At 44.4% G+C, this 69,771-nt stretch overlaps 4 protein-coding genes and 2 pseudogenes across 11 annotated transcripts in view; 5 read left to right on the top strand and 1 right to left on the bottom strand.

Annotated features, from left to right (window-relative positions):
• The first annotated feature begins 1,723 nt into the window (after positions 1 to 1,723).
• On the top strand, positions 1,724 to 2,865 carry LOC311586353 (ATP-sensitive inward rectifier potassium channel 1-like; annotated as a pseudogene). The gene has a single exon. The product of its transcript is annotated as an ATP-sensitive inward rectifier potassium channel 1-like (transcript).
• A 433-nt stretch (positions 2,866 to 3,298) lies between these two features.
• ZNF354A (zinc finger protein 354A) lies at positions 3,299 to 15,304 on the top strand. Its single transcript, XM_084763806.1, has 5 exons — positions 3,299 to 3,303; positions 3,492 to 3,571; positions 4,708 to 4,834; positions 5,327 to 5,425; positions 13,145 to 15,304. The coding sequence occupies exons 2-5, from the start codon at positions 3,539 to 3,541 to the stop codon at positions 14,611 to 14,613; spliced, it is 1,728 nt and encodes a 575-aa protein (XP_084619932.1). The 5' UTR covers positions 3,299 to 3,303; positions 3,492 to 3,538; the 3' UTR covers positions 14,614 to 15,304.
• Positions 15,305 to 23,734: 8,430 nt separating this feature from the next.
• On the bottom strand, positions 23,735 to 26,755 carry MSANTD5 (Myb/SANT DNA binding domain containing 5). Its single transcript, XM_084762324.1, has 4 exons — positions 26,641 to 26,755; positions 25,167 to 25,254; positions 24,365 to 24,670; positions 23,735 to 24,066 (listed from the first exon to the last, which is right to left on the bottom strand). Exons 1-4 carry the CDS (start codon positions 26,743 to 26,745, stop codon positions 23,810 to 23,812), a joined length of 756 nt encoding a protein of 251 aa, XP_084618450.1. The 5' UTR covers positions 26,746 to 26,755; the 3' UTR covers positions 23,735 to 23,809.
• A 7,646-nt stretch (positions 26,756 to 34,401) lies between these two features.
• On the top strand, positions 34,402 to 35,322 carry LOC311586352 (actin-related protein 10-like; annotated as a pseudogene). Its single transcript has one exon. The product of its transcript is annotated as an actin-related protein 10-like (transcript).
• Positions 35,323 to 44,859: 9,537 nt separating this feature from the next.
• Positions 44,860 to 62,743, top strand: CLK4 (CDC like kinase 4). Of its 6 annotated transcripts, none has more exons than XM_084763949.1 (13): positions 44,860 to 45,012; positions 49,012 to 49,172; positions 54,042 to 54,264; positions 55,306 to 55,396; positions 55,790 to 55,856; positions 57,575 to 57,691; positions 57,777 to 57,943; positions 58,129 to 58,223; positions 58,489 to 58,618; positions 59,700 to 59,782; positions 61,204 to 61,283; positions 62,086 to 62,176; positions 62,256 to 62,743. In XM_084763949.1, the coding sequence occupies exons 2-13, from the start codon at positions 49,012 to 49,014 to the stop codon at positions 62,394 to 62,396; spliced, it is 1,446 nt and encodes a 481-aa protein (XP_084620075.1). In that variant the 5' UTR covers positions 44,860 to 45,012; the 3' UTR covers positions 62,397 to 62,743. The 6 variants fall into 6 exon arrangements, with proteins under 6 accessions (XP_084620075.1, XP_084620080.1, XP_084620076.1 ...); XM_084763954.1 differs by lacking the exon at positions 44,860 to 45,012 and adding an exon at positions 49,999 to 50,065 and having other exon boundaries at positions 49,015 to 49,172; XM_084763950.1 differs by lacking the exon at positions 44,860 to 45,012 and adding an exon at positions 52,756 to 52,814 and having other exon boundaries at positions 49,035 to 49,172.
• Positions 62,744 to 68,549: 5,806 nt separating this feature from the next.
• Positions 68,550 to 69,771, top strand: part of COL23A1 (collagen type XXIII alpha 1 chain) — a 292,792-nt gene continuing 291,570 nt past the window's right edge. Inside the window, exon 1 of the mRNA XM_084763840.1 lies at positions 68,550 to 68,943. Within this exon, the coding sequence (XP_084619966.1) occupies positions 68,683 to 68,943 (261 nt within the window). The 5' untranslated portion in view covers positions 68,550 to 68,682. The remainder of the gene's footprint in view (positions 68,944 to 69,771) is intronic.

Here is a 69,771-nt window from a genome sequence, read left to right as displayed (position 1 = left end):
GGTTTTGTTGTTGTTGTTTTGTTTTCTTTAGCAGACCTGGAGTGGGTTCTCAAGCTGACCGTACCCTGCTCAGGGAAGACCCCGCTGCATACCAGCCCAGCATGAACTGTGCCATCTTCTAGTCTATGAGCTGCTGCTCTGTGTTTTCAGATGCTCAACTCTGGGCCCTAAGATCTGGTTGCAGCCCAGACAAGTTCATCCTGACATACACAGAACAATGTGGTGTAAACTTTGCTCCCCACTTATCCCTGACTGGTTAAATTAAAAGCTAGGCAGCCTAAAGCTGGGCAGAAGAGAGGTAGGTGGAGCTTTGGTTCCCAGGCTTGGGATCTCAGGTAGGGACCACGAGGCAGGAGAGGAAGAGGAAGGAAGTTGCCTTGGGGCAGTAGGGATCATGAGCACATGGCCACGAGGGCCAGCCTGATGGAGCAGAAGCAGCCCAGACAGAACCAATATGTCAAGTAATATTGGGAGCATGGCTGGGAGATAGCAAAGTGGCCTAGGGGGGTGACGTCTGTTGGCTCTGGTTCCTTAACAATTACATTTTATTGTGCATTTAGTAAACAAAGGTATCTTCCCTCCTAAGCAGGAAGGAAAGGAGGTTAAGGAGAATAAGAATAAAGCTTCTGGGTATCAGTTCCGTGGGGCCAATCCTTTAGCATCTCCGGGCCGGCAGACAGATCCTCCCCCAGATGGAAGCAATCTGCACCATTGCTCGTGGGCCGACTCCGCAGCCTTTCTCTCTCGACTTCTGCCTGCCGCTAATTCTACTCAGTGGCACCAAGAACAGTTTTGTTTGTTTGTGGGGTTTTTATTTGAGGGGGAGGGGGGGTGTGTACTTATCATTTTCTTGTGACTGAAAATTCTTCCTAGCTTGTCATCTCAGCTATCTGGGAGTCTGAGGCAAAAGAATTGAAAGTCCAAGGCCAGTTTTTGCAGAGTGAGCTCAAGGCTAGCCCAGGCAACTTCATGAGACTCTGTCTCAAAAATTAAGAGAGAACTGGGCATGTGGCTCAGTGATGGTGCTTGTCTAGGCTGCTAGAGGCTCAGATTCTTACTCCAGTGCCACTCCCAAATTAATTAATATAAAATGCTTACCATTTGTTCACTGTGAGCAGGTGAGTGTGTATGTGACGACCAGTCTCTCCTTCCACTATCTGAGTTCCTAGCACTGAGCTCAGGTCATTCGGCTTGGCAGTGAGTGGTTTGCCCACCAAGCCATCTCACAGACTGGCTTTTCCTGTAAGGTCTCTGTGCTGGTTACTATTGGCTGTCAATTTCATTATATCGAGGGGTACTCACGAGCCCCATCTCTGGCTGTTTCTAAGCCTTATCCACAGAGGATTTGATCATTAGGACTGTTATATAGATAATGACTTAATTCATTGATGGACTCTATATTTCAACCAACTTGGGGGCATTATAAAACTGGAGGAGATGGGGCCTGGCTGGAGAAGGTGGGTTTCCAGAGGTGGCTCTGAAAGGTCTATGTTGGACTGCACGCACCTCTCTTTCAAATCCATCTGACATAATGGCGGGGACCTACACGGAGCAGAGTGAGATTCCTGCCTGGTTACGTTGGATTTCCCTTTTCTTCTTGTGGAAGCACCATGAAGTATACCCGTGGCATGGGTCACAGCATCCTAGAGGGAAAGGCAGTGCAGACAGTGATGTCCCTGGGTCTGTTCCTCCAGGGGTGGCAGGACTTTGTAAGATGAGGACACTGACAGAAAGGATGCTCAGACATCTTCGGAAATGGTTTGTCACTCACATTTGTGGGCACTCTCGGCAGGGAGCGAGGCTGTTCTCCAAAGATGGAAGGTGCAACATCGAGTTTGGCAACGTAGGTGCACAGTCAAGGCTTACGTCCTTTGCAGACATCTGGACATCTGTCCTTGACCTCAAACAGAGGTACAAAACGACTGTGTTCATCACAGCCTTCTCAGGGAGTTGGTTCCTCTTGGGTCTCCTGTGGTATGTCGTTGTGTACATTTGTAAGGACTCGCCAGAGTTCTATCCACCTGACAGTCGTACTCCTTGTGTGGAAAACATTAACGGCATAACCTCAGCTTTTCTGTTTTCTCTGGAGACTCAAGTGACCATAGGTTACGGATTCAGGTTTGTGACGGAACAGTGTGCCACTGCCATTTTCCTACTTATCTTCCAGTCTATTCTTCGAGGGATCATCAAGTCTTTCATGTGTGGGGTCATTTTTGCCAAGATCTCTAGACCCCCCCCAAAAAAACAAACAAACAAACAAACAAAAACAGGCTAAGACCATTACAATCAGCAAGGATGTGGTGATCAGCAAGTGTGGTGGGAAGTGCTGCCTCCTCATCCGTGTGGCGAATCTTAGGACGAGCCTTCTCATTGGCAGTCACATACATATATGGCAAGCTTCTGAAGACAGCTGTCACTCCTGAAGGAGAGACCACTATTTTGGATCAGACCATTATCAACTTCATAGTTGATGCTGGCCATGAAAACTTGTTCTTCATCTCCTGACTTACAATTTACCATGAACCTGCAACGTCTTTTATTATTTGCCTACCAAGTAGGTGTTTGGTTCCTGGTGTCTCCTACTGGCTTCCAAGGCATCTGCATCCCAAAGAAGCTGAGCAAACAGAGGAACTTCAAATCCCAGAATCCCTAGGTCTCGAAGTGAACTACATTTCCCAGAGGCCTCCGTGTCCACCACCCTTGGACCCCCGGAGCCCTGACCCCCGTGAGCCTTCACCGGCCTTAGGGTGTCTGTGGTGCAGTTTGAGGCTCGGGGCCAAGGTCCCCTGGCAGAGTCCCGACGCGACGCGACTCGAAGCCTCCGTGAGGCTCGGCAGGAGCCGGGGAAGGGGTGGAGGGAGGTGAGCGAAGGCCTAATTTGCTTTTAGGAGGCCAGGCAGGGACTGGACTGGGCTGGGTTAGGCTTGGTGTGGCCTCCTGCGCGTCCCCACTCCCCGGGCATTCGGAGGAACGCGCGCTCCCAGCGGCCTCGGCCCTGGAACTTGCTCCCCATGGCCCCGGGTAGGGCCAGCCCAGGCTATGTTTTGTGTGCAGCCGTTCTGCCACTGGTTTCCTTTTGGAGTTTTCTCTGGGGTTCTGGAAATCGACCCTATGACAGCAGCAGGACAGTTGGGTGGTCAGCGTGTTGGGGAGGCGGGGTGAGGAGTACTGTCCCTGCCAGTGGTCAGATTTATGCGTCCTCACTGTGGCCGACCTCTGGCCTCAGTTTCGTGTCTGAAGGGGACAGGCAGTAACAGCGGAAATTAAACAGTGTTGGGGTGATGCCTGACACTTGATGGCTCAGTGAGTCCCCACTGTGATGGAGTCCAGTGTCGCCTGAGTCTTTCTGGAAATGCACAGACAGGAAGGCTGGTGACCTCTGGATCCAGTGATGCCCACCCCTAGCTCCCACTTGGGATGCTTTGGGAAGTGTGGCTTCTGAGAGGTGCGAAGCAACAGGTGCTACCCTTTTCTGTTTTTTCTTCCCTCAGATCCTCCTTCATCCTCACCATCTTTGGTCTTCCAAAGCAGAAAGAACATGGCTCCTGAGCAAAGAGAATCGAGGTTTCAGGTAAGCATCTTGTCATTCACTTCTTAATGGAAGGAGGGGAGGGGTTGTTTGCTTGTTTTTTTCCTTCCTCACAGTTCTTCACACGATTCGGCCTCGTCTAGGATTTAGAGCCCATGGCCTCCTTGGAGGAGTTGGTCCTCCTAACATGCATGGTGGATGCTGTGGAAAGCACACCCTGTGTTCACAATTCTAGTCTTCTGAGTTTCTTTCTTTCTTTTTTTTTTTCTTTAAGGTTTTTTGTTTTGTTTTTTATGTTTTTCGAGACAGGGTTTCTGTGTAACAGTCCTGGCTTTCCTGGACTCCCGTTTGTAGACCGGGCTGACCTCAAACTCACAGAGATCCACCTGCCTCTGCCTCCCAAGTGCTGGGATTAAAGGCGTGCACCACCACCCTGCGGCAGTCTTCTGTATTTCTAAAAAATTACTTTATTCACTTTACATGCTGACAGTAGCCTCCTCTCCTCGGGCCACACCTTCTCTCCCTCTTCTCTCTCTTCCCCCTCCCCCATGCCTCAGCAAAGGGGATTCCCCCCCCCCTCTCTCTCTCACACACCCACACACCCTAGCACAGCAAGTAGAATCAGGACAAAGAGCATTCTCTTCCCCTGAGGCCTGGCGAGGGGGAAGTGCTCAGCTATTGCTGCCTGATCTCAGTCTGGAATATGCCTACAAATTCCACAAGTAACATGCCGGGTGCCCTGGGACAGAGCACACATACACACTTGACAAAATTCCTTCCTGGCCCTGCCTCGGCACTCATCTGTGTTTCTTTCTCTGCTCTTACCAAGGTTGACTGTCTGTTTTCTTTTCCTGACAGTCCTTACATTGCTCCCCAAGCCTTCTCCAGCCCGTGGTGGCTATTTGTTTTCCTCCCTTTACTTTGTTTTATGTCACGCTTGTACAACTCCTTTGAACTTTTTTGTCACATGTATGTATGAGTGATGTGGTGTGCATGCGTGCATATATGTTCATTCCCATGTGCTCGGTCATAGGCACATCTGTGTGTGAGTACCTGCATGTGCACACGTGTGTGAAAGCCTGAGACTATAGGGTGACTTCTCTCATGGGTCGTCAGCTCTTTTGAGTCAGGGTCTCTTACTTGTCCTCAGGGCTCATGGAGTTGGCTTTTCCTCACAGGTGCCGGTGACCTTTGAAGATGTGGCCGTGCTCTTTACTCGGGATGAGTGGAAGAAGCTGGATCCCTCCCAGAGAAGCCTGTACCGCGAGGTGATGCTGGAGAACTACAGCAACCTGGCCTCGCTGGGTGAGGAGACTCCCTGTGGGCAGAGGTGCAGCCGTGAGGGCCCCGCCCCTGCTTCCCTGGATGGAGGCTGTGGCCACTGTGAAACCATAGCTGGGGCTTAGCCTTAGGGTCACACAAATGGGTCCTCATAAGTAAGTCCTGACACATACATCTCACAGCAGGCCTGGCCCTGCCAGTGTACAGTGGAGGAGGTGCCAGCGAGAACATCGCTTTCCTTAGTATAAAACAGAAAAGGTTCTTTATGGTTTAGCCATCTTCCCCACCAGCAACTACTCTGTGCTTGCTCGCTTCTTCTCCCGGCAGAGAGCTTTGTTCCACCTCTGGAACCTCTATTCCCGTTGCCTTTGCCAGAGGTCTGCATACTTTCACTGCAAAGGGTGGTGCGGGGTAAACATTTTAGATTTCACCCTGTTTCTTCAACTTAATAAGAGGGGTTTTTCAGGCTTCTGTGCTTGGATGGCTTATAGTTAACGAGTTGATTTTGTCTACAAGCAGGATTCCCGTTCACCAAACCAAAGGTGATCTCCCTGCTGCAGCAAGGAGAGGATCCCTGGAAAGTGGAGAAAGAAGGTCCTGGAGGCTTCTCTCTCGGTGAGTGCGTGCGCAGGCCTGGCAGTCTTGGCAGGGCTCAGTGTGGTGAGTCAGGAGAGGGAAACGTCCTCAGGTTCTTGGACCACAAGAAGTGATTAGAGGCTGGGATGGAGGTCAGTGGTAACAACACCTGCCTGGCACCCACAAAGCCCTGGGTTCAGTGCACTCGCACATACACACACACACACACACACACACACACACACACACACACACTCAACCAACCAAAACAACCCAGTAAGTTTTCAGTGAATTAAATAGGAGCAAGGGTGGGTAAACTGAAGCTGAAGTCTGGACCCTGCTCCCTTTAATTTTCTCCTAATCATGTCCCAAATAAGTTTCCTGGGATCCATCCTTTTTTGTTGGTTGTTTCTGAGGAGGGCTGCATTTTCAGAGACCATTTAAGACACTGTGTATTTAAGAGATTTTAAAGAACTCACTTAGCTGAAGTTCAAAGTGTAAAGAAAAAGGAAATGAAGGAAATGAGATGAGAGGGCTCCGTGCCTTGGTGCAATTCTGAGAGCTGTGTTCTGCATGCAGACAGCTGGAAGTATCTGGAATGTAAGTGGCCGTTGTGCGTTCTTTCATAGCTTTGGGACCGCTGGTTCTAATCAGAAACTGTTCAAAGGTCTCTTAGTGAAACAGCTGAAGAGACTGTGGTGTGTCCTTGTGCTGGCACCCATCGTCACAGTGAAAAAGACAGCTCTAGAGAGTGTCAGGGAGTGAGGCATCCATCGTCACAGTGAAAAAGACAGCTCTAGAGAGTGTCAGGGAGTGAAGCACCATCGTCACAGTGATAAAGACAGCTCTAGAGAGTGTCAGGGAGTGAGGCATCCATCGTCACAGTGAAAAAGACAGCTCTAGAGAGTGTCAGGGAGTGAGGCACCCATCGTCACAGTGAAAAAGACAGCTCTAGAGAGTGTCAGGGAATGAGGCACCCATCGTCACAGTGATAAAGACAGCTCTAGAGAGTGTCAGGGAGTGAGGCACCCATCGTCACAGTGATAAAGACAGCTCTAGAGAGTGTCAGGGAGTGAGGCACCATCGTCACAGTGATAAAGACAGCTCTAGAGAGTGTCAGGGAGTGAGGCACCATCGTCACAGTGATAAAGACAGCTCTAGAGAGTGTCAGGGAGTGAGGCACCCATCGTCACAGTGAAAAAGACAGCTCTAGAGAGTGTCAGGGAATGAGGCACCCATCGTCACAGTGATAAAGACAGCTCTAGAGAGTGTCAGGGAGTGAGGCACCATCGTCACAGTGATAAAGACAGCTCTAGAGAGTGTCAGGGAGTGAGGCACCATCGTCACAGTGATAAAGACAGCTCTAGAGAGTGTCAGGGAGTGAGGCATCCATCGTCACAGTGATAAAGACAGCTCTAGGGAGTGAGGCACCCATCATCACAGTGAAAAAGACAGCTCTAGAGAGTGTCAAGGAGTGAGGCAAGTTTCAGAGTGCCATTGAGCTTACCATTAGGTTGAAAAAAAAAATGTGTGCTTAAAGAAATTGTGTGTATGTGTGTGCGTGTATGTGTGTGTGTGCTTGTTATACATGTGAGCATAGAGAAAAGTATTCAGAGGCAGTGTACCCTTTAAAATTAATCTGGGGAAAGGGGCTTTATTTCTATATAATGTTTTAAATGTTTACCAAGAGCTGTTACATTCAGGAAGTCTGTGACATGCACTGTGGAGGGTGGACTGAAGGTGAGGCACAGCCAGGGAGCCTTAGGGAGCTACTCCAAGAATGACGGTAGAAAGCTAGAGGCGTCTAGATGAAGGCCCCTGCTTCAGACGTCTAGAGAGACCCAGTCTGCTGAGTTGAGGTGGGGATGGTTTTCACTCTAGATGTGAGTGAAGTACTTGGGTACAGATCTCTGGTGGGGAATTCTATAAGGGAGGTGGCTGGGTTAGAACTCACTTGTGAGGCCAGAGCCCTTGAAGCCTGGGGCTGACCAGGTGGGAGTAGGATCCTGGGAAACTGTTTTTTGCAAGGTGAGCCTGACCTGAAGGGACACAGCAGAGAGTTGGTTGCTATGGTGATAGAAACTTAGGGCTGAAGAGTCGGGGAAGCCCTCTCAGTGGTGAACCAGGACTACCACTGTGGGCTTTCGCTTGCTTAACAAGTATGTGCTAGGTGCCTGCAAAGTGGAACCAGATGGATTAGGCAGGGCCCTGCTCTTGTGGAGTGCTTGCTGCAGGGAGCAGAAGAAAGAAACCACGCATCCTCAGCCAGCCATGTGGAAAAGCCTAATGAGGACTAGTAGAGAGAGACACAGAGTGCTCCAGGTGCAGGGCAGGAGCCACGGGAACCGCCCCCCCCCCCCATATTACATGGGCTGATCTGAGGATTTGAGAGTCTACATAGGGCTGAGTCCTGAGCAGCCTGGAGCTGGTCCTTGCTTGAGGGCGAAGGTGTGGGAGGAGAGGAACTGGGGTGATCTGGGCCGTCAGGTCAGTCAGTGAGCCTGGGCTTAGAGAAGAGCCACGTGGGAGAGCACCCTGTCCCCCCACAGCCCCTGTGTTACATGAGAGCCGTTCTTCTCTAGTTGAAAGTGACCACTTCTGAGGTGGCAGCCACCACTGTCTTTTATATTCTCATTTATGTAGAAACTGCCAGAGGCCACCCCAAAGTAAACAGAACATAGGTAGTTGGGGTGTCTGAAGGGAGAGGAATTAGCCTAAGCAGAGTAGATCTGCGGTTCAGAGCTGTTCTGGGAGAGGGTAGGATGTTGTTGAATATGTATTAATTCTAGAAGACGATTATAATTCTGCTAGTTCCTCAATAATTGAGACAGAGACCATAAGCAAGCCTTAAGCACAATAACTGGGCAGGTACAATTAAAACTAATTTTCTAAACTAGTCGGGCTACCTCCCAGCTGCATCCCTGAGCTGCTTGTCAGTATGCCATCCTGTCTGAGCTGGATCTGCTCCATCAGGCCATAGTCTTTCCATCACCTTCCTTCTTCTTCCTCTCCTGGCCTCGTGGTCCCTACCTGAGACCCCCCAGTCCAGGAACTGAAGCGCTGTCTACTTTTCCTGCCCAGTTATAGGCTATCCAGCCTATTTTCTTAACCAATCAGAGAATATTGGGGAGCAAAGTTTATACAGCATCATTCAGTGTATGTGAGAATGCACTCATCTGGACTGCAACCAGATCTTGGGGCCCAGAATTTTGCATTTATATACAAAGCACCAGACCAGCCCCCAACACTGGGATACCTGATGAAATGGCCCCTGCCTTCCTCAGCTCTGGGGAAGACTGATGGAGTAAAGTCTGAGTAGACACCGGAACTGCTTCCTGCTCCATTCTGTGCAGGGGAGTTGACTGTGCAGCCCAGGCTGGCATTGAACTCTAGGTTTTTCCTACTTCAATCCCCTGAGTACTGAGATCTTAACTATGATGCTCTGTTCCTCTTGATGAATGGCTGTCCTTTCTTCCTCTCAAAAGAGGCCTTGAGAGGCCTAGGCATGCTCGTGTGTCTATGATGTGCCTGGACTCCAGTGAGGTGCTGTCTCAGCCGGAGCACACAGCCCACAAGTGCAGTTGAAGGACCTGGACATCCGTGCCAAGGATCATGATGTCGGACACCCCAAATTTGAACCTGCATATAGTGGAACTTTCTTGGCCTGCCAGTAGTTAGAATAAAGATATACAGACTTATTAATTTTTATCATAGCCTAGGCCTTAGCTTGGACTACCTCCCAGCTAGCTCATCTAACTTAATTAACCCGCTATTGTAATCCACAACCTGCTAGCTGAAACCACCTGTGTGTCGCGTAGGTTTGGTTCACATGCAAATGCAGAACTAGTCTGAAATTCAGACATTTTTAGGCCCAGAAATGATCTAGTGATCACATCTCCAGTGAGATGTGTGCTGAACTGTGAGGGTTCGTCAGTCATTTGCTGTCCCGTCAGTGAAGTCTCTGGGTTGTGTTGTTCAGGGGAAGGGCAGCTTTTTCTGATTTTACACAGGGGTTACCTCAGAGGTTAGCAACAGCCCTAAATCATCTCGTATTGCTCCCATGCTCAAAACTAGTGACATGCATCCATGGGGTGCAAGCCAGAGCCCTCATCCTGGTCTTCACCCTTACCTCCTGTGCTGCCTCCTGGCTTTTGTTCCTGACTGTTTCTATCTGTGCCTTCTCGTTTTCTCAGCGGCCAAGAGCCCTTGTGGTTGCCTTCCTCGTATTCACAGGCTTCTGCCCAGTTGCCACTTTGTGGAACAGGCTCCACACATCTAAACACAGCTCCATCCTCCACGGTTTTCCGTCAGCATGCGTATTTTCCTTCCACACACTCACTGCATAGCAGTATGTGCTCTCGGTGGCTGGGCATTGCTCTAGCCTTAGTTTGGTGGAAGAGATGTAAGGGTTCATAGTGATGTGCCAGAGACACCACAGCTGATACAGCTGGGCAGCTTAAAACAATCAGTTCATTGTCTTAATTCTGGAGGTTGAAAGGCCAAGGTAGAGGTTATCTGTATGTCTTCTCAGTGCAGTGATGGCCACAATCCCTCGGGTTCTTAAGCTTGTAGCTGCGTCAGTCTTTCCTCCTCCTTGGCTCCCATTGTGTCCTCCTCTGTCATTTCTGCAAAAGTCAGGCGGGGGGGGGGCACTTCAGGAAAGAGATCTGGAAACTTGCTTGGGTATCAAAACTGACACTTCTTTCAGTCTGTGTAGTCTGTTGCTGACCCTTTCAGATCCTGTCTTAAGTGTCAGAAAACTAACCAGCACTCACACCCCCATCTTTACCTGCACCTCACTATCTAAGGAGGATTGTGATGGTTCTCTGTGCCCATATTACCCACTTCTAGCTTGCATTTTTGTTATAGTAATGATCACATTGCATGACTCCTTCCTTTTTAAATACAAGTCTCACTCTAGTTCAGGCTACTGTGGAACTTACTATGTAGCACAGGCTGGCCTTGAACTAACAGCAGTCCTCTTGCTAAGGCAAGGACTCCTGAGTACTGAGATTGCAGGCATGATCTACCATGCCCACCAATGACTACTTATTAATTTCTTTATTTCTGTGCTAAGCTATAAACTTATTGAGGCTCAACAATGCCAAAGTCTAGGTACTTTTGCTTGTTTGTTTAATAAATTAATAAAATGAGGAGTTTAGTGCCTTCTAAAGTAACAAGAGGAGCTCTATGTGTTGCAGAGTGGATTTAGTTCTTATAGGAGATAGTATTGGAAAGATGAGACACTAGGGTCAGAGGAACAGTGAGAGTAAATTGCAGTGGTCCCTCTGGAATAAGATCCTGAACTTGGATTAGTGACAGTTGTTAGAAATATTTCACGGGTGGAATTTAAGATAATTTGATGGCTGTCTAGATGTGTATACAGGGCATAGGAGATTGAAAGAAGAAAGTAAAAATGTATGGAAAAGCTATGGAAAAGTTTACAGCATCAGTCTAAACTGAGAACCAGAAAAGACCTTGAAAAGTAAATGCTTTGGGCTCAAGAGATGGTTCTGTAGTGAAGAGTGCTTGCTGCTCCTGTAGAGGCCTGAGATTTGACCCTAGTACCTTCACTGAGTGCCTTACAACTGGTCATAACTTCAGCTCCAGGACTCTAGCGCCCTCCTCTGGCATCCATAGGCACTGTACTCACATGATTGTACACACATACACATAAAATAAGACTGTTGGTAAGAACAGTCTGCCAAAGGCAGAGAGTGCAGAAAGACTGAAGACACAAACAGGCACAGAACTGCACAAAGTGTAAATTACTGTGAACTTACCCAAGATGAGGGCACATCTTGGGTAGCAGCAAAATGAGAGTTCCTGGGTAGAGGCAGCTTGTAGCCAACTGGATAGACCTGGACTTTGTCAAAACTGTTAACAGGCTCAATGGCCGTTAAGAACAAACACAGTATGACTTGAAATGATTTAGTGTAATTTGGGGCCCTTTTCTGTTCTCCCGCTATAGCTCCCAAATAAGAGAGAGCTATTAGATTTATTAATAAGCTTTAGGCTCTATAACTAGGCAGAGACCCATCTATTCTAACCCCCTGTGCTAGTCTGCGTACTTCCCAGCCACATGCCCCGAATTACTTACCGTATTGGTCCTGCTCAGGCTGCATCTGCTCCGCCAGTGCAGTCATCAAGGCCACATCATTTCTCTACGTCTTCTTTGTTCTCTCTTTCTTCTCTCTCTCCTCTACCCCTTAGTCCCTACCTGAGACCTCTCACTGGATCAGAAGGCCAGCCTTTCTGTTTCGTCTGTCCAGTCATTGGCTGTTTAACTTCCTTATTAGGCCAATCAGAGATATTTGGGAAGCAAAGTTTACACAACATTGATCAATGAACATGACGTCACCCACGTCTGAACTACAACCAGATCTTGGGGCACAGAATTCAGCATCTGAATACACAGCACTGGACCACCCCCAACAATCACTAGCAAGCTGCAAACACTCAGTTACCTACATTAGTGACTACTTTGCAGGGTCTGGAATTCGTGCCAGCTCATGCAGGATGGTTGTTGTGCTCATGGTGGCTCTAGCGGTGCCAGGAGCACATGTACATTCTACAAAGGTGCCACAGGGTTGAGAATCCATTGGTGATCCAGTTACTACCCTAAAGTCAGCTAAGTAGTGAGGCTTTTGATAGATGAGCCTTTAGTTGACGTTTCAATCTCAAATCATAACACCTCTCTTGCTTGATGCATGGATAAGGCTACCATTCCAGCTTACAGTTCTTAACCTTGGGGCACTTCTGCAGAATTGATTTAATGTCTTCCTGTATAAAGTGGTTCAGAAATCTCCCTAATCATTTATGTTCTATTTGGGAAGACGGGTTCTGCCAGGGCTTATGACTGGTATATATGAAATTCAGACTATTTGACTTTCTTCAAATTCAATAGGTACAGGTAAGAAAGACTTACTAAACAAGTCAGATGTGGTAGCACATGCCTATATTCCCAGCACTTGGACGTCAGAGGCAGGAGGATTGCTACAAGTTTTAAGCCAGCCTAGTCTACCAACTTGGGCTGTATAGAGAAGACTATCTCAAAACAGAAAGTTAGGTGTGTGTGTGTGTGTGTGTGTGTGTGTGTGTGCATGTGTGTGTGTGTATACACACACATGTATACACATACAAGATACCATCAGGAGGATTTGTGAGAGGGAGAATATGCTGGCCTGCTTGTTATAGTAGAGAGGTACAGAACAGTACATCAGTACATCAGAAGTGGCCACTCATAACCCCAGCACTCAAGAGGCTAAATCAAAATCAAGAGGTCATGAGTTCAAGGGCAGCTGAGCTACAGATTGAGATTCTGTCTCAGAAAACAGGAAATACTGGCTAGAAGAATGGGAAATAGATACTCAGAGTTAAGCAAGGATTCTCACAGTAAACATTTGAATTGAATCTGTAAGGTAGTGTTGGCAGGGGGAAAAAGAGGGCAGATTTCTCAGATAAGAGTGTAGGTGACTATCACTGGCTATCTGGTCCCGGATACTGCCTTTCCCAACGTCTTGTCCCAGGTTAATCACCCTCCTGAAATGGCTTTACCTATCTTTTCTTCACTCTACTAGTTACATTCCTCTCAGTTATGTTTCTATACTAACTCATCTATTCCACCCTCAATATTTTTAACCACAAACCAAGTCTGTACTTAAACAACATTAGTATTTATTCGCTGTACACATGTAGTCTTGGTAGTCGATTTTTATATTACAAGAAACATCTTTGGTTTCTCTTTTCCCTTTGTAGGATTGAAGTGTAGTCACAGAACCACTAAATCAACTCAAACGCAAGACTCTTCATTTCAGGAGCTGATTATGAGAAAATCTAAAAGAAATGAACCTTTGGACATGAAGTCAGAAAAACTTTTCATATTTGAAGGTAAATTAGAAGAAAAGCAAGAATTGATTATAGAAAGAAACTATAAAAACAATGAATTTAGCCCAGAGTCACATAGAGAAAAAAGATCACCAGAATGTGAAAAACAAAACGCTCTCAGGCAGATACCATATTTATCTAATCAACCAAACATCACGCCTGACAAACGCTATAAGTGTAGTTTGTGTGAGAAAACTTTCATCAACACCTCATCCCTTCGTAAACATGAGAAAAACCATAGTGGAGAGAAATTATTTAAATGCAAAGAATGTTCAAAAGCTTTTAGCCAAAGTTCAGCCCTTATTCAACATCAAATAACTCATACTGGAGAGAAGCCCTACATATGTAAAGAGTGTGGGAAAGCCTTTACTCTCAGTACCTCCCTTTATAAACATCTAAGAACCCACACTGTAGAAAAATCCTACAGATGTAAGGAATGTGGCAAATCCTTTGGCCGAAGGTCAGGTCTTTTTTTGCATCAAAAAATCCATGCCGGAGAAAATCCTCATAAATATAACCCAGGTAGGAAGGCATCCACTTCCCTTTCAGGATGCCAGAGAATTCATCCCAGAAAGAAGACCTACGTGTGCAGTGACTGTGGCAACAGCTTTAAGTCCAGCTCATCCCTCCGCTACCATCAGAGAATCCACACTGGAGAGAAACCTTTCAAGTGCAGCGAATGTGGCAGAGCCTTCAGTCAGAGTGCATCTCTGATTCAACACGAAAGAATCCACACCGGAGAAAAGCCCTACAGATGCCATGAGTGCGGGAAAGGCTTCACTTCTATCTCAAGGCTCAACAGACACCGAATAATTCATACAGGAGAGAAGTTTTATAACTGTAATGAGTGTGGCAAAGCCTTAAGTTCCCATTCAACTCTCATCATTCATGAGAGAATTCACACCGGGGAGAAACCATGTAAATGCAAGGTTTGTGGGAAAGCCTTCAGACAGAGTTCAGCTCTGATCCAGCATCAGAGAATGCATACTGGAGAAAGACCCTATAAATGTGCCGAGTGTGGGAAAACGTTCAGGTGTAACTCGTCCCTGAGTAACCACCAGCGAATCCACACTGGAGAGAAACCTTATCGATGTCAGGAATGTGGGATGTCCTTTGGCCAGAGCTCAGCTCTTATTCAGCACCGAAGGATTCACACGGGAGAGAAGCCCTTTGAGTGTAGCACGTGTGGGAAAACCTTCAGGCAAAGCTCTTCACGCATTGCACATCAGCGAATTCATACTGGAGAGAAGCCCTATGAGTGTAACACATGTGGGAAACTTTTCAACCACAGGTCATCCCTTACCAATCATTATAAAATTCATGTGGATGAGGACCCATAAAAAATAAATTTGCATGTGTAAAAGCCTCAAACCAAAGCTCTTCAGAGAATATGTGCTTGAGAGATGTAAGGAACACAACAAATACAGGGGGAAACCTGTACTTGTTATCAGTTAAATCCCATGGATAAATTTTGTCTAACAGGTAAGAGGAAAGTATTCGTGCCTGCCCAACACTTTAAAAAAGTGCTCGATATGCAGGCATAGTACTTCATACATGTAGCCCTAACTACTGACGTCCCTGAGGCCTGACGATTGCTGAATTTGAAGCAGCCTGAGAAATCCTAGGGAGATCCCATCTCAAAAGACTAGTACCCTGAGACTAAGCCCTCACAGCTGAGTACCTTGCCTTCAGGTGTCTGTAAAATGGTGCTTTCCTTTTCTGCAGCAGTGTGTGCGAGATACAACTATCACCATTGGCATCTAAGTGAACAGAGGAGCGTGCTGGACTTCTCATTAGCAAAACACTAAACTACACTGGTGATATTTTTGCATAACATTTTAATAGCATCCAAAAGGATCAAAGAAATTACACATTTTTTAAGAAAAAAGGGCCAAAATAAAACATTAAAATGAACTGTAATCTACCTCTTATTCTCTGGAATTTATCCTTTTCTTGACCTGATTTCAAATGTTCTGTGTGGATTTTATTAAAAATGGAAATAAAAGGCGGGTCTCCTGGTTGTGCTGTGAATTGGAGATAGTCTACCCAGTTATTCTGTTCCTGGGAGTTTTTGTTGTTGCTGTTGTTTTGATTACTATAAGATTATTTATTACTAAATTCTATCTGTATAGGCTTTGAAGTCCTATACAGTCCAGACCTACTTTATTTGAGGTTCTTTAATGCTTATACCTCCCTTCCAACACACCTACCCTAGATAGGAGAGAAAGGGGGTTAATGGGAACAGAAGTAGACCTTGTTAAATTCAGTTCCTGGGAGTGATTCCCCTGGTGTAGTTGGCAGGATTTCAGCAGACCAGCAAGTCAACCAAAGTTGCTGCTGGAATGTGGAACAGCAGCTGGAACCCGGAGCCCCAAGACCCCGAAGCATTCTCTGGAGTGGTTCTCTCTAGGAGTGTCTTGAGGTAGTGATAAACAACCAAACAATACCAAGACCCAAAAAAACCCCACCTCCTGTTTTGAGCTTATATATATATAAGTATATATATCCTTTCAGAGTCTATACTAAAATGTGTTTCATCTGGCAAAAGCCAAGCCCCACCTGAGGTGGTTCCTCTTCTAGTGGATAAACATCACTTGTTCTCTTACAAGTCTGTTCCCCACCCCACACTTGGGATCAAAACAAAAACATGTTTACATCCATTACATATCCCTCTTTCTATTAAACTATACACAACAAAAATAATTATGAGAATTATCCTATAACAGTTACATTATTCAGGACCAGTCCATTTGTATTTGACAATCTTGGGGACATTATTCCACTATCTCTCCTACTGAGTCCTATCATAGTGTCCAAAGTTTTCCTGAATCACTTTATTGTAAATTACATTTATCAACCTCTAAACGTGTTTTTATCTTAAACTAAAGCTTATTGTAATGCTATGGCCATCTTGTCTTCAACCCCATCAGAGAATTAAGAAGGAAATATCTAATAATGTAGGAAGTACAGGCCAGTAACTTCCAAAAGTATAGACAGGACCGAGAGAGTTGACTGCCTGGCCAGTCACAGGTTTTTGCTATCATTGGGGCATCCAGTCTTCATCCTGCCAGCCCAAAATATCTGAGACTTTTCTGCGAAGCAGGAAATTTGAAAGACTTGCCCACCTAGTCTCTGCAAAGCTGGACAGCCGATTTCCTTTGGGCTAGCCCTTTTAATGTTGATATGCATGCAAATTCTTGAGGAAACAGTAGCTGAGGCAGTCTTCGAGGTTGAATCGCCTGGGTTACCTGCTTTGTCTTCATTATTATCTTTTTTTGCTCTGACAATAAGTAAACTTTTAAAAAGTATTAGTAAAGGTACATTTCTACATATATATGGAATATGCAAGGTGTACAAACTCTGTAAAGGTAAATGCTCTTATTTTTGAGCAGGTGTAAGGCATCAACTTTATACATCTGTTTGAGCTGTAGTAGCCATGCTGTATAAGAGAATGACATGGCATAAGGACCAGGCAGCTCTTAAGATTCCCTTGCTATAGGAACACATTCATGTTTCAGGTAGTAGGAGGTCTTCCCTGGTCACATCTAATCTTTACACGTTTTGTCAGTAACCATATTTTTTACTCCCTGTAGCTACATAAACATAAGCACATTCCCATCTCAAAACTGTCGCCGATTTCCTGTCCATTGTCAACAGATCTTTATAATAAATACATTGGTTGTCCTTGTTCCTCAGTTTTTTTCTCTCTCAGCTGCTGTTGCCCCCTTTTCACCAACATTAAGAAAATTCAAAGTTAACAAAACATTATTTAATCTGTCCCTGAGGGTCTTTACCCTTCCTTTTTTGTTTAATAAGCATCTCTTTTAAGGTATGATTAACTCCTTTACAGCTGCTTGTCCTGTAGGATTGTGTGGTATGCCAGTAATGTGCTTTATATTATAATACGCAAACATTTCATCATCTTATGGGACACATATGCAGGAGAATTATCAGTCTTGATTTGTGCAGGTATTCCCATGATTGCCATATTTCCAATAAGTGTGTAATTACACAATCAACCTTTTCAGAACTTAAAGCAGTTGTTCATTGAAGCCCTAAGTATGTGTCAATGGTATGACATATGTACTTTTGTTTTCCAAACTCTGCAAAATGAAACACATCCATCTGCCAGATTTTGTTCCTTTTGGTACCCCTAGGGTTATTTTTGGTGGACAATGGAGTTTGGTTGTACAAAGAGCAGGTAGGACATTTTTAAATTATGTCTTTGGCTTGTTGTCAAGTAATAGAGAATTTTTTTTCTTTAAACCTCTACTGTTAACGTGATGCTTTTCATGAATGTTGAGACTTTTAACACATTTCCTATTAGTACTTGGTCAATTTCCTCATTTCCTTGTGCCAGTGGACCTGGTAAACCTATATGAGACCGAATATCAGTAATATACAAGGTACAGTTTCTACTTCTGATAACCTGTTGCAGTTCTATAAATAACAAAGTCAATTCTGAGTTATCAGGAGTAAATTCAGCAGTTTCAATATGCAAAACAAGTCTTTCTGCATATTGAGAGTCAGTAATTATATTAAGAGATTCAGGAAAATCTAACAGCGCCATAAAGATTGCATACAATTTGATTTTTGTACTGAGGTATATGGGCTATTGATCACCTTAGTTGTTTTATCTGATTTATAACCTGCCATTCCCATCCTGTTTGCATCAATATAGAAAGTTGGTGCATCTGGATTTGGTGTCTCTATAAAATACGAGGAAAGATCCAGTTATCACCTGTCAGGAGAACATGGGCACTTCACCTGTCATCACCTGTCAGGAGGACATGGGCACTTCACCTGTCATCACCTGTCAGGAGGACATGGGCACTTCACCTGTCATCACCTGTCAGGAGGACATGGGCACATCACCTGTCATCACCTGTCAGGAGGACATGGGCACATCACCTGTCATCACCTGTCAGGAGGACATGGGCACTTCACCTGTCATCACCTGTCAGGAGGACATGGGCACATCACCTGTCATCACCTGTCATCACCTGTCAGGAGGACATGGGCACATCACCTGTCATCACCTGTCAGGAGGACATGGGCACATCACCTGTCATCACCTGTCAGGAGGACATGGGCACATCACCTGTCATCACCTGTCAGGAGGACATGGGCACATCACCTGTCATCACCTGTCAGGAGGACATGGGCACATCACCTGTCATCACCTGTCAGGAGGACATGGGCACATCACCTGTCATCACCTGTCAGGAGGACATGGGCACTTCACCTGTCATCACCTGTCAGGAGGACATGGGCACTTCACCTGTCATCACCTGTCAGGAGGACATGGGCACATCACGTCATGGCTCTGTGACTCTGAAACTGACAAAGATGAGCTGGAATTTGGTGGGAGCTGCTGCAGGCTCAGGGTTCTCGTCTCCGGATGGCATGACATTAGAAGTTTTAACTACCATTCAGTTCGGAAGTGAGTCTCAATAAAGGAAAGAGAGGAAGGTGGAGATAGGGCTTGAGGAGGAGTACTAGGAAAAGCAAGGAGAGGAAGAAGGAAGAAAGGCTGAGGCTAAGGGAGAGATGCAGGAAGGGAAAGAGGGAGGAAAGAAGTGAGAGTGGAAAGAATGGCTATAAAAATAGGAACCTTTATAAAGTCTAATTTTTTAAATCTACCAATTTTTCATAGTTTCTCAAGACAGGCCCGATTTTTAAAAAGTGACAGCAAATAAGAAAATACATTCCTGCACAAAACAAAAGACCCTGAGGTGGTTTGACAATTCGTATGTTTACACACAAACTCTTCTGAGAACCGGAAAGACACAAACTCTAGCGAGATGGAAGGGAGGTGCTTAGGAAGATCAGCAGGCCAGGGGCACGCTCTGAATAAAGGGCACAGGAGGAACTAGTTAGAACGATGAATGCCACGAGGAGGCTTTTAGGAGGATGTGGTGTGAGCTGCCTACAATTTCAGTACTATGAGGGCACAAGCAAGAGGCTCACTGTCAGTTTAAGGTCAGCCTGTGGTACACAGTGAGTTCCAGGACAGCCTGGGCTACATACAGAGCTTTCCCCCCAAATAAATATACCTTCAAAGAATGATTTGAGGGACTGGAGATGTAGCTCAGTTAATAGAGTGCTTATAGAGCAGACATGAGACCCTGACATCAGTCCCCAGTCCCACATACACTAGGCATGCTGGTGTGTGATCCCAGCCCTGTGGAGAAGGTAGCAGAAGGTTCAGCAGTTCAAATCTACAGTCGCTGGGGAGAAGGGCTTCTGGGCACGCCTGTGTAGGATTATTTTTTTCTTTTCTTTTTTTTGTTTTTAAAATAATTTATTCAGATTACATCCCGATTGTTATCCCCTCACTTGTGTCTTCCCATTTCCCCCTCCCTCCCTCTTTCACCCTATTCCCCTCCCCTAGACCTGTGACAGAAGGGGACTTCCTCCCCGACTATATGGTCACAGCCTATCAGGTCTCATCTGGATAGCCTGCTTCTTCCTCTGAGTGCCACCAGGCCTCCCAATCAAGGAGAAGTGGTCAAATAGGGAGGACCAGGGTTTATGTTAGAGGTCATCCCCGCTCTCCACACAACTGTAGAGAATGCACTGTTCATTGGTTAGATCTGAATAGAGGGGTCTAGGTTTACTGCATGCATTACCCTTGGTTGGTACAGCAGTTTGCACAGGCCTCCCTGGGTCCAGATTGGCCAGCCTTGATGGTCTTCTTGTAGGGTTCCTGGGCCTTCTAGGTCCTTCTATCTCCCCATTCTTCCATACCACTCTCACCTGGAGTTCCAATAGCGAGTCCCAGTATCTGTCTCAATCCCCTGCTGAGTGAAGACTGTCAGAGGACATCCATATTGGGCTAGTATGCAATTATAAGTGAGTATATACCATTGTGTCTTTCTGGGTCTGGGTTAACTCACTCAGAATGATCAGCCTGCAAATAAATGGAACCTCACGAAACTGAAAAGCATCTGTAAGGCAAGGGACACTGTCAACAGAACAAAGCAACAGCCTATAGACTGGGAAAAGATCTTCACCACCCCACATCTGATAAAGGGCTAATATCCAAAATATATAAAGAACTCAAGAAATTAAACACCAATAAACCAAATAAGCCAATAAAGAAATGGGGTTCAACGCTAAACAGAATGCTCAATGTCCTTTAGTCATCAGAGAAATGCAAATCAAAATGACTCAAAATGAGATTCCATCTTACACCCATCAGAATGGCTAAGATCAAAAACTCAAGTGACAGCACATTCTGGTGAGGATGTGGAGAAAAGGGAACACTCCTTCATTGCTGATGGGAGTGCAAACTTGTACAACCACTTTGGAAACCAATCTGATGCCTTCTCAGAAAACTGGGAATAGGGATACCTCAAGACCCAGCTATTCCACTCCTTGGAATATACCTGAAAGATGCCCCACCACACAAGGACATTTGCTCAACTATGTTCATAGCAGCTTTATTCATAATAGCCAGAATCTGGAAACAACCTAGATGCCCCTCAACCGAAGACTGGATAAAGAAACTGTGGTACATTTACACTATGGAATATTACTTGGCTATTACAAACAAGGAAACTTGAAATTTGGAGGAGGATTATTTTGATTGCTGTTAATGGATGTGGGAAGAGCCTTCTCAGTCAAGGGTGGGACCATTCGAGAAAAGGAAACATTCCTCCATTGTGGGTGGATTGCTAACTTGTACAACCACTTTGGAAATCAATCTGGGGTTGGGAATAGCTCTATCTCAAGACCCAGCTATACCACTCCTGAGTATATAGCCAAAAGATGCTCCACCATACAAAAAGGACATTTGTTTATCTATGTTCATAGCAGTTTTATTCCTAATAGTCAGGAACTAAAATCAACCCAGACATTTCTTGCTGAATAAGGGACAAAGAAAGTGTTTATTCCATTTGCCTAATGGAATACTACTCAGCTATTAAAAACAAGGAAATCATGAAATTTATAGGCAAACTAGAAAAAAGAGTAAGGATATGGGCTACCAGTCTTATTTAAATTTTAACATATTTGGTAAAAATCTACCCATCATCTGAACTTTGAAAGAGAAACTGAGACATACAGAAGGTTTTTTTCCTGGTTATTCTGTAATTAAGAGTCCTCTCTAAAATGGGCGGGGTGGCACACACCCTTAATCCCAGCAATAGGGAGACTGAGGCAGGCCGATCTCTGTGAGTTCCAGGCCAGCCTGGTCTACTAGGAGAGTTCCAGTACATCCAGGGCTATTACACAGAGAAACCTTGTCTCAAAAAAAAAATCCAAAGAAAAGAAAGACAGACAGACAGAAAGAAATGAGAGAGAGAGAAAGAGAGAGAGAGAGAGAGAGAGAGAGAGAGAGAGAGAGAGAGAGAGATAGATAGATATTACCATGGATGGCTGATTTAAAAATCAATATATTTGCTAAATATCTTCTCTTCATCTGAACTTAGAAAGAGATACTGAAACACACAGAAAGTTTTTTTTCTCTTACTCTATAATTAAGAATCCTCTCTAATCCAGGAGTGGTGGCACAGGCCTTTAATCCCAGCACTCAGGAGTCACAGGCCGGAGGACTTAGCGGCCAGCTTGGTCTACAGAGTGAGTCTTGCACAGCCTGGGATCTATAACAGGAGAGACTCAGTTTCATATCAAAAAACATCACAGACTACAGAGGATAATCTGTCTTGAATCAAACAAAACAAACAATTCGTTTCAGCACTGTTTGCTTCCCCAATGCCTGTGTCCTCAGCCCTTCCCCTTCTACAGGAGCACTCAGCTGCTTCTTCAGGCAGGTCTGATGGAAGGTGTTGAACCTGCCTTCACTCTAACGCATCAGAACCCGAGGGACAGTATGGGCTGCTGCCTTGAACAGAGATCCATGATTTTATGTTCAACAGTTGACAAAAAAAAAATAATTCTTGGGTTTTCTTAGTTTAAATTTACTGAGATACTATCCCCCCAGATCCTGGGCTACCCTGCAACCCACTCATGACCCCTCAGTTTCTGAGAATGCAGCCAGAAGTCCCACATTCACATTATACAATACAATGGAGAAGAAAATAAGCTGGATCCTTTAGAGCAGCAAGGACAGAGTTTATTAAGAGATTGTAAAAGGGATTTTAAGGTCCCGGACAAAAGAGAGTCAAGAGGGCTGCATGGGTGTGCACTTTGGAGACAGAGTTGCAGGGATCCAAGGCTAGCCTGCTCTACCTCATAGTGAAGGAGATCCTTGAACTCGTGGTGTGACCTCAGTGGTCTGGAATTGCTGTCTACCTCTTGGCCCTGGGCCTGTGCCAGGACACATTAAGGAGCTACTATGTGAACGCCACCATATCAGGATATGCTGCCTAGCCCACCAATGTCCCATGATGCCCTCAAGTTTTTGTCTTTGTTAAGTTTGGGTTGTGTTGAATTGGAATTTGTTAGGTTGTAGTTTTAGGTTTGAGGGTTTGGGGATTTCTTTCTATACTTTTACTTTCTTTTTCTTTCTTTCTTTTTCTTTTTCTTTCTTTCTTTTTTTTTTTTTAATCTTTTCTTTCTTTCTCCAGAATGTGAGGGCTTCCCAGCAGGCTTTGGTAATCTTAGATGACTGAGCAGTACAGCTAGGCCTATGTTGCATTTAGCAAGGTTCTCTAGAGAAATAAGAAGATGCCCCTGTTTTGAATTAAAAAAAACCTTCTAGTTCTCCAGATATAATGAGGAGGGAACTGGAAGCAAATGTCGCCCAAGGCAGGCTGGGTAAAACAGCAGATGGAGAACTCAAGCCATGAACCAAAGGCAAGCATCAGAGACGTGGGACATGGCAGGAGTCTTGGAACCTTCAAATCTTAACTTTAGTAACCTACTTCCCCCAACAAGACCACAGTTCCCAAACCAGCACAAACCGCATCCTGCTGCGGATCAAGCAGGTGAGACTAGGGACACTCTATTTACAGTTCTTCCTGTCCTAAGAAAACCTGTTCCTGATATGAGATTAATTCTCTGGATTATTTTGTGTTGTATTGTATTGTACTCTACTGTATTGTATTATATTGTATTGTGCTGCATTGCTTTGTAGTGTATTGTATAGAATTTTAGTGTAGTGTAGTGTAGTGCACTGTATCTGCACTTCCTATAGTGTCAAGCTATATCCTATCCACCTTATCCCAGCTTCCATTACCTTTGGACAACTTGAGGCTGTGAAAAGTGGAAGAAGCGTCTCTAACAAGAGGACTGGAGGATAAAATGGCAGGAGCAGCTGTCTATGGAAGCAGAGGTTGCCCTGGTGTGAGAGGAAACTCCATGCCAGGAGTCAGATAGAGACAGACTGGAGAGGGCAAGTCCCAAGACACCAGGGAATGAACCTTTGCAGATGACACTAGGCTGTCCCTCTTTACTGAAGTGACAAAGACAAGGCAGGGGTGAGTTACCATGGGCAACTTTATTTCATTTCACATTTTCTTCTCTTCTGAAGTGGAGAAAAATGATGGACGGAGCCACAGTATTGCACAATCCTGGCATTACCAGAAAGTAAACAGAGAAAAGCCACATGTCCTCATGAGCTTCTGGGTGTTATTCAGCGGTTGACCACAGCTGCTGGAAGCCTGGGTCGCCTAGGACAAAGGTGGGGTGTAGGTGTGGAGCTGACATTGGATAGCCGGGGTTCCAGGGCTCCCAGCTGGGAAACAGGAAATACCCCTGGGGCATCATCGGCACTGGGTTCCATCGAAGCTCTACAGGAGGAACAGGGGCTCCATGGTCCCCAGGCTGATATCTGGGAGCCTGAGGGTACATGAGAAGGGGGTGACCAGGCCCTTCATAGACAGGACCTGAGAGGAAGAAGAAACAGAGAGTTTGCCATAAGCAATGCGTCCTCACTCTCCCTGAGTCATGCTAAGCAATGCTCTATCCTGTGTGGCAGGGTCCACCCTGAATATGCCCAATTTCCATTCCCTTTGGGGAGACAGAGGAACCTACCCCAACAGAGAAAGCAGACTCTGATTCTTCCTATGAACAACAGAGGCCTGTGGCAAGGGGGAATTTCTATACCGTGTGCTCTGTTATATGTTCAGGAAGGACAGGCCAGCCTGTGGGCTTGAAAGGGAAAGGAATGCAGAAGAGGCTAACCTTGGACAAGGCTTTCCTGCAGATCAGAGCCCAGGATCCGGTAGAGGTCCTCCGCATAAGGAGAAAACAAGGGCTCCATCTTCCATCTCTCATTACAGAGCGTCCTGTGCAGATCCTGCAGGCTCAGCAGAAGGTGGAAACAGCTTCCCCAGCTCTTTTTCAGACCCCGCTGGTAGAGGCGCTGGCAAAGAGCCTTGGTCTTCTTGTGGATCTTCTTGCCTGGGTGGCCCACTTCCTGTTCCACTACTTCCCACTCCTGCAGGAAGACCCTGATTTCAGAGTCAGTCCATGGCCTACTGGAAGGATCTGCAAGGGAGGGAGGGTGTGATGAGTGCCGTGGATGCCACCTGTGTACACACCTTAACTTTCCTTAGGGACCCTTCCTGCTACTGACAGCACCTGAAGTGGCCTCATTCCCAGGAGGTTAGGAACACTTACTGGGCCACAGGATTACTGTCTACCCTGCACTTAATAGCATGGAGTACACGCACTTGCAAGTAAATGTACATATCTTCAGTTGCAAAAAAAACATATTTCAGAATACAAAGTGCTCTCACAGGACACATGCTACCTGGCGACCTTTCCCCAGAATAGACTCTACCCACTTCTCTTCTGAGTTGCCACTGACAGCCTCTGAGTCTCTGAATCTTAGACAAGAAAGCAAGGAACCTGGAATACTGAGTACCCTTCTATCTGTGACACAGTTGTCACTATATGGAGCCTTGCATAAGACCGTATATCTCTGGAAAAGCAAATGTGATAGAGGATTTTGGGGTTTTATCACAAAGTTGTCCCTGAATACCTGAGGGCCTTTGTCGTGCCTGCTTCCCACTCCATCCCACATTGAACTCTTCGGTGTTAATCAAACTTTCATGTTGGTTTGCTTCTCTCTGTCCAAAAATAAATAAAGCAAATATTAAAACTGTTTTCACGAAATGAGAATCTCAGTCTCTCAGCTGTGAGTGGATTCCGGAAGCCGACTCTTGCATCAAAGCATCTTTCCTTCCTGATCTACAGATGCTGATTCATGCTCACCTAAGGGGAAACCTTGGTCCTGAAGAGGAAGCAGGGAAGGCCGCTGGTGACTACTGGAGAAGTCCTCTATTGAAAAGGAAGGTAAAAAACAGAAGCACCTCTCCTCTGAGGAGACCTCTGCCCCTCCCTCCGGCTCATTTTCTGCTCACACTTTTTTCTAGTGTCCTAGTGCTAGAAATCCACTTTCAAATCTCCTCATTAACTCCAGCTGTGCTTCAAACCTGTTAAACCAGAGGAGCTCCATGAAGAAATGACTATGTGTCCAGGAGCACACAAGGAGGGTGCTTGGCAGGTGACCATCATTCCAGCTCTTTCCTGAGAGGTATGGTTCAGGAGTCAGTGTTGAGATTTAGTCCCTGTACACTGTGTATCGAGAGGCTGATTTCTGTGGCCGGGCATCAAGATGCAGTCTGAGGCAGGTTGCACGTAGTCCGGACATAGACAATGTTATGATTTTCTAAGAATCCTGCATCGATGTTGTGTAAAGAATGCTCCCTAATTACCTCTGGTTGGTCAATAAAAAGCTAAACAGCCAATGACTGGGGAGAGGAGGAGATAGGAAGGTTGGACTATCCATTGCAGTGAGGGGCAGAGAGAGAAAGAGAGAAGAAGAAGGAACAAGGGAAGGAGAGATGATGTCACCATGAAGCTTGGCCATAAGGACAGATGGAGATGAAGCAGGCAAGCCGAGACCAATATGGCAAGGAACAGGCACATGGCTGGGAAGTACCAAAACTAGCACATGTGGCTTAGAGTACATGAAGATCTGTCGAGTAATAATACTTAAGGCTTTTAATAGATCTAACAGGTCTCCCTGCAACTGTTTGAGTTCCAACAGGTGAGTAGAAAAGGCACCAATTTTTCCATATTTTCAATAGTTCAGGGTCATTCTTGGCTCTATAGTAGGTTATGAGATAGCCTTGGACCAATGAGGTAATGCCTTCAGGAAGGAAAAACCAGAGAACCAAGAACAGGGAGGGTGTAGGACGCCTGTACCTCAGCAGACTTAAGACATGGTTCCATGGTCAAGTTGTCATGGATGTGGACACAGTCCACACATCTGCCATGACCCATGCTGAATGGACACCAAATGATTTCATGTTGATATGGAATGGAGATATATGCCTTAGACACACTTTTGGGCTATAACCTTTCTGAGAGTAGGAATTGAAAGGCAGATACACCAGCCATCCTATACAAAAAGCAACAGTGGATGCCCCTACCCGCCACCTCCAAATCACCTGCATTTGTCCTCCAAAGCTTTCCTGGAGACCACAACCCAGGGTTGGGTCGGTATAGGGCCTCCACATGAGGAGAAAACAAGGCATCCATCCCTGGTTGCTCATTATGGAGAGTCCTGTGCAGATCCTGCAGGCTCACCAAAAGCTTGAAACACCTTTCCCAGCTCTTCTTTAGGCCCTGCTGGTAGAAGCACTGGAAAAGAGCAAAGAGCCTTGGTCTTCTTGTGGATCTTCTTGTCTGGGTGGCCCACTTCCTGTTCAACTACTTCCCACTCTTGCAGGAAGACCAAAGCCTTGAAGCCTTCCCTGGAGCAGTTCTCTTTAGGAGCGTCTTGAAGCTCAGGGAGGAACAGCTAAAAACCAAGTCCCAACAAAAAGCCAAAAGCCTCCTGTTTTGGTCCCGTGTATATATATATGTATATCCTCTCAGTCTGCTCAAGGATGTTTTTCAGCTGGCAACAACCGAGCTCCCCCACGAAGTGGTTTGACTTCTAAATGGTAAACATCCTGTTCTTTCACATCTAAGTGGTAAACATCCTGCTCTCTCACATCATCTAAGAGGTAAACATGCTGCTTTCTCACATCTAAGTGGTAAACATCCTGCTCTCTTCCCCATCCCACACTTGGGATCAAAACAAAAACAAGTTTAATTCCCCTATGGGTGTCCTCAGTGTCCTCAGTTGTATTGAATGTATCACAGAATAAAAGGGCTCACACAGGACAAGTGCTCTGTGGGATGTGCTTCCCACCTAGATCCTACCCACCTCCCTCCCACCGTGGCATGCACAGCCTCTGGGACTTTGGGACACAGGCAAGAAGGACACCTGGGACCACTGAGTGCAAATCTGTCCTTGCCACAGCTGTCCACATTTGGAATCTTGCACAAGCCCCTCCGTCTCAGGAAAAGGAAGCATGGTAGAAGATTTTGGTCTCTTGCTCAGAGTTGCCTCTGAGTACTTGGACGCCTTTGTCCTGCCTGCTTTCCACTCGACCCCACATCGGATTTTTTGGTGTTTCTCAAACTTCCACCTTGTCTTACTTCCCTCTGTTCAACAATGAATAGAGGAATTATGAAAACCATTTTCCTGAAACAAGAATTTCTGACTCTCAGCTGAGAGTGGATTCTGGACCCAGCCTCCTCATTCTCACCTAAGGGGAAACCTTGAGGTAAGCATGGAAGGCCTCTGGCGAATACTGGAGGAGACCCCTGTGGAAATGAAGCCTCATAAAAAATAGCAGCACCTCTCCTTTGAGAAGACCTCAGCCACCTCCTCCATTTCACTTTCTTCCCAAAACTCCTTTCTGTTTTCCTAGTGCTAGAAATCCATAGATATCTCCTCATACACCCCAGTTTTGCTTCAAACATGTTAAGGTACCAGAAGAAATCTACCAACAAATGACTAGGTCCAGGATCACACAGCAAGGGGGCTTGGCAGATGGTTATATCATCCCTGTGCTTTCCTAAGAGGTGGAGGCAAGTCAGAAGGTCAGGGGTCATTAGGTCAGGGGTCATTCTTTGCTGTACAGTGGGGTGTGGGCTAGTCTTGGCTCAATGAGATGAGGCCTTAACAGAGGAAAACCCAGAGACCCAAGAGCAGTGAGGGTACTGACTTCTATGCCTCTGCAGATTACAGACATGGGTTCATGTTCAAGGAAGCCCACCATGTCTTGCCAAGTTGTCCTGACTGTGGGCAGAGTATGCAACACCTTCCCTGAGTCTTGCTAAATGGAACCCAAGTGATTAACTAGTCATACAGAGAAAACACACATGCCAGAGAATTCTTTTGGGCTGTGAAATTTCTGAGAGGAATCCAAAGACCAGATACACCAGCCATCCTCCTGGAAACACAAGAGTGGATCTTGCCACCCCTCCAAGTCACCTGCATTGTCCCTGCCAAGCCTCAGTTTGCTCCACAGTCTTGGAACTGGGGTTTAATGTGTCCTGGTGGGTGATAGAGTCTGTAGTATGAAAATAGAGCTGGTTTTGCTTCCCTGGGCTTCTGGAAGTGTGTGGAATGTGTGAAGGAGTGTAAGCTTTGTCACAGGTGAAAGCAGTCTTGGCGGGCTTTGCCCTCAGACACACCACGGATACTCCCTGAGATTAACCTTGAGATAGACTGGGTGGAGCCATTCTGGGCCTGGAATTCAGAAAGGGACCGAGGGACTCCATATGGACTATTGTGTCTCTAATTGACCCTCAATGGGAGGCGGAGACCGCCCTTTGCACGTGAGAGACAGACAGGCGGAGAGGTCGAGAGGAGCAGCAGGATCAGACCAGACCAGATCAGCGAACAAGGCAGGACCAGCGCGCAGGCCAGAGACACCTAGGGACCCGTCCTGTGGAACGGATACTGGAAGGTTCACTCTTTTTTCCCTTTAACCTTTTTCCCTCTTGTGTAAGCTAGCTGGGTTGTATAATAAAGTTTAATTGTTAAAAAACAGAGCCAACACTAGAAGGCACTTGAATCAGACCCACCCTACCTGGATGTGTAGGGTGGATCAGAAAAGGTTAACTCTGAGCCTTTATTCCCAACTCAGGAGGCTGAGGCAGGAGGGAGCCCCAAGTTTCTAACTAAAATGTTTAGGCTTCCTAAGGAGACCCAGCCTCAATCGACTAGATCAAAGGAACTATGTCAAAATGATAATATAAACTAGTTCCGATTCCTTCATTGAGACGGGGTCTCTTTACAGAGCCCTCAGCATCCTAACTCATGATTTAGAAGCCACTGTCCACTTACTGGCTCCAGTGCTGGGATTAAAAGATAGGGGCTACCATGGATGGCTGATTCAAATTTTAACATATTTGCTAAATATCTTCCTTTCAACTTAACTTTGAAAGAGAAACTGTGACATACTGAAGCTCCCCTCCTCCAAATTAGGCTGTAATTAAGAATCCTCTCTTAGCCGGGCATGGTGGTGCACTAGGGAGACAGAAGCAGGCAGATCTCTGTGAGTTCAAGGCCAGCTGGTCTACAAGGAGAGTTCCGGAACAGCCAGGGCTATTACACAGAGAAATCCTGTCTGGAAAAAAAAAAATTCAAAGAAAAGAAAGAAAGAAACATAGGTGCTACCATGGTTGGCTGGTTTTACATTGAGCGTATTTGTTAAACATCTTCTCTTCATCTGAATTTTGAAAGAGAAACTGAGACATTCAGAAGGTTTTTCTTCCCCCATTTATTCTGCAATTAGGAATCCTCTCTTAGCCGGGCATGGTGGCACAAGCCTTTAACTCCAGCACTCAGGAGGCATTGGCAGGCAGATCTCTGCATGTTCAAGGCCAGCCTGGTCTACTAAGAGAGAATTCCAGAATGTCCAAGGCACATGGAAACCTGTAGGAGAGATAAACATGTTTTTGTGTTGATCCCAGGTGTGGGATTGGGAACAGACCAGTGAGAGAGCAGGATGTTTATCCTCTTAGAAGTCAAACCACTTAGTCAGGGAGCTTGGATGTTGCCAGCTGAAAACATCCTAGTAGAGACTCTGAGAGGAGATATATATGAGCCCAAAACAAGAGGAGAGAGAGAGAGGACTTGGGATTGTTTTGGCTGTTTATCAATGCTTCCAGAGACGCTCCTAGAGAGAACTGCTCCAGGGAAAGCTTCAAGGCTTTGGGCTCTGGCTGAGGCTCTGGGCCTCAGCTGCTGTTCCAGGTTCCAGCAGCAGCTTTGGTGGGATTGCTGGTTTGCTGAGGTCCTGCTGACTACGCCAGGAGAATCGTTCCTCGGAACTGATGTCCTTAAGGTTTCATTCTTGTGTTCTTTAATCTCCTTTTCCTATTGTTTGGGTTAGTCGGGTTGTAAGGGAGGTAGGCTCGTCTAATAAGTTCATAATAAAATACAGTTGTTAAAGAAAATTGAGCCTACAAAAACTCTGTCTGGAAAAAACAAAACACAAAAGACAAAAACAGAAGTTTAGGGCTAGCAAATACGGCTGATTAAAAATTTAACATAGTTGCTAACTATGTTCCCACATCTGAATATTGAAAGAGAAACTAAGACACACAGAAGCTTTTTCCCCCCACGGTTATTACAGTTAAGAATCCTAGCTAAGCCAGGCATGGTAGCACACGCCTTTAATCCCAGCACTGGGAAGGCAGAGGCAGGCAGGTATCTGTGTGTTCAAAAACAGCCTGGTCTACAAAGAGAGCTCCAGGGGGTCCAAGGGTATTACACAGAGAAACCCTGTCTTGAAAAAAAATTTAATAAAAATAAATAAAATTAAACATTAAGATAGGGGCTACCACGGCTGGCTGACTTAAGATTTAACAGATTTTCTAACTATCTTCCTTTCAACTTAATTTTGAAAGAGAAACTGAGGCATATCAAAGTGTTTTCCCCCCATTACACTGTAATTAAGAATCCTCTCAGCCGGGTGGTAGTGGCGCACGCCTTTAATCCTAGCACTTAGGAGGCAGAGGCAGGCGGATCGCTATGAGTTTGAGGCCAGCCTGGTCTACAAAGCGAGTCCAGAACGGCGAAGGCTGCACAGAGAAACCCTGCCTCGAAAACCCCAAAAGAAAAAAAAAAAAAAGAATCCTCTCTAAGATAATAAAATAAAACAATAAGAATCCTCTCTAGGGCTAGAGAGATGGCTCAGTGGATAAGAACATTGTCTATTCTCCCAGAGGTCCTGAGTTCAATTCCCAGCAACCACATGGTGGCTTACAACCATCTATAGTGGAATCTAGTGCCTTCTTCTGGCCTACAGATGCAGATAGAGTGTTCATACATAAAATAAATAAAAATCTTTAAAAAAAAAAAAAAAGAATCCTCTCTAAACCAGCTGTGGTGGCACAAGACTTTAATCCCAGCACTAGGGAGACAGAGGCAGGCAGATCTCTGTGAGTGCCAGGCCAGCTGGTCTACAAGGAGAGTTCCAGAACAGCCAGGGCTATTACACAGAGAAACCCTGTCTAAAAAAAAAAAGTAAGAAAGAAAAGAGAAAAAGGCAAAATAAAATAAAGATCAGGGCTTCCATGAATGGCTGCTTAATAACATATTTGCTAAATATCTTCCTTTCATCTGAACCTTGAAAGAAAACCTGGGGCATACAGAAGGTAGTTTTTTTCCTAATAATTTGTTAATTAACGATCCTCTTTAATCCGGTTGAGATGGCATAGGCCTTTATTCTAAACACTTCAGAGGCTGAAGCAGGCAGATCTCTTTGAGTTCTAGGCCTGCCTGGTCTACACAGAGGGTTCCAGTACACCCAACGTTATTACATGGAGAAACTCTGTCTCAGAAAAAAAAATTAAAAATATAGATAGGGGCTACCAGGCTGATTTTTTAAAACTTTAAACCATTTGCTAAATATCTGCCCTTCATCTGAACTTTGAAAAAGAAACTGAGACATACAGAAGGTTTTTATGTTTTTCTTTGTTCTTTTGTAATTAAGAATCCTTTCAGGCTGGAGAGATGGCTCAGAAGTTAAGAGTGCTGCCTGGTCTTCCAAAGGTCATGAGTTCAATTCCCAGCAACCACATAATGGCTCACAACCATCTACAATGAGATCTGGTGCCCTCTTGCAGGCAGAACACTGTATACATAATAAATAAATAAATCTTAAGAAAGGAAGAAAGAAAGAAAGAAAGAAAGAAAGAAAGAAAGAAAGAAAGAAAGAAAGAAAAGAATCCTCTTGAGAGCCCATCCCGTAGGCAACACAGTGGCAGAGGAAGCAAAAGAAGACGAAATTCCTGAACAGGGTCTCTGGAGTAAATGCAGATGAAATGACATCGAAGCTCTACCCAGTTCTGAGGCCCAGGAAGAGCAGCTGGCGTGGGAGCTGGACAGAGTGTGGAACAGCTAGAGCTGCCTCTCAAGACTCAGAAACCCACCCCAAGCAGAAAGAGCAGGCTGTTGTGGCAGTCTGAAAGAATTCCCTTGTCCCGGAAGAGATAGCTGATGTGGCCCTTGTTTGGGGACTAGACGGTTGTGGAGTGGCGGGAGGCCCCGCGTTCTCTCAAGGCTGCTACCCATCAGCCCAGGTCCCCCGTGTGGGTCAGGCCGCCAGAAGAAGAGCCGAAGGGTCTTGCAGGCTGCGTCCAGCAGGAGGAACCAAGGCCACTCTGGACATTACCGACGAAGAGTTTCCGTTCAATTTCTTTTAGAGTCTCTTACATTAGAGTCTCTTACATCCGCCCTCCTCCCGGGGATGACTAGGGGATTTGTCTTGAGTGCCGGACTTTCCAGGAATTCTCTCGGACATAACTGCTGTGTGGACAGGAAGTTGCTGGCTGGTGTCAGAAGAGAAACCAGCCCTACGCCCATGAGTGCATGACCTTCAGAGCTGCCATCTTTGCTCTCCTTCATGTGTTTGCTGGTGTTCTGTTCATACACTACTTTCCAGCTGCTCTCTCCTCATGTCTCCTGGACCTCTGCCCATGGTTGAATCCCCACTTCCTCTATCTCTCTCTTCTCCTACCCTGGCTGGAAGGAAGTCTGTTCCTTTTCTACTCTCTACTTAGTTATTGGCTGTTACGCTGCTTTATTGACACATAAAGGAGCAATTGGGGAGCAAATTTAGACAGGAGATTCTCATGACAAGAATTGCAACCAGGCCGGGTATGGTGGCGCACGCCTTTAATCCCAGCACTCGGGAGGCAGAGGCAGGCGGATCTCTGTGAGCTCGAGGCCAGCCTGGTCTACAAAGTGAGTCCAGGATAGCCAAGGCTACACAGAGAAACGCTGTCTCGAAAAACCAAAAAAAAAAAAAAAAAAAAAAGATTGGGGAGGTTGCACAGACTCAGCATTTGAATATTTACACAGCACATGATAACATTGTGCCTATGTATATTAGCATGACTACTGTCTGAAATCCACACTGGATTTTGTTTAGGGGAGCAAAAATATGTGGCTTGTTATCGCCAATAAACAATTATCCAGACACTTCTATGGCTCTTGTATCTCCTTCCAACACTTACGTCACCCATATCCCTTCCAGGCTCCCCACACCAGGCAGGAGAGAAAGAAGGTTAGAGGGGAAAGGGGGCACAGACCTCTTTAGACTGCTTCCTCCTCATAAGGGGCTTCAGGTACCTAAGGGCAAGTCCAGTCTTCATCATCAGACTATACAGCAATCCACCAAACCAGCAAAACAACAATCCAGCATTAGCAAACACAGCAGCAGGAACCAGCAGTGGGAACAGCACAGGGAGCAGTAGCCACCACAGGCCCTATTTATGCCCTCTCCAGAGTCCCCAGTATTAAACTATCTGCAGCTGGTAAAAGTCAGGCCCCTCCTAGAGCATGAGAAAAATCATAGTTATTGCCTGTAGACAAACTCAAGCAGCCCTATACCCCACACCTGGGATTAAACGAGAACATATTCACATAACATAACTGGCTTTGGAAAGAAACCAAAATTCTCACTAAAGCAATAGCCTCCAGCATTTCAGGGGCGAAGGGCTTACAGGTTAGAGGCAAATTTCCTCAATGGCTTTCTTAGGCACATTAATTAAATTTTAAAGCATAACTTTGGCTCTCACATTCCCCCTTGTGTTACATCTTGAGTCAAATCTTTGACTCTGTGATGGGTATCTGTTTATTTTGAGATCTAATAACCACCAGGTTAATGGTACCCAGACAGGAATTACCATCCAGTTAAGGCATTAAAGATACAGGAGCTGGGATCAGGACGGAGGCAGAGGGAGGAGGAGAATCACCAAGGAATAGGAAAGAGCCATGTGTGTCCTGAGGAGGATCTCTGAAGTCCCACGTGAAAGAAATGGCCCAAACAAACAACCTCAGCAAGGATTCTGGGATTATGTATGAGAGGTGTGGAGTTGCAGGAGAAACTGGTCCATGATGTATAATTCCTAGTGTGATAAAAAGAGCTGGCAAGTCTAAGCTTAACAAAGTTGTTCAATATAATAACAATGCAGAAAATGTATATTCCTACCTAGAGAAATTCATCCACATACTGTATTTCCGGCATCTGGAGTGAATCCCAGCCACCGCCGGGCTGTGGTTATTGAGTCGGTATCATGTCCTTCCCACTTCAGAGAGACACTTAATCATGTTCTTTTCAAATTCTTTGAGGTTCCATCTGTCTTACTTGCTCCAAGTCATCTGATGGCGCTCCTGATGTTTGGCATCAATTCTGCCATGGTCCTGGGTTGCAGATATAGGGAAAGCCTGGTGTTGCCTATATATGAAGGCATCCCAACACTGAATTGCTGGGGAGCACTGCCCTTAGGAGGGAAAGCTCTTCGCAAGGAGTTGGAAACTTAACTGTTGGAACAATGTACTGTTGACACTGGTGCTGCTAAAGGACAGAGCCTTCCTTCAGTGATGGCTTCAGTTCCAGAAAGTGTCCCAGAATATATGAGCATGCATACATGCTTTGTAAGTGATCTGAAGGGTGGCCTACAAACCCAGGCAGCAAATTTTAATATTAATGGGAGTAATGAGGTTCCCTCTCCACCCCCAAGTGTTGACTATCCATTGGATGAAGAGAAGATGTTTACATGTGCTTGGATTAGTCAAATAGTCAGTTGTGGAAATTTTTTTTGAACAAGATAATGAGGAGAAATCAATTGCCATTTTAATATTGGATTCCCTTTTACAGTGCCCAGTAGACACCAGGAAGCAACTGGCAGAGAATTTGGCAGTCATAGGTGGCACATCTATGCTGCCAGGATTTCTCCACAGATTGCTTGCAGAAAAATGATATTTGGTAGAAAAAAAAAAAGACCTTCTGATATACATGGGAGCTGCTCCGCTTCAAAAGAATATTATAATCAGACGGGCTGTACACCTGACTGATGAAAAGAGCATTTCCCACTGAGAAATAAATGTTTGAATAAATTCAGCCTTGTTTTATTCTAATTTATCAGTTAGAAGTCAGTCAATTGTACAAAGATTGTAGGATGCTTGTGTGTATGTGTGTGTGTGTGTGTGTGTGTGTGTGTGTGTGTGTGTGTGTGACTTTCATGTAACCAAAGCATTTCTGAATTTTCTCTTTGCATTAATATTTAATTATCTGACTTTTTCCTCTTGAACAGTATGGCAAAATGGTGGCTGCTTGTGATATGTGTGTATATCAATAAAATATAGTTAAGCTGTTCGGAAAAAAATGCAAGAGCCAACAGTAACTAGCAGAAACAGAAGAATCAAAGGCCCTGCAATGGCTGACATCAGAGGTCTTATGTACAGTAGCCTAAACATGAGAATGGGGACCAGCCCCTTATTTCATCCCAGGTACTCCCGGTTATCTCCAATGAGTCCTGAGTGGTCTGTATAGAAACAACAGTTTTCTCTGAAAGCTACACAATACTTCTTCTGCATGAAGCAGGTCTACCATATTGGAGAACTAGTTCAGCTAATGAGTCTACCTGTGGATAGCTCTGGGGCTATTTGGTTTTAACAGATACCATTTCCTGGTATGCCAACAAGCACTATACATAGGCATTTTGTCCCCTACGCCAGGGAGTTTCCTTTTGAACTAACATTCCAGCCTAAGGGGGACAGGGGGGCAACCTAATCTTTTTGTAATTACTTTTTGCAGCTCTTTTTTTAAACCACTTCTTGCTGAAACCAGGGAGTTGTTGCCAGGATCCAGGAAGCCTTGGAGTGCTATTCAAAGACCGGGAAGAGGTTCAGGCAATGGGGCATATTTCAGAAGCATTTGGTTAGCTGACCCAGCTGAAGAGACAGGGAGCAATTACATCAGCTGGACTGGTCCACATCAGCTTTCAGCAAATCCAGGGCTCACAGCTATTTGTAGGCTGTAATTGATTCTTGGATGGTGTCTGTCAGCCAAGTGGATATCTGCTGAGACAAATACAGACTAGGGACCTCATCTAAAATTTAAGAGCTTAAAGAATAGCTTACATTTGGAACTTTCGGGCCCATAGTCCTAGTAATTGGGAGAGGGGAGGAGACCCAAGACCAGGAGAGAATTCCCACTCTCAGGAATAAACAGGTGGGGAAACCTAGACTGCGCTTCTCTGGAGTCCATTTGACTTGTGAGAACTGGATCCAAGTCTTAAGCTTCCCTATTAGACTTTACATAACTTTTATTTTACAAAATCAGATGCAAACTTTAGATAGATTCACATTAATCTGTATTGAAATCCACATTGTAGAGAAAGCCTCGGGTGTCTGGAAAACAGCTGGAGTAGACTCAGGCCTTTGAGTCCTAGCGAAGCTATAGCTCTGGGTTAAGAAACATGATCACTCTTCTCAGCCCAAAGGGCTGGATTGGACAGAGTTATTTTTAGGCTGATGAAGAGCACCTTTAAGTCTATACTTAGAAGACAACCAAAGACAATAGCAATCAGTACTCTACAGCTTCTCAGAATGCCATTGATCAATGATAAAACCCTGAGCTTTCGAAATCTTAGTGTAATCACAGCACAGGAGAAGAAATATAAAACATTTGTCGTTTTTCACATACCTTAAAGCACTTTCTTATATTTTTAAATTTATTTATTTTTATTTATTCCCTTTAACACTCCAATTTTAGGCCCTCCTTCCTCTCCTCCTGGCTCCATCCTCCCTCCTTCTTACTCCCATCTTCCCTCCCTACACCTCAGATAAGGGGAACCCCACACTACCAACCTACACCAGCACAATAAGTGCCATCAGGAATGAGCGCATATGCATCCCCTGTGGCCTGTCAAGGCTGCCCTGCCATGCAGAAGTGATTGAAAAGTAGGCAACAGAGTCCATGTCGGTGAAAACCCCCTCTTTGTTTTCTAGGGAACCCACATGGTGGCCAAGGTCCCTACTGGGTACATATGTAAAGGGCTTAGGTCGAGTTCATGCATAGTCCTTGGTTGGTACATCAGTCTCCATGAGCTACGCACCTCCACCCCCGACCCCAGCCCGGGCCCAAGTTAGTTGACTCTGTTGGTCTTCTAGAGGAGCCCCTGTCTGCTCTGCATCCCTTTATTTTTCCCCTTACTCTTTCACAAGACTCCCTGAGTGCTCCCCTCAATGTGTGGCTGCTGGGGGGACCCTATCAGAGGACAGCTGTTCCAGGCTTCCATCTGCAAGCACAGCAGAGTGTTACAGGTTGGCTCTCTCCCATGGGGAGGGTCTTAGGTGGGACCAGGCATTGGTTGGACATCCCCTCAATCGCTGCTCTACCATGTCCCTGCCCGTCTTAGTTTTGTGGGTCGGTTGGCATTCCCCTCTCTCCACTAGGAGTTCTTTCTAGTTAGAGGTGTCCTCTTCGGTCTCCCTGACCCCTGCTACTAGGAGGCTTAGAGTCATCCTCATGTCCTCCCAGGAGCATACCCTGTCCTAGGTCTCAGAGATGTTCCAGCCCATGCTTTCTTTTCTCTGTACAGACCTTGGTTCTACAGACCCCTCTCCCCACGTCTGATCTCCACCCTCACTACTTTCTACACTAGCTCTCCTACCCTGGTTCCCCTCTTCTACTGCCCATTCTGTTTCCCCTTCTGGGTGAGATTTAAGTATGCTCCCTTGGGTCCTCCTTGTTACTTATCTTCTTTGGGTCTGTGAATTGTAGCATGGTCATCCTGTAGTAAATGGCTAATATCTGCTTGTTAAGTGAGTACGTACCATGTGTGTTTTTCTGGGCGTGGGTTACCTCAGTCAGGATGATCTTTTCCAGTTCCATCAATTTGCCAGCAAATTTCATGGTTTCCTTGTTTGTAATAGCTGAGTAGTATTTCATTGTGTAAATGTATCATAGTTTCTTTCTCCATTCTTTGGTTGAGGGACATCTAGGTTGTTTCCAGATTCTGGCTATGACAAATAAGGCTGCTACAGACATAACTGAGCAAATGTCCTTGTTGTATGGTGGAGCGTCTTTTGGGTGAGATAGACTTATTCCCAGTTTTCTGAGAAAGCACCAGATTGATTTCCCAAGTGGTTGTATAAGTTTGCACCTGCCCCTAGCAATGAAGGAGTGTTCCTCTTTCTCCACATCCTTGCCAGCATGTGCTGTCACTTAAGTTTTTGACCTTAGCCATTCTGATGGGTGTAAGATGGAATCTCAGAGTCATTTTAATTTGCATTTCCCTGATGACTAAGGACCTTGAGCATTTCTTTAAGTGCTTCTGGGACATTCGATAGTCCTCTGTTGAAAATTCTCTATTTAGCTCTGTAGCTCATTTTTAATTGGATCATTTTGTTTGTTGGTATTTAATTTTTTGAGTTCTTCATATATTTTGGATATTAGGCCTTTGTCAAATGTAGGGTTGGTGAAGATCTTTTCCCGATATGATTAGACAACCCCATCCCCTCCCCTCCCCCCACCTCGAGGAGTAGCAAGGTCTTCAGCTGGCTGCAGAAAAACAAAACTGACACAAACCCCGGACAGACAAAGCAAAAGCAGCTCTTTTAGGAAGCCTTTGGGGGTGTGGGGGGGAGAAGTGGCTCTTTAACACAGCAAGGGTCTCAAAAGCCAGAAGGTCCTAGCCCAGGCAGGAAGCTAAATCCCTTTGAGAAGGGCCTCTTGCTGGCCTGACTGGGGCAGGCCAGAGGAGCAAACACTCATGGACCAAATAACTTACTAAAGTAGGGGAGGGGTCAGGATCTAATGGGGGAGGCAGAAAAAAAAGCCTCTCCCTGGAAGCAGGAGCCAAAGACAGCTGAAAAGCCTCAAGCATCTGAACTGCTAAGGTCTAAAAGGAAGCTGAGTCTAAAGAAGTCAAGTCCTTAGGGAGAGGCTTTGAGATCAAGGAAGATTATTTTCTATGCTGAAAAGATGGAAGACACAGCAACACAGTGCTTCTGGATTCCTTCTGAAGTAGCCCTGGTGATCCAACATCACAGTCGGCCTCAATAACTGTTCCTCAAGACTCTGTATCCAGGACAATTTCAAAACGGCTATCTAGATCATCCAGCATCTCAGACTGTTCCAGTCAGGACTTCAGTTAAGCCTTGTCTCAACTTTCTCAGCATTCAGAGACTGGACAGCAAACGTTACAGCTTTCTTTCTTTCTTTCTTTCTTTCTTTCTTTCTAGATTTATTTATTTATTAAGTATACCATGTTTTGCCTGCATGTACACCTGCCTGCCAGAAGATGGCACCAGATCCCATTATAGATGATTGTGAGCCACCGTGTGGTTGCTGGGATTTGAACCTTTGGAAGAGCAGGCAGTGCTCTTAATGTTTGAGCCATCTCTCCAGCCCCCCACAGCTAGCTTTCTTAAAACTGGACAATATCCCAATTTTCTTGCCGCTCCCAAAAGAAAAGCTATGTCCCAAGCCAGCAGGAAGCAATTTAAGAAAGCTATGCCCCATTCTCAGGAGGGGGTGGATTTTTTTTTTTTTTTTGTCATTCTATAGGTGAAAAATGTTTGTTATTGTTTTATAAAGGGGTTGGCTATAGGAAGAATAAGTAAAAGGGTAGATTATTAAATCTACTTTTAAACCAAAGAACATTAATGAGCCAAAAATATTACATTGGTATAGCTATTTGTATATTAATGCAGATTTAAGATTATAGTTGGTTACAACATGCTAAGGGTTTTTCCTATGTAATTCTTAACACTGCCATGTTAAATTCTAGTCCTTTTGAAAGCTGCTATTACTAACTGTTTAGAATAATTACAAAATGCATATTAGCAGTCAGATAATCAAACTCATGGTCATGTTAGATACTAATTAGTTAATTATGAAATTATGTTTCCTAGATTGACAGATAAAAATAACTAGAAGCAATTCAGATAAGATAGGTATATAAATGGTCTTCAAAATCCTCAGAAATCTACAAAATATGATATTTAAAGATTTTACTAACTTAAGGCTTTTTTGACAATGAGACAGATCTGCTTCTGGCAGCACCCTATCCTACTTCAAAGAGTCTCAGAGGCTTCATATGTGGGAAAAGAGCCGCTGGAGGAAAAAATACTCGTGTGTCAATTACAGACAGAATACTGTCCAAAACTGGACAAACCGGATGCAGGAGAGTAGACTGTCAAGCTTTGCAAGGACAAGGTAAGCAAGTCCTTTTTAATTCCTGTTTCACAGAAAAGTCTGTCAAATATTCTGGTCCAGCAAGCTAAAGATGATACTCCAACATTATAGAAGAATTTGGGGGTACTGTCCAGAAAAATATCTGTCATTTCTATATCTTTGGAAGCTGCTTGCCTGCACTTCCTACAAATCTAGGTAATATATATTTCTTTCTAAGTTTCTGATGGGTTTGAAGACTAGATATTTATAGTGTTACAGTTAAACTTAAATTGTTTAAAATGATAGAAATTGTAGATAGTAGAATACTTTATCCAAGGGTGCCCAAATTATAAATCTTACCTAATAATTTCCATAATTGTTATTATTACATATAGTTCATTATTTATAAGAAAAGGAGCCTTTTATTAGACTAAAGATGTAATCATAAGGTTATTGTATAATTCAAATGCTGATTTCTGTACCACCCCCCCAATATCTGGTTGCAATCCTTGTTCTTAGAATCTCCTGTCTCAACTGCTCGCCAATTGTCCTATGATATGCCAATAAAGCAGCTTACAGCCAATCACTGAGCACGGGAGAGAATAGGGCTGGACTTCCTGCCAGCCAGGGACGGAGAAGTTAGAGAAGGAAGTAGGGGATTCAGCCACAGGAGAAGCCCAAGAGACATCAGGAGAAGGAGTTGGAGCAAGAAACTACAAAGTGCATACATCTCTGGGATGTATGCTGGGATCCAGAGGATTAAGGATAGAGTAATAACTGCTCTGCTATTGTGTTGTGAAGCTTATTATTAAACAAATATAAGAGTCTCAATTATTTGTATGATAGCTGGGTTAAGAGAGAAACTGAGAAACAAACACAATTTTATTAAAAATAACTATAACAATTGACTTATTTCATTAGACAACGGCAGGTTGATTTGGAAACTGAGATGTCAACAGCTGTGGCAATGGCCGAACTGTCCTCAGTGGGCTGGGATCTCTGCCCAATCTCACATGTATAAGCCCAGAGGCTGTGAAAGGCTCAGTGTGAGAAAGGCTGGGTGTGATCCCCGCTTCAGAACAGCTTTCTTAGGTCACCAGTGTCCCATGAAAGTCCTCTCTTTTCTGGTCCTGAATCCCAGGGCTTCCTAGTGAGTCTCTGTAATCTTTGCAAGGTGCGTAAGGCCAGGTCTGGCTAGTCAGTGTGCAGGTAGGGTCCCTAGGAAGTACTCAAATATGCATGAAGCAAAAATGCGCTCACCACGTTCCTTTGTCCTTTGTAGATCTTTCCATGAAATCATGGAGTGACTGAGAAATCAGGGCCTTCCTGCACTAGTGGGAAGTAAACAGGAAGTTGACCTCCTAGGTAGGGAGAGGAACAGGAAGTCCAGAGCTGTTTCCCAGTGGCTCTCTCACCAGGGCCTGAGGAAGAGTTTAAGAAGCTGTTTCCACCTGCTGCTGAGCCCGCAGGAGCTGTACTAGACCTCTTGAGGCCAACAGAAAAGACCAAGGAGCGAACCTCTGTCTTGTTCTTCTGCAGCGGCGCTGCCCGGTATCCTTAGTGCAGGTGGGAAGATGGTGACCTCCATGTTTTTTCTCTCCTCTATTCACCTTTCAAATCCTCTCCAGTGAGGGGCATGTTGGCTCAACGGAGTGTGACAAGGCAGCTCCCTTCCACCGGTTCCCTCTGTGCCAGGCCAGAAGGACCTCCACCCTGCAGACTCTCTCTGTCTTCCCTATTTCTTATCTGTTCAGTCCCTAGGGGGATCGTGTATGCTAAGCAAACACTTTGCCAACCAAGAGAAGGACAATACATTTGAATGTTAAGGAAATGCACTGAGTAGAACTGCTGCGTTTTTGTTGTTTTGTTTTGTGGGATGGGGGCTCATGGTGTCCCGGCTGCCTCAAAACTTACTATCCAGCCTAAGATAGCCTTCACAGGACCCTCACCTTCTGCCTCTCACACACTGCTTTTCCAGCTCTATGTGACCACCACTCTTAGTTTCTGGGCCTTTTTTTTTTTTTTTTTAACTTAGCCAGCACCATCAACGTTAGTTAATTAAAAATAATTGACAGGAGGCACCCAGGAGAAGGGCACAGTGAGTAAGGATGTTTTCTACAAAGGCTATCAATCTTAGCTTATGCCTCAGGACCCACATCGTGAAAGGAGAGAACTGATTTTTCCAAGTCTTCCTCTCTGACCCTTAAATTTGTGCCATGGCATGAGTTCATGGACCGTCTTCACCCTGCATAGTCTCTAGATAATTAGATTAATGTAGAGACATAGTGACAGAGTAATGTGACTTTAAGAGATTAACAAAACATTTAGCTACAAATTTAATTCCCAGGGACTCCAACCTTGGACACACGAGACTGTCAATGACCTCAGTTTTTTTGGTTTTGTTTTTGTTGTTGTTGTTGGGTTTTATTTATTTTTTATTTTTTGGTTTTTCGAGACAGGGTTTCTCTGTGTAGTCTTGGCTGTCCTGGACTCACTTTGTAGACCAGGCTGGCCTCGAACTCACAGCGATCTGCCTGCCTCTGCCTCCCGAGTGCTGGGATTAAAGGCGCGCATCACCACACCGGGCTCATTGACCTCAGTTTAATTCCCAGTTTTCTGTTCTTATGGGGGAAGGGTGGATAATCTAAGACTCTACTGAGTCTGCCAAGGAATTCTTTCTTCTCCATAAACTTTTGGGCATGACTTCAAGTTTTGGTAAATAGTTTATCGCCTGCAGTTTCTAGAGCCAGTATCCTGAGGAGTCCTGGAGGCCGACAAAGTCCCTCTGGCAAGTATTTCCAAAAGGCACATGCACCTGTGACCTGGCCCTGGCTCTGAGACCCACTCACTGATGGGCCAGACCTAGTAGTTCACACCAGTAACCCCAGCAATTAGGAAGCTGAGGAAGGAGGAGGATTTCTGTGAGTTCCAGGCGAGCTTGGGCTAAATAATACGTTCCAGATCAGCTCTGGCTGTAGAGAGACCCCGTGGAAAATGAGAGGGGAGAAGAAAGAGGAGGAGGGGGTAGAAGAGAGGAGAGACAGATATGAGTAATTAAAGTAGCAGCTCACAGTATTCCTGGGTTCCCTGTGAAATGGCCTGGATTCAGTTACTTCCTGCCTATTCCCCTCCCACCGCGCACATCACTGCAAAGCACACTGGGATTCGAGATGCTTTCCACACTGTTGTGTTTGACTGACTCTTGGCTACTATTGTGCTCTTTGACTTTCTCCTCGGGAAGTGTTAGGAATCCTGGGGGAAACCAGGTGATGCCCATCTTGGGCAGCGAGGGGTGCCTGGGAGAGCCATTGTGACTCACGGTGTGCCCTTTAATCATCTTTGCTAGAGGTGATTCATTGTTTCATCATGGGAGCTTCGGTGACAAATTACCTTGAAAAGTGGCTTTTAAAGACAGACCCTTCTGGCCTTGCCAAAAGATGGACTCAGGATATTTTCCTCTAAATGACTAAGAAAAGTAAGTTGTTTTTTACTTTGTTGCGTGAATGGAAGCAGTCAGTATGCCGACGAAAACAAAAGCTCTCTGGGGCTAGCATGGCCGAGGTTTGAATGGCATTTCCAGCAGCTAAATCTGTAATTAGAACAAGACGTTAATAATCCCCTCTTGGGGGCTGGAGAGATGGCTCAGAGGTTAAGAGCACCGTTTGCTCTTCCGAAGGTCCCGAGTTCAATTCCCAGCAACCACATGGTGGCTCACAACCACCTGTCATGAGATCTGGTGTCTTCTTGTGGTGGGAAGGCACACGTGTGGGCAGAATACTGTATAAATCAGTCTTTTTTAAAAATTAAAATAAACCAATCCTCTTTTAGGGTCGCTAGATTACTAAAGGAGGCTGCCTATAAAGTGATTGGCATAGAGGATTTAATTATTCTGGACATAGGAACTCATTTATGATCCCAGCTCTCGTGGGAAGAAGGAGATAGGACAAGGATGTTCAACCCTACTGTGTTAGGCAGTATTTATGGTGTTGGATCCTCAGACAGCTTTGTTTTTTGAGTTTTCATCTCAGGTAGCCCAGGCTGGCCTTGAATTTGTATGGGCGTCCCACTTTAGAATGAAGAGAAAGGGCCAGAGGTTGGCCCTGCCCAGTGTGGCCACAACTAGCAAAACTCTTATTTAAGAGACTGACAAGAGCCATAGACTCTGGGCGGACCACTAGGTTCACGTAAGACCAGAAAGAACCTCAAGCTGACAGGCTGACAGACTCTGTCCTACCGACCGCGCCGCGCAGGCGCAGTGTAGATGATCTGGCCCCCGTCCCTGACGTCACAGACTCCCGCCCCCTTGGAGGATCTGTGGGCGGGGCCGAGGCTCCTTGACGCATGCGCGTTTGCTCGGCGTAGGTGGCGCTAGATCCACCTGAGGTGGTTGTAGGGCGACGGCGCGGACGCCATTTTGTCGGTGTTTGTCGCAGCGGCTGGAGAGAGACGACGGCGGTGTGGCGACATTTCTCGGCCAAAAGGCCTTTTGGTTTTGCGGAGGTGAGGCGGCCAGGGTCTCGCGGAACTAGGTGTCTGAGGAAAGAGGGCGCTTTGGGTGTCGGCACCCAGGGATGCATCTGCGGGGCTGGAGGGGCGCCTCTTAGCCGGCGGCGACAGCCCCCGAGCTGCGGCGACTTCGCCGCTGGAGTCGCGGTCCGCACAGGCCCCGGGTTCTCCCGACGGGGCTGGCCCGCAGCTCGGGCCTCCTTCACCTCTGTCGGGGCCTCGGCCGGCCGTCGCGGGCACCGGTAGGGAGACCTTGGCGGGGCGCATCCCTGGCGCTGGTGTCGGCGGTCGAGCCACCCGTTCCCCTCCTCACCCCTCTCGGCGGCCTCGGCCGTTTACGTAACTGGAGGTTTTTCCAAAGTCCGATATTCGCCCTGGTTGTCTGCGCCAGAGGCCCTGGCCGGCTGCCCGCGGGAGGTGGAGCGGCCACTGCGGCGGCCCCGGTGGCTGGAGTCACCTCCAGCTTCGAGGAACACGCTTGGGAAGGAAGGTTCGTCCTTTGTGCCGGACGGGTCTTCATGACTACCCGAGAACTGTGTAGACCAGGCTGGCCTTGAGCTCCAGACATCCTCCTGCCTCAGCCTCCCGAGTGCTGGGATTAAAGGCGAGTGCCGCCACACCCAGCCTGTTTGTTTGTTTTTCTTTTCAATCCCCCTCTCCCCATAACCGACGTTGCAGAGGACGAACCTTGCCTTGGCGTTGTGACAGCCTGTTGCTGAGGTAGCCAGCCCTCCAAACCCAGTGGCCTTGGTGTTCTGTTACAGCTGGCCTAACCTTGAACACGCACCCGAGGGGCCTCTTGTTCCCCCACTTAAAAATGCAGCCCTCTGGGAGGCCGAAACTTCTATCCGTTTGCAGTTGCCAGATACCAAATGTTTTTTTAAAGCGTGATGGAGAATCTATTGCTAATATGGATAAATATAATTTTCCATTGTATCTTTTTATTGAAAGATTAAAAAGGTTTTTTAAAAAAGTATTAAAGATAGTGTAATATTTTAAGGCAGCTTTTCATTCCTGTGCATGAGAAGGAACTTTAATCTCATATGAGCCCAGAAATCTTTTACTTTACCTTGTAAGTAAATGTTCTTTGGTTTGTTTGTGACAAGGTCCTCACCATGTGGACCAGGCTGTAATGAACTCTCTCTCTCTCAGAGCTCCACCTGTCTCTGCCTCCAGAATGGCGTTTGCCACCGCACCTAAGAGAATTATCTTTGAATTTTGCTGGAGATCAGAGTAGGGATGAGGGATGTTCAGCTGGGGCTGTTGGAACTGGAACCAACCGATAGAATTTAAAGGGTGAATCTTAAGGAATACAGCTCTTGGGCTCTCAAAAGGAATTCCTTTCCATTTTAATGTTTGCATATTAGTAACTTGATAATTTGAGAATTCTGTCTTGTACAAGGTAAACTGGTTGGGGCAGTGTGGATTAGAGGAGTGAACTCCTGAAGCAAGCACATAAGGCTTTTAAAACCAGTGGACAGTCGGTCATAATGATGAGTCATCAGAAGCTGCAAATTTGCCTGCTGTTGTTTAAGTAGCCTGTAGCCTGGTGGTAGTACTTAGTGTTGCTTGAGATTCAGAATTCAGTTCCCAGCGAAACAAAGGTTTAATCTAACCAAACTGTAAATGTTGATAATACAATTTTGATAATAAAAGGAATGTGTCAGCAGAATTCCAATAGAAATAGACGAGTGCTTCTCTTAAGGAAGCTTGAGTCTTGTCTTTTGTTTCAAGTAAATTTGTAGTGTTTATTTTACTTTGCCATATTAAAGTGATTATATCAAAAGAAATGCTTGGCTTTTACTGAGATAACCTAACAAGAATTTAGAATTTTTTTTTTTAATGTGTGGTTTAATCCATACTTTCTCTTTTTTAACTGAGCTAAAAGAGAAGCCACGTTATCAGAAAGATGCCTGACAGGTATAGAATTAGAAGAGAATATAACTTACTGAATATTTGGGCAGAGGTTATAGGTCAGTGGTAGAGCCCTTGCCTAGCAATTGGAACCTCCTTTCTTCCCATTACATCCTCAGTAGTAAGGGGGAAAAAAGATAGATAGATCACATCCTGATGGTGTGATGCACATCCTTTCTTAGGAACACTTTGGAGGAGAATTGAAACTGCTGTCTTTCCAATCCTGGGGTTGAATAGCTTATTTTTCAGTCGTATAAGGAAGCTGAAGGCAGTCAACTAAATTGGTTTTGCTCCATTTGGGCCTCACTCAGCTCCTTTGCTAAATTGTGAGGGTTTCCCCCCCACCCTAAACCATTTAAACTCTTGTTTATCAGAGCGCAGAATTAAAGAGTTACTGTTGGACTGGAGAGATTGACAGCCTGAGTTTTGATTACAGGTGTAGGGACTCCTGTACCCTCTTGTGGCTTCCTTGGGTAACCGCACTCACGTGCCTTTTCTTTTTCTTTTTTCAAATTTTTTAGATTTTTTTCCCCCCAAGACAGGGTTTCTCTGTAGCAGCCCTAGCTGTCCTGAGCTCACTTTGTAGACCAGGCTAGCCTCGAACTCAGAGATCCACCTTCCTCTGCCTCCCAAGTGCTGAGAGTAAAGGCGTGTGTCACCATGCCCTGCTAAAATTAATCTTTTAAAATATTGCTTTTGGAGCAGCATGGTTAAGTGGGTAAAGGTGCGTCCCTTTGATCTCTGAGACCCACACGATGAAAGGAGAGAGCTAACTCTTGCAAGTCGTCCCCATTGGCCTCCATATTAATACTGGCGTGCAACAGTCACACACATGTAAAAAGGATAAGTGTTAGACTTTGAGCCTGGGAGATCCATGCTGTACATAGGAGGTTGTAGATGAAGCCTGGGAATTGTCACCATTGTCTGATGTCGCTGGCCATGCCTCAGGTTAAGCATTGGACTAATTCTGGCATTTAGAGAAAGGAACTCTACAGAGTTTGAGGATAAGGAGGCATTAATGAAAGGCTCTTTGCTTTTAAACCAGTTACGTCTCTGCTTCTCTCACTTCTAGTTATTTGTATTACCTTTGTCAGGCTGAAGGACATTTGTGATACCATTGGGATGGATATAACTAGTGTAGGTTCTGTTCTTAAATTCAAATCCGGCTGGTGCACACCTTTAATCCCAGCACTTGAGAGGCAGGGGCAGGAGGATCTCTGTAAGTCTGAGGCCAGCCTGGTTTACAGAGCTAGTTCCAGCACAGTCAGAGCTATATAAAGAAACCCTGTCTGAAAGGAAAAAAAATAAAATAAAATCTGTGTGCATTCATTTCAGTATTGACTTTCAAAATTCAAATTGAGGGGCTGGGAATGCAGCTCAGTTGGTAGAATTGTTAACATCTTAAGTGACCTATTTTTTAAAAATCATTATAAATAGAAGGAAACAAGAATAAATTATCATTTTTTTACTAAATGCTTTAACTATTTTGCGTGTTGGTTCACATGTGCATTCTGGTTCATGTGTGGGCCAGAGGTCAACACGGCTCTCCACATTGTTTTTGAAGCAAGGTCTTACATTGAATCTGAAGCTTGCCAATTGAGCTAGACTGGCTGGCCAGTGAGTTTCGGTGATCCATATGTCCCACCTCCACCCAACCCCTGGGTCTGGAGTTAAAGGTTCTGTGCTGTAGTGGCTGGCTTTTTATGGAGGTGTGAGTGATCTCAGCTCAGGTCCTCATACTTGCACAGCAAGCACATTACTAAGTAATCTCTCCAGCCATTGAGCAATTTTAGTTGGTCCTTTGTAAAAAATTTAAAGGATAGCCAGGTGCATTGACACACGCCTTTAATGCCTGCACTTGGGTGGCAGAGGCATGTAGATCTCTTGAGTTTGAGGCCAGCCCGTTCTACAGAGTAAGTTCCAGGACAGCCAGGGCTGAGAAGCCCTGTCTCAAAAAAACAAACAAAAAATTAAAGTCAGTGAAGTATTTCTGAAGGCAACACAGACTTGAGAATTTGTCCTTGTAATGTATAATTGTATAACCTTCCAGCTCAACATTTGCCCCTTCCTCATTTACAGATGCGGCATTCCAAACGAACTCACTGTCCTGATTGGGATAGTAGAGAAAGCTGGGGCCATGAAAGCTACAGTGGAAGTCACAAACGGAAAAGGAGATCTCACAGCAGTACACAAGAGAACAGGCATTGTAAACCACATCATCAGTTTAAAGACTCTGATTGGTAAATGACTTGTATTTTAAGTTTTAACAGTTTTTAACATTTGTCATTTGCTTTTATCAAACTTGGAATTCAGGCAGCATGTTTGTTTATTCATTCAAAACACAGTTTCAGAGTATCATTTTAGGTTAGAGTCTATGCTGCTGAGACTATAGCTGTGAATAAAATAGTTTGTCCTATGTCTGGGATTGGAGAGAGACAGTTGCTCAGCAAATAACTGAAAAATAAGGACTCGGGGGATGTAGTTCAATGCTAGAACAAACACTTGCTGCTCTGTGTGAGAGGTCCTAAAAATCCTTAGAAATCCCGCCATCAAAAAAGAGGAGGGAAGACAGAAAAATGTATTCAAGGACATAAACACAGTTGAATAATGATGGTATACAGTGAGTGGTTTTAACTTGTCTGTAGGAAGGTGGTATGTATATTTGGATGTGCAAGAAGTGTTTCACTATTGACATGTCCTAGAGAGTGGTTAATCCAGATGAGGAAAGCAGCATATGCTGTCTGAGAGATTAGTCACTCATGTTCTACAGGAATATTCATAGAAGGAAACCAATGGGTGGGTATGTCAGATTTTTTTTTTTAGAAACTTGCTTCACGTTTTGAGAACTGTTCCTTTTTATAGGCTTTCTCTGGTAATTTAGGATAGATCCTCAGTAAAAATTTGTGATAGTGAGTCTTTATTATAATTATTTAAAATTTTTAGACATTTATATAGAATCTAAATAGTAAAGAAAGGCTAGGTGAATAGTTTCTTTCACTCTGCCTTCCATTAATTTCCCTTTCTCGTTTCTTTTGTTGGTTCTATGTTTTCTCCTTGTTTGTACAGATGTTCCATTGGGGCTGTTTACCAGATTGCTTTCTAAATTAGCCAGCTGGGGTTACTTTAAAAAACAGTATGTAATTTTTTTCCTTCTCCGTGCTAAACAGAGTTGTCTGCCAAAGAGCTTGTTTGTAGTTCTTGTAAACTAATCATGTTTTACTAAATAGTTATGTAAGGGGTGCTGGGTGAAGTTTATGGCAAGATTCAATGACCAGACCGTAGTAATGAACACTATACACATTGTACCCCATTATTAATGAGTACAAGATACATTTTAAGGTTTACTATGTTAAAACTGGTTATTCATAGTGCTAGAGTATATTACATAGTGAAAAGGTTGATTTAAGTGATATGTGTTTATAATTTACTATAAAAATCAGTTAGTCTAATTAACCACTATGCAGTACAATCACCTTTCGCATTGACTGACAGAGACAAATTTGGTGTTTATTGTTTATTCTTCATAATCTAGAATATTCATTAATTGTAAAAAAATCTTTTTGAACACTAAAACTCTTATGAATATTTTAATAAAAGTACTGGGGAATAGAAGCAGCAAAGTGTAAAGAAGGGATCAGCAGGATGGAAACCATTGTCCGTTACTTGACTGAATTATTTCTCGCTGTCTGTTCCTAAAGGATCTTTGTGTACAAATCTTTGCCTGTGATTATTTCCTGAGAGTAGATTCTAAGAAGAGGCATTTCCAAGTTAAAGGGTATGAAGTCTTACAAGGTTCTTGCTGCATATTCTCATTTCTTTTTCTAGAAAGCTTATAACATGTTCCTTTATACTGCTCTAGTTTTGCCTGTTTAAAATGGTTTTCTTAATCTGAATTTCTAAATTTCTAGTGAATTTGTTTACTGTTTTATGAAGAATTTTTATGTCAATTGTTTTCTGTTAAGGTGTGTTTTTTACTGATTTACTAGGTGTTTTATGTAGTAATGATTTTAACCCTTTATCACATGCATCATAAAGCCCTTTTCTCCTGCTTTGCCTATGGCAGTAGCCTGTGAGTTGGTCTCCCTTTCAGCAGGCTTAATCAAGTCTGTTCTGCCTCAAATACCAGGAAGACCAACATGGTTGTAAATAATCTTTTATATATTATGGCCCAATCATTCATTATCTTCCTATAACATAGAGTACCAAGTTCTAAACCTTTGATAAACTTTGTATGACTGGAAATTACCTAGGAGATATGCAGACTTAGAGTTAGCATCAGTGTGACCTCGGTCCTCAGTATTCAGTATTAGTTTTAGTAAGCTGTGCTTGCAACAACACCTTTATAGTTAGGTGTGTGCAGGGCTTCTATTGACATGTTCTCCAGGGTGAAAATTGGTTCTTGATGCAGTCATCTATTTGCCGTCTGCAGAGTAGTGTGTAGATAGATACATGCGTTCTAGGCCTCTGGCTGGTGATGCTGTCTGCTTAAGATGGCACCATGCTTTCTACTTTCTGCTTTCTACTTTGTCTAAATTCTGGTTTTTCTTTAAGATGCTTATCTGCTTCTGTCTTTGTCATGAATTCTTCCTTAATCATTTAAGCAAATTAAATTCTTTGCCATCCCTGATGTATTTTGATTTTCTTTCTTTCTTTTCATAATTTTTTGTGTGTGCATATGAACAATTTTAATTTCGTTTATTGGCAGAGACTTTGCCGTATATGTTTCTATTTTCTCTCCCACAGGATCTGTGTGGAAATAAAAAAATGTTAGTGCATTCAACAGTATAACTGCTTTGAAAAGCTACAATGAAATTTTCACTGGGCATTCAGTGTATTTATTTTTTAATCAAATCTGTTCATTCTGCCTAGCCTGTCCACAGCTTGTAATATTATGTAGTCTTTTTTCTATTTTATTTTATTTTTTCATTTCATGTACATTAGTGTTTTGTCTATATGTATGTATGTCTGTGTGAGGATGTTAGATCCCCAAGAATTAGAGTTACAGACAGCTGTGAGCTGCCATGTGGGTACTGGGAATTGAACCCAGGTCCTCTGGAAGAGGAAGAGTATTCTTAACCACTGATCCATCTCTGTAGCCCCTAAATTTGTTTATCTTTTATGTGTATCAGTGTTTGCCTACATGAATGTCTGTGCATCACATATACACCTGGAAGCCACAGAGGCCAGGAAAGGACACCGGATCCATAGGAAATTATGTAGTCTTTAACCTCTAACCTTTGGTCTTTCTTTGTCATAAATTGGAACGTTCCTCATGCTAGCTCTACTCATGATAGTATATCACCACCCCATTTTTTATTGTTGGTAGATTGTTTTTGGATTGTCAACAGGCCAGTTTCACACAATATTCCAGCTAAGGGTTATTTTCTAGTTTTTAAAGATAGACTTTGGATTTTGTGGGTGTGGGATACCTTATAAATTTAATGGATGCCTTTAGAATTATGACTAACTTGTTTTTCATCTAGATCTCTGCTCCAGACCAACTGTCTCAGGCCCAGAATTTAATCCTAATAGCTTGAGCTGTTTCTCCAGAGATTAAGGACAACTTGAGAATGAATGATGCTAGGCAATAAGAAGGCACAGCCTGAATTAGATGGCAGTCCTATTGCAGTCCTGTTGGCTAGTAGTAGTCCTAGGGATGTCTCTATTTCTGCTTAAACCAGCACTTGGGAAAGAAAATGACAGCATATTCTGGGGAGTATAAAGGGGTTGGCGGGGCAGCCGCAGCAACATCTGTCATTCCGTTGCTTTGAGGATTATTTAGCTGATTTGTCTGACTGGGCAGGTGTCCCCTCTCTCCCTCAGTGCTCCATGTGCATCCCTCTTGAAGCTTCGCACTCTGTTGAAGAGGACACTCATCCCAGGTAGAGGGGGGATGGGCAACTGGGCCAATTGAATCTGTCCCCTTCTTTCCATCAGATCAGGACATTCAACTGTGAGCCATTGACTTCCTGAGGTCCATGACCGCCATAAAGTTCTTGCCAAGTTTTGTTTATGTATTTCTATGTTTTCTTGGAAAAGGGTCCACACCTCCCATCAGGTTCTCAGAGGGATCTGTAGAAACACTGTGGCTGTAGAAAAGGCTGTTTTCTATTTCTTGCGTATTTTTCAAGCACGAATCACAGGAAATTAGAAAGACAAAGGCAAGTAGAGTGTGAGGATGTCCACAGTCCAGGACCCTTTATTGTGTGGAGGATCTGTTTTAGATGTGTTAGGCACACTAGGCAGGCCTCAAAAGTACTGTTACCTGTTTCTCAAACAGGAGTAACAGAAAGCTTAGACATAGAAAAGAGGAGCTAGAATAGGTGACATGGAGGGCAGCAGTGGCAGTTTGAAAATATCTTGGTTTTTGCCACCAGTGTGATCTGCAACAATGGTGTATCCTTTAGGGATCTTAGTTGAGTTAGTAAATGAAAGGGCTGAAGCACATTTAAAGCTCCTCATAGCTGTGGTGCACATTACAGAAGTCTCTGTCAGGGGCATCTGAAGTGCACTTAATTAAAGGGAAAGAAATCCTTTTGCCTCTCTTTAAATGTGTGGCTCAGAGAGAGGAAAGGGAAACTATTTCAGATGCTTGTGTTGTAATGATCAGTGTGTTTCAGACCAGGTTTACTGGTTTGGTCTTGACTTTTCAGATGGTAAAGGAACATTAAATTATAAGCATATTGTATATTAAAGCTCTGTTCCTTGGTATGAAGTGGTTGACAGCAATTTTCTAATGTATGTGGGTTTTTTGTTTGGTGTGGAGTTTTTTGAGATTGTTTCATGTGGCCCAGGCTGGCTTCAAACTTGCAGTGTACCTCAGGATGGCTTTGAATTCTTGATCCTCCTGCCCTCACCTTTCAATTGCTGGGATTACAGGCATGTACCAACATGTCTGGCTATAGCAATTTTATATAGAAAAATATAGACCTGTTTGGTTAAAGCTATTTCTAAAGCTTTCTTAGATAAGTAGAAATTACATCTTATTGATTTGAATTTTTCCTTTTAGTGAGTTAGCTGTTTAAGCCAAGAATTCTTGAGAGTTTTGTTTGAACCACATTATTCCAGAATGAAGAAAATAATTTGAAAAATTTTTAATGTGTTTGCAGTCACTATTTAGAAGCACGATGCTTGAATGAGAGAGATTATCGGGACCGGAGATACATTGATGAATACAGAAATGAGTACTGTGAAGGATATGTTCCAAGACATTACCATAGAGACATTGAAAGCACTTACCGGATCCACTGCAGTAAATCCTCAGTTCGAAGCAGGAGAAGCAGTCCTAAAAGAAAGCGTAATAGACACTGTGCAAGTCATCAGTCACATTCGGTATGAGTGATTTGTTTTTATTTTGAATGGATTCTTGTTTGTAAAGCTCTAAAAGAGTGATAAGTTTCTAAAAATTTCTTTAATGCAATTTGGATATGCTGTAATTATATTCATATTACCTGAATCCTTAAAGTGTACACATTCTCATAACTGACTCCTATGTATTAGCTAGTCTTCACTTGCCCACACACTCATTCTGCAAAACAGATCATGAGTTTGTTGGTTTTAATAGTAAAAACATCTTATTTTGTGGTTGTTAGTATATTAACAAATGCACCCATTTTTTTCTTTGAATGTAAACATTTTTGTATTTTGAAAGAAACTGCTTTACTGATAGTTGGAAACAACTCAGGCACGTCACATTGTTGGGGTGCTTAGCTGTTGCTGACTCCTATGTTATCTAGCTCCTAGTACAGCACATCATTTCTGAATTTATTTTTGCTGAAGTTGTGAACTTGGGTGCTGAGTGGAAAATGTACTGGGAAAGCCAGACATCTTTAATTTGTAAACTTTGAGATACCATTTCCCTCCCAGGTTTTTTCTATAGAGCTGGCTTGCAGTTACTAGGTTGAAGATTGAAATTAGCCTTTAGTCCCCCTCTTATGATGGTGTCCACTTTTAAATGTTGATAAAAGAACAGTTTCAACTAATCTTGACATTTTCCTGACAAACTAGACAACTCAACTCACAGCATATGGTTATAACAGAAATTAGTAAATCATGACATTGCATTCTTTAAACTTCAGACTTCAATTAAATCAGTATTTTAAAGAGACAATTGTGTTGTTTTTTTCTATTGCCACTTTAAGTATCTTATCTGAAAATCTGTTCCTTGCCATGTTTTTCTTCTGTAACATAAACTGTGCCCTGTGAATTTCTGGGGACTGAATTTGAAATTGCTCCTGCCAACTGTTCGTGGCCTGGTGCTTATCTGAATGCCTGAATATCTCCCCGCTGAATGAATTGCGTATTCTGCCCTGAATTCACTCTGATATATTGATTGGCTGGACGATCTTGGTGCTGCCCACTTGCCGTTTCCAGAAGAGCCACCGAAGGAAAAGATCCAGGAGTATAGAGGATGATGAGGAGGGTCACCTGATCTGTCAAAGTGGAGACGTTCTAAGAGCAAGATGTATAGAATATTTTTCAACACTTTTTAAACTTTGCAGACAGAATAATCTTTTAAAGAATAGTTTGTCAGCGGGGGGCTAAAGACTCTTCATTGCTTTTTTGTTTTGTTTTTTGTGGGTTTGTTTGTTCTTTTGTATTTCTTCTTTTCTGTAGAATTTAAATATTTCTATTCTTAAAATTCCAGAATAATCAGTGGAGTTTGAGATTAGAGCAAGACAGATAGCTCTGTCTAATTGCTTTGTAGCAGCTGAAAATACAATAACTTGAGCGATGAAACCTTAGTTATGCTTTGCTAGAGATCATTTGGAAGTATGCCACACTTAAGCATTCATTGTTTGAGCAACTGGGTAATTGTGTTTGGGAACTTAAACCTCTCTTCTCTCCCTCACTTTAGATGAAATCGTGGACACTTTAGGTGAAGGGGCTTTTGGCAAAGTTGTAGAGTGCATTGATCATGGCATGTAAGTTTGTTTTTTCTTTTTTGAACATTCTGCTGTATTTTAAAAATGTATTTTAGGGCTAGAGAGATGGCTCAGCAGTTAAGAGCACTGACTGCTCTTCCAAAGGGCCCGGGTTCAATCCCCAGCAACCACATGGCAGCGCACAACTGTCTGTAACTCCGAGATCTGACACCCTCACATAGACATACATGCAGGCAAAACACCAATGCATATAAAGTAAAAATAAATAAATTATTTTAAAAAAATAAATAAATAAAACAAAAATGTATTTTAAGTGGCTACTACAAGTTTTCCTGAGAGATATTCAACAGAATTTCTGGAACTCAATATAATTTATGTGCCATGAGCATTAATTTTGTTATACATAGTGGTAATTTTTCCTAGATGGAGATTATTTTGTAATTAAAGGAATGCTCAGTCAAGTTCTATAGGATTCAGCTGCTTTTGGATTGCAGCATCAATAAAGTACATCTAGATTTGCATATTAAGAGTGCATTTCCTAAACTATAGATTCTATGATCTACAAAATAAAGTATATTCTCTAGTGGGATATACTGACCTATCTCATTGCACCTTCAGAACCTCTGTTCATAGTTTTAACACATCTTTGTAAGTGAACTTCTTAAAATTTTATTGAAACTATACATTTCTAAAATTACATCTGAATTTTTTTTATCAGAATTAGTTGGAAAGGATATAATTTTCTAGCTTACTATATATACCAGTAGTTTTGAAAATAAAGTTATGTTTGCAGATAACAGATAAATTGATCTGTTATCTGCAAACAAATTGCTTGAGTTTGGAAATGTTTCATCATTGGGCTTGCTTGGGGCTTAACAGTACACAACTGGCCAAGCATGTGCAAGGTCCTATTTCAGTCACTAGCCAAAAAGTGTTTTAGCCATGAGTTTCTTTTATCCCATTGTCCAAAACACTAAGTTTATGGTGTTTAGGAAGTATTTCTAGAAACGCCCCAATCTAAGCTCACTGATCTGAATGTAGCTATTTCTACATTTTTACATAAAATGAGTCTGTAAAGTGCTGGGCTGGGGAGAGCTCCATAACTTGTAGGTGGTGTCTTTATCCAGCTGTTTGATTTCTTGCTCAGCTTGACAGGCTCACAGCTATCTTTCAGGACCAATTCTGTATCATTGTATAAATTGTTGTTTTGTTATATGAATAGTTGTGCCTTCATCTCTTCTGTGAGGATGTTTTAATGTGTTTACTGTCTATCTTTGTCATTAGACTGGGGCATGTAGGAATGAGCCCTGTTGTTCATTACTAGCACCTGTGCCCTGTCTCTGGCACAACCTAGTAAATGAACAAGTGCTTTGGCAGCAACATTCGCTGATTCTTAGCTTATATGTGTATGTGTGTGCATTTTACTTTTAAATATTGGAAACATGTTAAAACTTCTAAATATTACATGGATGGTTGCTTTGTTTTGAAAAGATGTTCTGGAACCTAGTATTATGCTCTGAAAGATTTAGAACAATAATGTAGAAAGCTTGTAGTTACATTTGTATTTTAGGAGGCTGAGGTAGGAGTTACCACAAATTCAGTATCAGTCTGGGCTACATAATGAATTTAATCTTAGCTTGAGCTATTGTATAGTGCAATCTTGTCTCAAAAACAGAGCAGAAAAAGAACATGCTTTTCACAGAGTGTGTAGATTCATCCCACCATTTGTGTATTTAACATCATCTTTTGTTTTTAAGGGATGGCTTACATGTAGCAGTAAAAATTGTAAAAAATGTAGGCCGTTACCGGGAGGCAGCTCGCTCTGAAATCCAAGTTTTGGAGCACTTGAACAGCACTGACCCCAACAGTGTCTTGTAAGTACACATTGAACCACAAGCTAGCATACTGTGTGAGCTGCTCACTTCTGTGCACTCACAGCATTATTTTGATCTCTTTTAGCCGATGTGTCCAGATGCTAGAATGGTTTGATCATCATGGTCATGTTTGTATTGTGTTTGAGCTGCTGGGACTTAGCACCTATGATTTCATTAAAGAAAATAGCTTTCTGCCATTTCAAATTGATCACATCAGGCAAATGGCCTATCAGATCTGCCAGTCTATAAATTGTAAGTATTCGTGGATACGCAGTATATTTTATTGTCATTCTCTAATCAGCATATGAACCCTTGCAGGTACAGGTAAAGCTGAAATCCCTTCTGACCATCATATCCACTTCTCATACCCATTCACTCTTCTAGCACCAGTTAAATCTCTAAGTGAGACTAATGATGGCTTTCTGTTTTCTTTGTAGTTTTACATCATAATAAATTAACTCACACCGATCTAAAACCTGAAAATATTTTATTTGTGAAGTCTGACTATGTAGTCAAATACAATTCTAAAATGGTAAGTTAAAGACTTGTTTTAATTTTGGGTGTTGTCTTTAAAGTTACTTTAGCTTAGAGATCCTTGAATGAGGGATTTCTCTTCTGGACCTGTTCATATTCTGATGTTCATCTACAAATGGAAGAGGAATAGGATGTGTGTATCCCAGTTGGAGATAGAGGGGAGGGGAGGGTAGAGGAGGGAGGGCTCATTGCAAGCCTTTTGAGTAGTGCTGTAGAATGGTTTATGCTTACTGAGTTTCATCTTTACTCAACTATGTCTCTAGAAACGAGATGAGCGCACATTGAAAAACACAGACATCAAAGTTGTTGACTTTGGAAGTGCGACATATGATGATGAACATCATAGTACTTTGGTGTCCACACGGCACTACAGAGCTCCAGAGGTCATTTTGGGTGAGTAGACACCAGACTTCCTTATACTCTAATTGTTGAAGGTCATAGTTAACTAAAATGATGGTAGCAGGATACAGAAGAGTTGTGTGTGTTTCTCCTGTGTGACCATGTTTGGGAAAGGTATTTTTGAGTGCTGATTTGTGAGCCTTAAGTGATCATAACACCGTAAGGTATGCTTGGTGAGGGCATCCTAGTTTGTGATTATGAGGTTATGGAGCCATCTGTTTTCACTCTATATCGCCAAGGTAAAGCTCTAGTACAGATGCCAAGGGCTTGGTTGGTTGACCTAGACATAAGATAGACAAGGAGCAGGAGGAAAGGGAATTAATTAAGCAAGAGTCTCTGTGTTAGCCATGATGGGAGAACTTTGGAAGTGAAAGGGCAGAATTTTGGATCTCAGAGTATGTGTTGCACCTCAAAATTTAGAAGTCACTGGTAGAATTGGGGGTTTGGAAACAGGACAGATGCAGTGTTATTGTTGACACAGATGTGAAATTAGAGTAGTCACTGGAAAAGGAATCTGGTGATTGGGGAAGTAGAGCACTATATGTGAGTATGGACGATCTTCCCCAGGGTGAAGGCAGATTAGAGAGGAAAATGTAGTTGGATGTTGCAGTAGAGGAAAAGCAGTTGGCATAGATGTTGGCAAAGGGTGAGGAAAGTAAGATGATGTTCCAGAGTATGAGAAGTGGTTTGTTGAAGAATGGGGTGAAGGGCTACCTAAGGAAAAGTCTGTTGAGGTGTAGTGATTGAGAAGAAAACCTTGTATCTGAGCCCAGGCCTACTGTCCACAGATGTAAGTGTATTTGCTGTGTAAGTTTTCCAGTGGTGAGCATTGTGGAATGAACAGAAGTAACTAAATCAGAGCCATGTGTGCCGGCACCCACATATAGTTCTACCACTTGTAAGATTGAAGAAAATACCACTTTCCAGACAAGCCTGAGCCACATGCACTAAAATTGTAAACCCCGAGGTTGCTGTTGTGGTGTCCCAGGGAGACTAAAGAACACCCAAGTGTAGGGGGAAGGGTCAGCAGTTTACAGTTGTTCCATAGTAACATGCCTGTGTTTGTTTTGAATAGCTTTAGGTTGGTCTCAGCCTTGTGATGTTTGGAGCATAGGCTGCATTCTTATTGAATATTACCTTGGGTTCACAGTCTTTCAGGTATGTACCTAATACATTTTATTTGATGATCTATAATGAGCTTTATGTTAAACATGCTATATTTAGCTCCCATATTGATTGCGATAGATCATTATTGAAATGAAGATATAAATATCCTCCTGAAACCAGTTGGTAGAAGTCCTACTACTACTGAGGTCGTAACTTGTTTCAAATGTGTGACATCTTTTAACATGTAGTTCACGTAAAGTTCATATTATGTATTCTAGATTTTTTTTTCTTACTAAACTTCATAAATTTACATTGGTGTTAATGTGGCTAATTGGAATTCTGCTCTGGCTATGCTAACCCTGTTTCTAAATACATAATAAAAGCAAAAAAAAAAATGTGGCACTAGCTAGGTGTGGTGACACATGCTGATAGTTCTGTCATCCAGGAGGCTGAAACAGGAGGATCAAATTACCAGGCCTCAACTATATAGTGAAATTAAGGCCAGTCTTAGCTACAAAGGGAATCTGTCTCACAAAGCAAATTAAACACAGTCTTTGCTCTCTAGAACAAAGATTGGCAAATGGTGGGCTTTTGTGAAAGCACTCTCTGCTTCCTATTATAGAAAAAGGCCTTTTGCCAGCAGCTCATCCTAAAAGGTATGTGTCTGGCCCTACAGAGAAAAGGTTGGCTGGCCATTGCTTAGAGACATTCTTTGACCTGTGTGTACAGCTGCTGCTTTTCTGTCTTAATCTCTTTGAAATCACATTTCTTTGTGTGTTTGGGGTTTTTTGGTTTTTTGAGATAGGGTTTCTCTATGTTACTTTGGCTGTCCTGGACTCACTTTGTAGACCAGGCTAGCCTCGAACTCAGCAATCTGCCTGCTTCTGCCTCCCGAGTGCTGGAATTAGAAGGCGGGCACTACCACGCTGGGCTCTGAAACCACATTTCTAAATAAAGCTCACAATTGTGGTGAGAACTGTTGGACTGGCTATATGTTATCTGGGATTAATAAGTGATCTCCTTAAACAGTTCATGAATTAGAAACTGTTGCATTTTATGTTAGATACTCCTCATGTTGATTATCGTATAGATCTCACTAATCTATCTTAGACTGTATTGTGTTTGCACCAGACAGCATATATTTTTCAGTCTCACTCATCTTTGGAGAATTTATAATATAACTTGTGTTGCTGTCTAGTCTGATCTTTTTGTTGTTAAAATGATAATTTATTTATTGGGGAGAAGGGTGCACACATGGTGAAGACAACTTGTCGGAATGTGTTCTTTCACATGTGAGTTCCGGGGATTGAACTCATGTCAATGATGTTGGCAGCAAGGGCCTTTTACCCACTGAGCTGCCTCTCTGGCCTTAGTCTAGTCCTTTTATATCAGCACATATTATAGCTTTCTTTTAAATGTGCCTATAAGGGAGATGGAGAGTGCTAAATTCCTTTTTCCTGAAATTTTTTTAGACTCATGATAGCAAAGAGCACCTGGCAATGATGGAGCGGATATTAGGACCCATCCCAGCACATATGATCCAAAAGACAAGGTTTGTCTAAGAGGTTTGCCTTTGCTTAGACTGTAAAAGCACAATGCCTGTTCTAAGGACTGCAAATTATGAAGGGAAAAAAACTTCCATACAAGTGATAACTTGAAGCTATTATAAGGTCATTTTCAGAAAATAATTCAGTATCTATGTGTGTGGCAGAAGGGGTTTTATTTTAATATTCAGGTTAACTTTGTTTCATTTCTCTCTCTCTCTTTTTTTTTTTTTTTTTTTGGAGACAAGGTCTCTCTGTGTAGCCTTGGCTGTCCTGGACTCGCTTTGTAGACCAGGCTGGCCTCGAACTCACAGTGATCTGCCTGCCTCTGCCTCCTGATTGCTGGGATTAAAGGCGTGCGCCATTACTCCTGGCTTCAGGTTAACTTTCATGCAAATGTTTTTCTAAGTTATAATACCTATGCGAGCCCATTCTTACTGGAATCTGTCAGTCTTGAGTTTCCTGTTGTTCCTAGCCATCTCTGCACCCTTAAATGGGATAGTATAGTGTTTCCTAGCTCAGCTGGGAAGTTGTTAAAGATTCCAGCCCCATTCCACATGTGGTGAGATCAGAATTCACAGCCAGGAGTCCACCTTTTAAAATGATGAGCATTTTCTCATTTGTAGACAGCTTAGTTAGAAATATAAGGTATTGTGTATAATTGTTGCTAGTATTTTGAAAATTATATATTATTTGTTTGTACATTTAGTGAAAGATTTGTTCCTGTCTTAACCCACCAGGGATTGGAGACAAGGTAAAAGAAGTGGAACTTTGGTTATTTTATTAATTTCAACCTTTTTTCACTTGTAGGAAACGCAAATATTTTCACCATAACCAGCTAGATTGGGATGAGCATAGTTCAGCTGGGAGATATGTTAGGAGACGCTGCAAGCCTTTAAAGGTAAAGGAAAAATGATGGATGATTAAGTAACATTTTTCACTTACGTCTTCATTTTCTAAGACCATCTCCCTCTCCCCAGGAATTCATGCTGAGCCATGATGAAGAGCACGAGAAGCTGTTTGACCTGGTGCGAAGAATGCTGGAGTATGACCCAGCCAAAAGGATTACCTTGGATGAGGCGCTGCAGCACCCTTTCTTTGACTTATTAAAAAGAAAATGAATGGGAGTCAGTGGTCTTCCTATATACTTCTCTAGAAGCAATTACTTTAAGACTGTGTCAGTCAACTAAACATTCTAATATTTTTGTAAACATTAAATTATTTTGTACAGTTAAGTGTAAATACTGTATGTTTTGTATCAATAGCATAACTACCTTGTTAAGTATGGTGTTGATAATGAATGCAATATAAGAGTTAAAATGAATTTTTCCTTTTGATGTTTATTGCCATTTTTAAAGGCCTTTGGAATACCCTTTGTGTCCAGTGGTGAATGTGATTGGTCTTGTCTTTTGTACATGAAGGTTGACTGAAGTGATTTTTTTTTCCCTCAAGTAAAAGGAAATCTTGACCACTTTGTGATTGAGTATTCTTTATATACCTCAAATGTAGAACTTTTTTGTAACAAAGGTAGGGTTTTTGGGTAATTGATCATTGAACAGGCAGCATTCTAAGTGGGCAGATTTTTAAAAACAAAACTCAAAAATGAGCTTGGTAAAAAAGTTTTATTACATTTTAAGTTTTCTTTTAGGTGATGTCCGTAGGTCCTCATGGAAAGACACCCAGTTAGTCCATGGCTAGAGTTTAATCAGTCCCTACACACTTCATTTAAGATTTAAATCTTAATTTTATATTACAGATTTGAGCTGTATCTGTCTATATTTAAAAGCACAAATATATGGAGTGACAAGTAGTAAAGCCAGGCTCTACTACAGCTGTCTAGACGCCATTTTCCCAGGACAGTGGGCCCAGGAACTTCAAGACTACAGCTACATGTCGCAAGAGTTCCACGTAAAATATATCTAGGCTTCTGATGCAGTCCACATGTCAGCATAGCCCCCTTCAGGACAGTTGGGCTGTGAGAACATTTCTACAGGCACTGTTTAAAGTTAGTCCTGAAATGCATTGGCACACAATGCTCCCAGTTTTTACTTTTCCATCTCATTCTTCAGTTCATTTCCTGTACTTCCCTAAGGATGTCTTCCCCCAGCATGGGCTGCTGGGTCCCATCATCAGAAACTTCTCACAGGCTGATCTTTGATGGAAAGGAAAATATAAAAAGGATCACATTTTTAAAAGTTAATGGTTTTCCCGGCAGGAGAGATGGCACAGCAGTTAAGGGAGTGTACTGTTCTTAGGACCAGAAGGGTTCGTCCTGGCAAGCACCCTTTCCCACTCTCACCATCTGGTGTGTTTTTCTAGGTTTATGTGTATGAGTGCTTTGCTTGTGTATATGCCTATGTGCCATGTGCATGCCTGTGCCCGTGAAGGCCAGAAGAGGGCGTCAGATCCCCCTGGAACCAAGGAATTGAACAGCAGATGCTTATTTTCTTCCTCCTAAGGTTTTTTGCTTGCTTGCTTATTTATTTTGGTTTTTCAAGACAAGGTTTCTCTGTAGCCTCCGCTGTCTTGTAACTCTGTAGACCTGCTGGCCTTGAACTCACATCTACTCGCCTCTGCCTCCCTAGTGCTAGTATTAAAGGCATAAGGCTATTTATTTTTATTTTATGTATGTCTACATGTGTATCTGCATCATGTGCTTGTGGTGCCCAAGGAGGCCAGAAGAGGTTGTTAGGTCCTCAAGAACTGGAGTTACAGATTGTGGTGAGCCACCATGTGGATGCTGGGCATCAAAACGTGGATCCTCTGGAAAAGCAGCAAGTACTGCCAGCCCAGACTTGTGATTTTAAGTATCTATCATAGCTCCTTACCTTTACTTCCTTGGGCATGAGGAATACAGTCCTTTACTATTTTTGTTTCTAATTCTCTTGTCTGCCACTTCTGGGTTGCTTGTGAGCACTTTCTCTTCTATTTTTTCCCTCTGCTGTATGGTCCAGGAGTTTCCTGTTGTGCCCTATTAGTCTGTATATGCGAATTCCTGCATGCTTCCGCTGTTACAGTGTTACTTGAATCAATTTGATCTTTACTGGGTTTGGTCTTAAGCATCTAAGCAAGACCTAGGTCAGTGCTTAGTCTAGGGCAAGTTTCCCCCCACTGCATCAAAAATGACTTGATATCATCAGCTCAGTGATATCTATCAGGTTTTCTGTACTAGCTGCCAGGAAGAACCCACCCCCACCCACCCCCCGCTGGCCTATAGGGCTTGTTTGCATTTAGAATCCAATCTTCCCAGTCTTTTTTCCTACTCGATGGAAGCTGAGATCTCCAGCCCTCTTCTCTGCAATTCTGAACTGCTGTGCCCCTCCAGACTACATCACAGTCACTCAGCTTTTCCTGCTGTGGGCCTGCCATGGCTGAGGCCTTCTTACACTGTGGCCCTGGGAGTCTCCAGAGGGACAAGCCCAGTCCTTAGTTCCCTGTTTCCCATCTTCAAGGCTCATCATCCTTTCTGTTGCCAGATGCCCAGTGCCTTGTAATCTGTCATGTAGCTTTACTAGTTTTGAAGAGTATAGCTAGGTGGTCCCCACTGACGCCTGCTCTTTAAGAAACTGGAAACAAGGTCTGAAGGGTGAGTACTCTTGCTTCAGTTGTCCTTCCAGCTGGCAGACCAGGACAAGAGTCACTAAGTGAAGACCTGAAGACCTGGGGACTTTTCTTCAGTCACAGTCTCACCACGTAATTGAAGCTCTGTCCTTTAAAACCTTAGAGCTTAATTTAGACTTTGGGAGGAGGTCCTTGAGCAGCACTGTGAACACATTAAGCCCCTTTGGGCTTGTCTGTGTTACCTCTGATTATCAGTTGGGAGGGTACTGCCCATCTCTGTTCTGGCTGTAACGCAGCAAAGGGTATGAACAGGCAGTCCCTGTCATCTCCTGCCCCCAGTGCTGAAATGGAATACTCCCTGATAGTCAGGCTCAGTTACTCCTAACCCCCCTGTATAGAGCTCACACTTTGTGGGTTCCTTGCATAGCCCAGAGATGAGAAGAGCAAATAGGTCTTCACAACTGTGAGGTTTGGTCACAACGGATCATTGGTGGGGCCATTCTTATTTCTACTAATAGGTTCTTACTGGGAACGCATCATTGAGAGGTGCCCTAAGTTAATCATGTACCACATCCTTCTGAGTTACTATTTCTCCAGCGTCTTCAAAGGCAGCTCCAGTTATTCCAAGGCTGGCTCCTTCAGGCTATTGCAGGGTGCAGTGCTGACCAGTGAGTTCATGGCCAGGGGTTCACCTCACTTCCTTGGCTACTAAGTGAATTGCTTGATTGGGTTTGTTGTATGGGATTTCATACCTGTGAGCTGCCTGTTTTGTGAACATTGTACAGGAGGCCCTGTAAATGGGAAAGACAGCCCATACCTGGAATAGTTACCCTGTGAGGGACAGACCTCTGTGTTGGAGGATGGTGTGATGTATTTGATGCTAATTAATAAAAAGCCATCACCTGGGCAGGATGGGTGAGATAGGTGTGGCTAAGGTTCTTGGGCTTAGAGAGAGAGACAGAGGAATCCTGGGAAGAAGAGAGAACTGAGGAGAGGAAGGGAAGAGAAGGCCATCATGGGTTAGGTGGAAGAAAAGCACATGCCCGGCATGGATGGAAGATTCAGCCCAGATGAAGAACATTAGCAAGTATTTGGGATTATAGACCGGGGGTGGGGGTGGGGGTGGCTTGATAGACATTAGAAGCAGATGGCATGGGATTGGGGCAGGTATGGGAAGTAGTTTAGAGGATTAAAGTCTGCTGTGCCCCAGGTTAACTAAGGCTATTTTAAAATCTAACAAGTGTCAGTGTCATGATTGATTGCTAGCCGGGCATACTGATAATACAAATAATTTAAAAACAACACCTCTGGCTCTTCCTGCACTGAGAGTCCAAAGTAATCCAGGTTGCCATTTGGTCTCTGAGGAGTGCCATGCAGGGATAAGAGTATCACTGACAAGTTGGCACTCAGAGGCAGCACAGCTGCATAGCCTGGGTGCACGTCTGCCCTCTATCTGCTTTGTGTGGGGCTGCCCTCTGCAGTGCACTTACTGGGCTCCTGACCTGTAGGTTTGGCCAGTGGTGGTCTCCAGCAGGAGAGAGACACGGAGCATTTCTTCTTCCAACCCCTTCCCCCACCAAGCCATGGTTTGCTGAGGCTGTGTCCTCAACCAAAGGTCATGGCTCCTGCTGAGCGGACGGTCTTATATGCCTGACTTTTCACAGGCTGCCAGCAGGCTTCTCTCACCCTTTCAGCTAGGGCTAAAGATGGCTTCGCACTACTCTGAGCCAGGGAGTGCTCCCCCACACCCCGACCCCTGCCTCCTGCCTGTTTCTCTCCTTGCCACTGTGAAGGCTGTCTAGAGTCAAGCTGGCTTCAATCACCTGTTCTGGGGATGCCGCCTTTCCTTCCAGGACCCCAACTGACAATAAGTAACTGAGTGTTTTCTTTTCTGCTTTCCCAATTGAGAATTGCAGACGGTAAACATATTTCTCGTCTCAATTCACTTACCGAGTGTTTATTGAGCATCAACTACGGGCCAGATAGTGTTCTGTGAGAAGACAGTGGTGCATGAAACGAGGGGATACAGTTAAAAGGTAACTAGGGACAGATGTCCCCATCCCCTGATTAATCATGAAGGGGACTGAAGATAGGGCCACCTCAGATAGGGCAGTCTGGGACAGGCTCTGGAGACCTTGACTTCAAGATAAGGAGCTTGCTCCTTATAGTCTGGGAGGAAGGCTAATACACATAGGTAGCTGACAAAAATAAAGACCTGGGGAGCAATCAATACACAGATGCTTCTAGAACTGAACAGCGCCCATTAACTGGCTAGATAACAAGGATAACTGGTACTGGTAGATAACAGGGAGTGTTAGTGTGTAGTACAGTGTTGGCCTCTTTTCAGAGACATCGGTAGACTTGCAGGGTCTGCAAGAGTGCTTTCCAGAGTATTTGTTGGGCGCGCGCGTGCACACACACACACACACACACACACACACACACACACACACACACGCACGCACACACACGCGCACACACAGTGTGCAAAAGCACAGGGCCAGGACTGCATAGTCACTTCCCAGGAACTCCACCTTACCTGAGACCGCAGCTAAGGAGTTGTTAGAGCCTGAACCCTCTCTGCACTTCCATGGGTCTCCGGGGCAGGGAGCTTTCCCCTCTGAATCAGGAATGAAAGTGTTGCTGGGGGTCTCCACAGGCTTAAAGAACACAGAATGGATATTGTGGCCATTATCCATGCAGGAATTAAGCAGACAGCCCCAGGAGATTTAAAGAGGGAAGGTGGCAAGTCTTCCTCTAAAAACCATCGTAAGCTCATGATTGGCTGTTCTCAAATGGGTATTAACAGGAGTTAATGCAACAGTTACTTGAGTCCCGTTTTGAGGTATAAATATGCCTGGCAGCTGAAACCTGGGTTCCAATTTCAGCTGCTCTGGCCACCCCTGTTAAGTGGATGGCTTGCTCTTTGAACCCAATTGATGTCCTGGTGTAAAAAGACAGTTAAGTCAGTATGGTGCATTCTAGATTTGAGTTTGGGCCAACTTTTTCTCTGAAGAATTCAAGTTCTACCAACTTTGAGACTCCTTTTCCTTTTGTCTTCATCTGCTTCCTGAACTGAACGCTCCCTTTAGGTCAGGAACAAGGTAGGATCGTTTCTGTCTAGCGCCCATGTCCAACTCTTTATAAATAGTGAGAACATTGACTAAAAATGGTGTCAACTTTCCCTTCTTCGTCCTTTTCCCTGATTATTCTTATTTCTCTTTCCTTCCTCCCTCTTTCTCGCGCTTTCTCATCCTTTCTTCCTCAGTTTCTCTCTTTTCTTTCTCTTCGGTTGTCTACTCAAGTCTTTCTGCGCACACGGGCCGGGCAGGCGGGCGCGTGTTGGTTTTCGGCCACCAGGCGGCGCTCAGCTACCGTCTAGGACGGACCTCTAACTTTCCCACAGGGTTCCAAGTTTTGGTTTTCAAGTGTCAAAAAGGTCAATCTACAAGTTTGGGGAACGCTCTCAGGACACGAACAGCGCTGCAGCCTCAGGCGGGCTGCGGAAGAGTCGGGTCCGGGCGCGTCGGGCACCTGGAGTGGCAGTGGCCCGATACTTAGGCACGCGCTCCGGGACCGGCGTGGCGAGGGCCGGGAGCCGCCAGGAGTCGGTGAGCGCTGTGGGCCCCCGCCCTCGCCGGCCGGCCGCTCCTCCCCTGGGTGGGTCCCCGCGCCTTTTCTAGCGGGGTCTATTTGCATAGAGGGAACTGCCCGCAGTGGCCGCTGCGTCGGAGCGGTGGACCAGGGGGGCGTGCGCGATCCCCGGCCGCTGGGACGCCGAGCCCCGCAGCCGCCGACCTGGAGCCGCCCCGGGCCGCAGCGCGGACATCTAGCGGGCCGGTCGCCATGGGCGCCGGCGAGCGCGCGGCGGGCGGGGGAGGCGCTCAGGACCGCGGCGCCGGCTGCGGGGCCCGAGCGCTGGGCGCCCTGTGCCTGCTGCTGTCGGTGGGCTCGGCCGCCGCCTGCCTGCTGCTGGGCGCCCAGGCGGCAGCACTGCACGGCCGAGTGGCGGCGCTGGAGCAGGAACGGGAGCTGTTGCAGCGTGCGGGACCGTCCGGAGCCCTGGCCGCCTGGGCCGAAACGCACCTGGAACGCCTACTGCGGGAGGTGAGGCGCGCGATCGCCGGCGGGGCGATGTCCCGCTGCGCGCGGGCTTGTGAGGCTGTGGGGGCGGCAGGAGCCGGGCTTATCAAATTGATTGCACCGGGGGTCGCATGAAGGGCCCTGCTGTCCAGCTCTCGTGCCAGGATTTGCTTGCATTTGTAGGAAAAACAACTCAGAAAGGGAGCCCTTTAGGGAACGCTCAGGAGGGTGAGTAAGGTAAGACCTTGGAGTAACAGTCCTGAGTGGGGCGTCTCTACTGAAGTGTGCACTCGGACTCACCGCCTCCCGCCAGCTCTCAGCGCTGGTTATAAAGAGGCTCCTGAGTCCCCCACGCCTGGTCCCCCTGAAGCAACCCGGATCCACCAAGGCTCTGGCCAGCCCTTCCTCTTAGCCTGGGAAGGTATGTGCAGTGTTCCTAAGCTGGCTCTTAAGGGAGGACTCAGTTCGGTGGCCTCTGTGTGCATTTGGTTGTACTGATCTCCACAGAGCACTCCAAGACGTTTTAGGTTTTTGTTTTTGTTTTTGTTTTTGAGGGTTAAGACTGTTGTTGTGAGATTGGTTTGGTAGTGTCTGTAATCCCAGAATTTGGAAGGTCGAGTCGGGTGGATCTGGACAAGTTGGGGGCAGGCTTAAGCTACATAGTTGGGATCCAGGTCCAGCCTGGACTACAGAATGAGACTTTTAAAACCCCAAAACCAACAGCCAGGAATAGTGGTGCATGCTTTAATCCCGGTACTTTGGAGGCAGAGGCAGGAGGATCTCTGTGAGTTTGAGGTCAGCCTGTCTAGGACAGCCTATATAAGTAAGACCCTGTCTCAGGAAATCAAAATA

This window comes from Acomys minous (genome assembly GCF_964271855.1).
Source record: "Acomys minous genome assembly, chromosome: 16".
In the NCBI taxonomy this organism is placed as follows: Eukaryota; Metazoa; Chordata; class Mammalia; order Rodentia; family Muridae; genus Acomys; species Acomys minous.
This window is presented reverse-complemented; position numbering and strand designations above follow the sequence as displayed.

Bases quoted from the DNA above. Each gene is read 5' to 3' on its own strand.
- CLK4 (XM_084763954.1), top strand. From the start codon at position 49,070: ATGAAAGCTACAGTGGAAGTCACAAACGGAAAAGGAGATCTCACAGCA. The intron at 57,944-58,128 runs GTAAGTATTCGT...TTTTCTTTGTAG, and splicing joins GATCTGCCAGTCTATAAATT to TTTTACATCATAATAAATTA. The intron at 62,177-62,255 runs GTAAAGGAAAAA...CCCTCTCCCCAG, and splicing joins GACGCTGCAAGCCTTTAAAG to GAATTCATGCTGAGCCATGA.
- MSANTD5 (XM_084762324.1), bottom strand. From the start codon at position 26,745: ATGAGCAACCAGGGATGGATGCCTTGTTTTCTCCTCATGTGGAGGCCC. The intron at 24,671-25,166 runs GTATTCAGGGAC...CCTCCCTTGCAG, and splicing joins GGCACGACAAAGGCCCTCAG to ATCCTTCCAGTAGGCCATGG. The intron at 24,067-24,364 runs GTTAGCCTCTTC...TCTTCCTCTCAG, and splicing joins GCAGGAAAGCCTTGTCCAAG to GTCCTGTCTATGAAGGGCCT.
- ZNF354A (XM_084763806.1), top strand. From the start codon at position 3,539: ATGGCTCCTGAGCAAAGAGAATCGAGGTTTCAG. The intron at 3,572-4,707 runs GTAAGCATCTTG...TTTTCCTCACAG, and splicing joins AAAGAGAATCGAGGTTTCAG to GTGCCGGTGACCTTTGAAGA. The intron at 5,426-13,144 runs GTGAGTGCGTGC...TTCCCTTTGTAG, and splicing joins TCCTGGAGGCTTCTCTCTCG to GATTGAAGTGTAGTCACAGA.